The 70,587-nt window shown below is 38.4% G+C and overlaps 3 protein-coding genes and 1 pseudogene across 4 annotated transcripts; 2 read left to right on the plus strand and 2 right to left on the minus strand.

The window, feature by feature from the left end:
* Positions 1-15,155: 15,155 nt before the first annotated feature.
* On the plus strand, positions 15,156-16,103 carry LOC308355081 (olfactory receptor 6E1-like; the record flags this gene model as incomplete). The annotated part of the gene is made up of 1 exon (XM_080823038.1): positions 15,156-16,103. Exon 1 carries the CDS (start codon positions 15,159-15,161, stop codon positions 16,101-16,103), a length of 945 nt encoding a protein of 314 aa, XP_080679164.1. The 5' UTR covers positions 15,156-15,158.
* A 19,867-nt stretch (positions 16,104-35,970) lies between these two features.
* On the plus strand, positions 35,971-36,983 carry LOC308355006 (olfactory receptor 6C74-like; annotated as a pseudogene). The gene has a single exon. The product of its transcript is annotated as an olfactory receptor 6C74-like (transcript).
* A 22,783-nt stretch (positions 36,984-59,766) lies between these two features.
* LOC308355007 (olfactory receptor 6C2-like) lies at positions 59,767-60,732 on the minus strand (the record flags this gene model as incomplete). The annotated part of the gene is made up of 1 exon (XM_080822925.1): positions 59,767-60,732. The coding sequence occupies one exon, from the start codon at positions 60,730-60,732 to the stop codon at positions 59,767-59,769; it is 966 nt and encodes a 321-aa protein (XP_080679051.1).
* A 7,118-nt stretch (positions 60,733-67,850) lies between these two features.
* On the minus strand, positions 67,851-68,792 carry LOC308355008 (olfactory receptor 6C4-like; the record flags this gene model as incomplete). Its single annotated transcript, XM_080822926.1, has 1 exon — positions 67,851-68,792. One exon carries the CDS (start codon positions 68,790-68,792, stop codon positions 67,851-67,853), a length of 942 nt encoding a protein of 313 aa, XP_080679052.1.
* Positions 68,793-70,587: the final 1,795 nt, after the last annotated feature.

Here is a 70,587-nt window from a genome sequence, read left to right on the forward strand (position 1 = left end):
GATTTATTCCTGGGACGCAATGGTGGGTCAACAGTCACAAATCAATCAACATCATAGATCATATTAGTAAAACAAAGGATAAGAACCATACGATCCTCTCAATTGACGTAGAATAGGCATTTGACAAAAGACAACACACTTTCTTGTTTAAAACTCTCCACAGTGTAGGGATAGAGGGAACATAACTCAGTATCATAAAAGCCATCTACAAAAAGCCCATAGAGAATATCTTCCTCAATGGGGAAAACTGAAAGCTTTTCCCCCTCCTATTATCAAGGACAAGACACATGACCACTTTCACCACTGCTGTTCAACATAGTAATAGAAGCCCTAGCCTCCACCGTCTGACAACAAAAAGACATAAAAGGCATTCAAATTGGCAAAGACTAAGTCAAATTCTCACTCTTTGCAGATAACATGATACTCTATGTAGACAACCCAAGACTCCACCTGCAAATTAGTAGAATTCATGCATTAAATTAACAATGTGAAAGGATATAAAATCAATGCACAGAAATCAGTTGCATTACTATACACAAACAATGAGACAGAAGAAAGTGAAATTAAGGAACTGATCCCATTTACAATCATACCAAAACCCATAAGATACCTAGGAATAGACCCAATCAAAGAGGTAAAGGATCTGTATTCTAGGAACTATGGAACACTTATGAAAGAAAGGGAGAAAAACACAAAGAAATGGAAACAAATTCCATGCTCATGGATTACAAGAATAAATATTGTTAAAATGTCTATGCTACCCAGAGCAATTGACACATTCAAGCAATCTCTATCAAAATACCATCAACCTTTTTCACAGAGCTATAACAAATAATCCCCAAATTGTTATGAAATCAGAAAAGAAGCTAAATAGCCAGAGGACTGTTGGAAAAGAAAACCAAAAGCTGGTGGCATCACAATGCCATACTTCAAGCTATATTAAAAAGCTGTAATCATCAAGACAGATTGATATAGGCACAAAAACAGAAACACAGATCAATGAAACACAATAGAAAACCCAAAAATGGCCCCTCAACTCTACGGTCAACCAGTCTTCAACAAAGCAGGAAAGAATATCCAAATGGGGAAAAAAGGCAATCTATGCAATAAATGCTGTTGGGAAAATTGGACAGACATATCCAGAAGAATGAAACTGGACCATTTTCATACACAATACACAAAGATACACTCAAATTAGATGAAAAACCTAAACGTGAGACAGGAATCCATCAAAATCCAAGAGGAGAGTACTGGCAGCAACCCCTTTGACCTCAGCCACAGGAACTTCTTCCTAGACATGTCTCTAAAGACAAGGGAAACAAAAGCAAAAATGAACTGTTAGGACTTCATCAAGATCAAAAGCATCTAGTCAACACAACTAAAAGGCAACCTAGAGATTGGGAGAAGATATTTGCAAATGCCATATCAGATAAATGTAGTATCCAAGATCAGTAAAGAACTTATCGAACTCAATACCCCAAAACCAAATAATCCAGACAAGAAATGGGAAGAAGACATGAATGGACATCTCTCCGAAGAAGACATACACATGGCCAAGAGACTTATGAAAAAAATGGCCCACTTTACTTGGCATCAGGGAAATACAAATCAAAACCACATTGTGATACCCCCTCACACCAATTGGAGCAGCTAAAATTAACAAGACAGGAAACAAAAATATTGGTGAGCATGTGGAGAAAGGGGAACCCTCTCACACTGTTGGTGGGAATGAAAACTGGCACAGCCACTCTGGAAAACAGTAGGGATGTTCATCAAGAAGTTAAAGATAGAGCTACCCTATGACCCATCAATCATACTACGAGGTATTTACCCTCAAGATACAAATGTAGTGATCCAAAGGACCACCTGCAGCCCAATGTTGATAGTAGCAATGTCCACAATAGCCAAACTGTGGAAAGAGCTGAGAGGTCCAACAACAGAGGAATGGATAAACAAAGAATGAATACTTAACAATGACATCAATGTGAATGAAATTTGAGGGTATTATGCTGAGCTAAATAAGTCAATCGGAGAAAGACAATTATCATATAGTTTCAGTAATATGTGGAATTTAAAAAACAGAGCAGGGGAAGGGAGGGAAAACTGAATGAGATGTCACCAGAGAGGGAGAAAAACCATGAGAGACTGTTAACTATAGGAAACATACTGAGGGTTGCTGAAGGAAAGGTGGGGGAGATGGAGTAATTATTTGATGGGTATTAAGGAGGGCACATGATGTGATGAGCACTGGTTGTTATGTGCAACTGATAAATTATTGAACATACATCTGAAATTAAAGATGTATTATATGTTGGCTAATTGAATTTAAATTTTAAAAATAATAAATAAGTAGACAAAGAAGATAATCTCCAAATTGCCTCGATGAACAGTTCAATAAATTAAAAAGGCTGGTATCTAGACATGACATGATACAATTTACAAATGCCAAATATAAATAAATTTCTAAATCTCAACAGATTAAAAAAAATAAAAATACCTTTTCTACAAAGGACCAAAGAATTCCATATATCAATTTCTTTCCCACTACTGATATTGGAATAAAGTAGGATGAGGCTGTTAAGCTTTGGGTAAATGATTTTCAGTGTAGAATCTTATAGTCATTCAGCTACTGACAAATGTTAAAATAAATTATAAACTTTTAAGGTGACTAGGAATCATAAAATTTGCTTTTCATGCACCATTTCCTAGATAAATTCCAGACAGTTTGCTCCCATGAAATAAGCAAATAATCTACCCTCTCAAAAGAAGTAAAAACTGTACCTTTGTTTCCTCATCTGTGAAATAAGATGTGGATTGAGTAAATTAATACAAATAATGCAATTTCAAAATTGCTTACAATTTAGCAATGCAATCTACTGAACTGTGGTGGTGGTGATGATGATGATGATGATGACGATGATGATGATGATGATAATGATGGGCCCAGAAATGCCCAGAACTAAAGCAGAAAAAGAATTACAAAAACATTATTGAGAACACCAAGATTAGATTTAAAAATGAAAAGGAAATAAAGAATAAAGCCAAAGCCATGATGAAAGGGGAGGGCCATTAGAAATTCTAGGAGGTTAAAACCCTGGTTAAATTAGTGTTTCATATTCTATAGTCATGACTTCAGTAGCTCTTTGATGTTATATAGGAAGGTTTTTTAATTGCCACACAAAGTATTGTTTATAAAACTATTATTGATTTCTAGTTCTTGTACATTTTGAATAAAGAATATGAACTCTACAATATCTGATTTAAAAGTTATTTTTACATTATTGATATCTTCTTTAATATGTAATGTGGACCATGGACATATGCAAGCCAACAGTCTTCTCCTCATAGGGCAAAGACTTCCTTCTGTAAAAGTCTCTGTGGTTTCATCTCATCAGTGTCTATAGAAATGTAAATTTTCCTCTATATTTTTCTGGATATTTCCTTCCATGTTATTTGCTGAATGTTACTGAGGCAGTCGATGATGGATGAAAACATACCATAAAAGAAATATGTGTTAATTAACAGAAAACCCAGTCCAATACATGAAGCGGTTGTGGTGACATGTGTGAACATACATCTATTAAGCCAAACTTCCATATCTACACTGCAGAACATTTTTCAGGTACAAAATCCCCTGGTATTAGTACTTACACTTCAGAGAACATAACTCTCGGTAAAATATGCCAACCAATGTTTATGTGAGAAATATTACTATATGTAATAAACCCAATATGACATGAAAACAAATTATATGCAAAAAAGACTCAAATTCAATTACAAAGATGAATGGTGGAAAAGCCCACAAAATGTCAAAAACGTGGTAGGGGTTTTGGCATCATGTGGTACTAAGAACAGGCACATTTATATGTATAAAGCAATGGTTTGCCAAGAATCATATTAGTTTCTTAGAATGTGGGACCAATAACAGCAGCAGGGACTATAGCTCACCCACTTACCCTTCTGCTATAATTCAGGTTTTTACTTTAAAAAATCTGACCAACCAGTAAACTGAAGGTTGAGTAATAGCACAGGGTGAACTTAACATGGTGGGCAAGTAACTCTAATTAGTATAAAGGGTGGACTGAAAAAGACACTGCTAGATCCCACCCATATTACCTTGGTATTCAACTTGTCAGGCAACCTGGAGAGTGTTTACTGAAACTACTAAAAACTCTGGCAGAGAACTATTTTATGGGCCTGGGAGCACATTTTTCCATGCACGAGATATGCCAAAAATTCTAGGAATGAACGCTCCCACAAGCAATCCTCAGTGAATGATGGGTAGAGAATTGTTATACACACACCCCATATTCTTTTCTTTTGGGTTTGAATAACTTTGAAGAGTGTTCTACATGGATATACAGAATTCCACAGTGACACTGGGCTCCAATTTTCCAGAAGGGTAACTGGCTTGATAATACACAATTCTTTTTACTATATCACATTCCCTCCTCCCTACTGGTCTTCCCTGGAAACAACTCTTCAATAAACTACTTATCTTAAATTCCTTGCCTCTGGGTCAGTTTCTGGGGTAACTCAAACTAAGACATTGAGCTTTCTTCTGTTACCTATATTTCTCCAGAAATTCACACCTTCTGTGAAAATTATATACAGAGTAATCATATGAAGACTTTCCTGTGAATTCATCCTTATCTCAATTTTCATGGGCTGCCATATGAGGAATGTTTTCACAAAGAAATGCCATTCATCCAAAATAAATTTGATGTCAAGGAGCTCATTAAGGACTTCCTGTTCCACCAAGTAGGAATAGCCCCTTTATTCCCAGGTCTTCCCTCTTTAAATTTAAATATCCTGGATGGTGGTGGGGGGTGAGGTGAAAAGATAGTGGGGGAGTAGGTTTACCCAAGGCTCATCTTGTCTCATAAACACAACTACTTAACTATGAAATCATCCTGAATACCCAGAAATCAAGCTGAAAAGTGACAGAACAAACTCCACAACAAAAGACACAGAAGAGACCATATCAAAGAAAGTAGGAAGTGTGATTTAGTGGAGAAATGATCCCATGTGCTGCAGAGGGGAGAGAGCCATAGTCGTGGAGAAGGACAAAGGAGTGTAGAACACACAAGGGGAACACACAAGGAGACCATATTCCAAAGTTATTGATGGGGGGAATAAGCAGGGCTGATTTTCATGAGTTCTTGCAACCAGCGGGGCTTAAAGCCTGAAGTTTAAAGGAGAGCAGGCTTGGCTAAGATAGATCCCAGAAGCCACTGCCCTACTCCTGGATGGAAGACAGACAAATGTCCTAGGGGGGAACGGTGTGGAAATAGTGTTGTGAAGAATCCCAGGGACACACAAAAGGGAATTACTCACTCTTCTTAGAGCGCATCCCTGAGAAGCAGCATTCCCAGAGACACTTCTCCGGAAACCAAGGAGTTGGCCAGTGCCATTTCTCATCCCATACCCCCGCATAAACACAGAGCCACCTGCAGGAAGCAGCAAAGCACTGGCAATGGCAGTCTAACTAGCTTACATCAAGTCCCATGCTCCTGCACTCTGGGGGGACTGCCCTTCTCAGTGAAGCTTGTCCCAGACTCGACTGGGCAGACCTCTACCCAGATCAGCCCAAGCCTTAGCCCACACCATGTCTCCCAGCCAGACAGTTTTGTGGGGCTTCAGTTCTAATAGAAGCAAATCATGTCTCATTTCACAGCAGACCAGAGCACACCAAGTTGAAACTCAACACATTCTGGCTAAGGAAAAAATGCTGCCCACCACAGGCAAGGAGAGCCTCTGCAACTAACCACACACACAGCACACACCACAGACACTCCTTGAAGTGCTAGGCCCTGGACACTACACGACCTCTTCTTCATTGTGATTACTCTCAGGAGGCAGAAACATAGCTGGATTTTTCAACACACAGAAGAAAGCAGAAACTTAGACAAATGCCAACACAGAGGAATTCATCTGAATTGAAAGAACAAGATAAGGCCACAGCCAGAGATCTAAGCGAAGCAATATGCCTCATGGAGAATATAAAGCAATGATCATAAGAATACTTGCTGGACTTGACAAAGGAATGGAAGACTTCAGGGAGACTTTGACCAAAATTCAAAAGCCTTTGATAAAAGAGCTGAAAAAGTATCAGTCAGAAATGAAGAGTGCCATAACTGAGATTGGAAACAGGATAGATGCAATGAATAGTAGGCTGGAAGAAGCAGAGAATGAATTAGTCAATTAGAAGACAAAATAATGGGGGGCACCAAGGTGACTCAGTGGGTTAAGCCTCTGCCTTCAGCTCAGGTCATGATCTCAGGGTCCTGGGATTGAACCCTGCATCAGGCTCTCTGCTCAGCAGGGAGTCTGCTTCCCCCTCTCTCTCTGCCTGCCTCTCTGCCTACTTGTGATCTCTCTCTGTCAAATAAATTTTTTTTAAAAATCTTTTTAAAAAAAAGAATACAAAACAATGAAAAATAAAGAAGCTGAGTAAAAGAGAGAAAAAAGAATTATACAACATGAGAATAGACATAGGGAACTCTGTGACTCCATCAAAGGTAGCAATATTCATAGTCTAGGGTCCCAGAAGTGGGGTGGAGGGTGTGGGGGGGGTAAATTATTTGAGGAAATACTAGCTGAAAACTTCCCTAATCTGGGAGAGGAAAGAGACATCCAGTCCCAGGAGGCACAAAGAACTCATATCAAAATCACAAGAGCAGGCCAACATCAAGTCATATTATAATTAAATTTGCAAACTACAGTGATAAAGAAAAAAATCTTAAAAGCAACAACACAAAAGAAGTCCTTAACTCTCAAGGGAAGATCCATAAGTCTAGCCACAGATTTTTCAACAGAAACTTGGCACGTCAAAAGAAAGTGGCTCAATGTGCTAAATGAGAAAAAGAAGCAGCCAAGAATACTTTATCCAGCAAGACTGTCATTCAGAATACAGGGAGAGAGAGAGAATTTCCCAGACAAACCAAAACTACAGGAGTTCGTGACCACTAATTCAGCCCTGCAAGAAATATTAAAGGAGACTCTTAAAGCATAATGAAACACTAAAATTGAAAAAGACAAGAAAGGATCTCCTGAAACAATGATAACAAGTAATGAAATGTCATTAAATACATATCTATCTTTAAATACTCAGAATGTAGATTAACTAAATGCTCCAATCAAAAGGCATAGGGTGTCCGAATGGACAAAAAAGCAAAACCCATCTATCTGCTGCCTACAAGAGACTCCTTTTAGACCTAAACACAGCTACAGATTGAAAGTGAGGGGATGGAGAAACATTTTGCATGCAAATCAACACCAAAAAAAAGTGGAGCAACAATACTTATATCGGACAAACTAGACTTAAAAAACAAAGTCTGTATCAAGAGATTAAGAAGGATACTGTACCATAACAAAGCGGATAATCCAAAATCAAGATCTAACAATTGTAAATATTTATGCACCCAACATAGGAGCACCCAAATATATGATATACTGGGTTACAAATATAAAAAATAATTAATAACAAACAAAATGGAACCCACTGATGATACAATAATAGTAGGGGACTCTAACACCCCACTTACAGCAACTGACATATCATCTAAACAGAAAGACAACAAGGAAACGGTGGCTTTGAATGACACACTGAACTAGATGGACTTAACAGACACATTCGGATCATTTCACCCTAAAATAGCAGAATACACATTCTTTCCAAGTGTACATGAGATATTCTCAAGAATAGATCACATATTGTGTCACAAACAAGGCCTCAAAAAATACAAGAAGGTTGAGATCAACCATGTGTTTTTTCTGAGCACAACACTATGAACCTGGAAGTCAACCACAAGAAAAAATTTGGAAACACCAAATATACAGTGAGGTTAAACAACATGCTACTAAAAAATGAGTGGGTCAACTAGTAAATCAAAGAAGAAATACATGAAAACGAATGCAAATGAAAACACAATGGTCCAAAAACACTGGAACTCAACCAAAGTGGTCCTAAGAGAGAAGTATATAGGAATAGAGGCCCACATTATGAAGCAAGAAAAATCCTATAAACCTAAAGGAACTAAAGGCAGAATAAACAAAGTCTAAAGTCATCAGAATGAAGGAAATAATAAAGATTAGAATAGAAATAAATGATATAGAAACTAAGAAAAAAATAGAACAAATTAATGAACCCAGGAGCTGGTTTCTCAGAAAAAAAAAAAAAGATTAATAAAATTGATAAACCTCTAGCCACACTTACCAAAAAGAAAAGAGAAAGGACCCCCCCAAAATAAAATCACAAATAAGAGAAGAGAGATAAAAACCAAACCCACAGAAATACAAATAATTGTAAGAGAATATTCTGAGAAACAATACGGCAACAAATTGGACAACCTGGAAGAAATGGAAAAATGACTAAAAACATAGAAACTACCAAAACTGAAACAGACAGAAATAGAAAACTAGAATGGACTGATAACCAGCAGTGAACTTGAATCAATAATCAAGAATCTCCCAACAAACAAAAGTCCAGGCCCAGACAGATTCACAGGCAACTTCTACCAAACATTTAAAGACAGTTAAACTCACTTCTGAAACTATTCCAAAGAAACAGAAAAGCAAGGAAAACTTCCCAATCATTCAACGAGGCCACCATACCCTAAAACCAAAACCAAAGAATCTTCTGAAAAAGAAAACTATAGGCCAATATGCCTGATGAACATGGATGCAAAAAAGTAATAGCAAACCAAAACCAACAATACATTATAATCATTTAGCATGATCAAGTGGAATTTATTCCTGGGTTGCAAGAGTGGTTCAATATCCACAAATCAGTCAATGTGATACAACATATTAATAAAAAATGGATAAGAACCATATGATCCTTTCAATAGATGCAGAAAAACCATTTGACAAGTTAGAGCATCCATTCCTGACAAAAACCTGCAACAAAGTAAGTTTAGAGGGAACATACCCCTGTATAATAAAGGCCATATATGAAAAACACACAGTTATTATCATCCTCATTGGGGAAAAAAAGAGCTTGCCTCTATGGTCAGGTACAAGAGAGGGATGTGCACATTCACAACTATTATTTAACATAGTACTGGAAGTCCTAGTCACAGCAATCATATGATTAAAAGAAACGAAAGTTTTCCAAATTGGCAAGGAAGAAGTCAAACTTTGACTGTTTGCTATATATGACTATATGACTTGATACTCTATACAGAAAACAGGAAAGACACCACCAAAAAATTGGTAGAATGATACACAAATTCATAGTCACAGGATACAAAATCAATGTACAGAAATCTGTTGCCTCTCTATACACCAATAATGAAGCAGCAGAAAGAGAAATTAAAGAATCAATCTATCTACAACTGCACCAAAAAACAACACCATGCCTAGGAGTAAACCTAACCACAGAGGTTAAAGACTTATACTCTTAAAACTATAAAATACAGATGAAAGAAATTGAGGATGACATAAACAAATGAAAAGACATTTCACGCTCCAGGATTGGAAGAATAAATATTGTTAAAATGTCTATATTACCCAAAGCAATCTATACATTTAATATAATCGCTACCAAAACACCAACAGTATTTTCAAAGAGCTAGAACAAACTATCCTAAAATATATATGGAACCACAAAAGGTCCCAAATAGCCAAAGCAGCCATAAAAAAGAAAAGCAAAGCTGGAGGCATCACAATTCCAGACTTCAAGTTATATTACAAAGCTATAGTGATCAAAACAGTATGGTAATGACACAAAAACAAACACATAGATGAAAGGAACAGAATAGAAAACCCAGAAATGAACCCACAACTATATGGTGATATATATGATAATGGGTTAGTATCCAAAACATATAAAACGTAACACTCTACACTCAAAAAAAATGAAAAATCCAATGAAAGAAAGGGCAGAAGACATGAATAGCCATTTCTCCAATGAAGTCACAGAGATGACCAAGAGACACATAAAAAGATGTTCAACATCCCTCATCATCAAATAAAAATCAAACTACGATGACATATCCCCTCATGCCAGTCAGAATAGCTAAAATCAACAATACAGGAAACAACAGGCATTGGTGAGGAAGTGGAGAAAAGGGAACCTTCTTACACTGTTTCAGGGAATACAAACTGGTTCAGCCACTCTGGAAAACAGTATGGAATTTCCTCAAAAAGTGAAAAATAGACTACCCTATTATCCAGCAATTGCACTACTAAGTATCTACTTAAAGAATACAAAACTACTAATTCAAATGGTACATGCAGTATTATCTACAATATCCAAATTATGGAAACAGCTCAACTGTGCATCAATGGGTCAATATATAAGATATGATATATATCACATCTTATATATTTACATTATATATAATATATATAAAACATATGTGTGTGTGAATATATGTGTGTGTGTGTATATATATATCTATATATATATATAAAAATGGAAAAGGTTTCTTTTTTCAATGCAAGAATAAAAAAGATACAAAGACACCCAAATAAAATGAATTACCATATGCCTTCAGCTTCCCCTCCTTGTCCCAAGTTGGAAGCTACTAACATTACGATGCTTTTCCTCACATGGACGGATGGGTATTGGTGTGATATTAGTGAACTTCTAGATCAGAACTGATGTGTTCTAGATCTCTGTTGCCATTGTTGCCTTACTTTTATGGAAATTCCATGAAGGACAGGTGGTTCTCAAAGTATTATTAGTTACCCAACAGCTCCACCCAATGCCTGAGTGCTTCTCTCCATCCCCTACTTCCTCTTCAAATTAGCATCCCCTACACCCTCTCCCACAATATCATAGATGATATTTAGGACACTTGTGATCTCTGAAAGGATTTATCTTTCCTCAGGCCTTAACTTAGCCTTCTTCCTTGGGTATACAATATTAGAAATAGGAGCCATTCTAGGAATAGACCATACTAACCAGATACACTATAAGCCAAAATATTCCTACTATCTACATCCTGGGTATAGGTGTAGCCTGATTTTTCAAGAGTGGCCAAGGGATGGAATGGCAAAATAACAATATTTTGCAGAGGAGAATCCATAAACTGATATTTGCTTTATCCCTCCATGGTTTGATAACCACAAAAACAACCTTAAGCACTATTCCTTCACTTACTCTAACTGGATAAACACTCAAAGCACAAGGAATGCTGAAAAATAGCCAAGATAAAAGAGATCTCAAGGTTATCATTTAAAACATAAAGAAATGCTGGGTGTTGGACAGCTATGAAAACACTACTCATAAAAGAGAAACTACACTAAGGACAATTTGAAACATTTCTTGGTACCAGTTCACCAACTCTTATGCTATATGCAATGTGGAGTTAGTTCAGCCCATTTCTTTGTCCACTTTGTAAGCCTTTCCATCAAACTACATACCAGGTGCTCTCCTACTCCCTTCCCACCATCATGCTGGCATTGGGACTTGCTCAGGTGTGATAAGTATTTCTGCATCATGAAGCTGGCACTGAATGAAATTAAAATCCCATATAAATAAGACTTTACCTTAGCATTAAAATATATAATCTCACTTTATTCTAGCTTCTGTAACACTTTTCTCATAATTCTTTATTTTCCTTCACTTCCAACTGAGAAAATAACAATGGGGTCCAAGTTTAGCCTGGAGGGAAAGTAGAAGTATGTAGATGGACAGATGCTATAAAAATGATTTTGTCTGTTTGTGGGAAGGTGAGACTCACATGAATACTCATGAAAGTTTCTATAATAGTTGCCTTGATCTTGTAAGACCAATTATGACGAGGGCAGATTCAGGCAGGACAAATTTCCAAACAGCTACCATATGCCCCAGGGTTGCCAGCAAATACACTTTTTGAGTTTAGTCCCTTATCTGGCTCGGGATGGGAAACCAGAGGCCACAGAAAAATGCGTCACTATAGCAACTGTCTAGCTGAGATACCCAGGAGAAGAAGCAGATATCCAATCTAAAAGCTGATATGGATACACCTTCTCCACTCTCAGGCTGACATTTCTTCCTGTTCTGCATCTAGAAAGAATCTAGGGATCCACATCCCAGATACTTTTTTAAAGATTTATTTATTTATTTTGAAGAGAGAGAGAAAGCACACCACTATGGGGAGGGGCAGAGGAAGAGAATCTTCAAACAGACTCCACACTGAACATGGAGCCAGATACAGGGCTTGAATCCTCTACCCATGAGATTATGACCTGAGCCAAAACCAAGAGGTAGACATTTAACTGATGGCCAAACAGTTACCTCCACCACATGTCCAGATATGTTTAAAAAGAGAGGGCCAGATTAAAGATGTTACAGAAAAATCCACTTCTTTCCTGAAGAGGAAAAAATGTGTGCTTTCATTTTTCACGGAGATAGGGAGCACAATAAAACTATTCTTCAGATGAGAATATGCAATGAAAAGAATCATAACATTGGTAGATGCATGAAGAATGATTTACTAAGAAAGGTGGCGTTCCCCAGTATCTTCCCAAAAGCTTCATGAAAGGCAGGGTGTGATCCCACTGTTTCTCACCATAAAGTCTGTTCTTTTAACCCCTATGCTCTGGCTTCAGGGCATACATCACAGTAGAAAACTGTAGTCTGGACTTCTACCACAAAGTAGTAGCAATACTCACCTTGGGATTTTAAAAACCCTTGGGAAATTGGCATATAATTTCCTTCAAAAGTCTTGGGAGAGAACAGTGCAGATTCTGGGAGTCAGCATCACCAACAACGATGGGAAGATAAATATAAGGGTTGCCCCAGTAATTCTTGTTCTCAACATTCTCTAATTAATTAGCTGTCCCCAGGCACCAGCCATGCCTTTACTTTCTGCCCCTGTCTCTCTTCAGCATCTAATAAGGTTTGAGGGCCTACGCTCTCTGCTCACTGGCTGGGTCCATTCTGCTTGGTGACCAAGCAATATTGTGGCAAAAATATCACACAGGCTTCAAGTTTTCCTGTCTGCACCTCACTGTCAACGCAGTAAAGCAAGGATGCTTCTCCACACGGAAAGGTGAGGATATGATGGAGGAGCATAGTGGAAGAGAAGGTCTTGGAGCAGGTGCACCCATAGCATAGAGCACTGCCACAGAAGGGTCCTTGTCTCAGCAGCACCCAGGGCAAAACTTAGAAGGTGCTGTTCCCATTAGCTGCCATAGGAGGTGACAACATAAGAGGTGACAGCAAAGTTGCATGGTAGGTAGTCTTCTACCCACTGGGGGAGGCAGAGCCAGGCCTTTCATCGGAAACATAAGTAGTCTGGAAGTCCAGCTCTAGCCCAGAATTGAGGGCAGTGAAATGCTGGTTTAGTCTGTCTGCTCCTTTGCGAAGTTTCAGTGGTCCAGGCTACCAGCTACCATGTAGACTTGTGCTGTGAAATGTTCTGGGCTATGGACACACGGCTTTGTCATTCAGAACACCGGCAGCATGGGATGCATATTCACCCCACTTTGAGACAACAGACGGTGACAACTGAGTTTCCTTCTCCTCTCCTTTCCCCTCAGCCCATAGCAAACTCTTGATTTCTTAGAAGACAATAACTGCAAGAGGAGGCAGCCCTGCCCCCTCATGAGGTGACCTCTGTTTATGCCGGGTCTCAGGGACCTTGGTGACTTAGTGAATTTACTGGGGTCAACAGGAACAGGAGAGGCTCCATCAGGCTATGCCACTGGGGTGAGCAGTTTGATTTCATGAGCTGATTTTCAGAGGACTCTGCCCACAGTGCATTAGTGAGAGTGACACTTTCACACTGCCAACCTTTAGCCCGTATTGATATGCTAGAGTCAAACACCATCCTGAGACAAATTACTAATTGAGAGGACTGAGGAAGGAAGAATGTTCACTGAGCTTGGATGGAAGGGTGAATACATGAGTGTCAGGTGCCCAGCATACCTCCCTGAACTTCTGTCACTCCCATCTCCATCACAGGACAGCAGGAACCCTCGGGGCGGTGTGGGTGAAACCTAAATTTACAATTTACCTCACGTTGTTGAGCAAACCCCCAATTTCTCTGGTTCCAGTCTCTTCTGTAAAATGCTTCTGCTAAAAGAGATCTTCTCTAAGCACCATGTTATTTCATAGGTCAATAACACATCAGAGATACTATCTAAGCAGAGATTTAATTAAGATTAATAAAGCTAATCTTTCACTTAGGGTTGAGAGAGCATCAACAATAGATTTGTTCCTGTTTTAAAACATTCTGTCACTGCATTGGGAAATAGCTGATACTCCAGATTCTGGCAAAAGTCCCAACTATGTGACCTAAGCTCTCTGGAACTCTCTAAGCCTCAGTTTCTGCTTCTGTAGAAGAAGGGGTTCATGGTTATTGTGAAGAGTAATAGAACTAATAGTTTCAGTGACCAGCATAGAAATCATAAATCTTCAACAGATGATGATGATGATGATGAAAACTTGGACCACAAAATGTGTTTCATATTTTTAAATATTCAAGGAAAATATCACTAATATTATTGTTATGTTTACTTACAAGTTAATATTGTTGAAAAATGTTGGGTACCTGGCTGGCTCAGATGGTTAAGTGTCTACGTTCCGCTCAGGTCATGATCCCAGGGTCCTGGGATAGAGTCCTCCATTGGGTTCCTTGCTCAGCAGGGCATCTGCTTATCCCTTTGACCCTCCCTGCTCTTGTGTTTTCTCTCTATCTCACTCTCTCTCTTAAATAAATAAATAAAATATTTTTTAAAATTTTTAATAAAAAAATAATAAAATGAATAAATAACTACAATACATTATAACTATGACAATGTCAATAACTCTGCCTATTGATGCTCTATTTACACTATGTTAATGATCATAATATTACACTTAGAATTTGAGGAACAAGGAAACATTGGCATCATATAACAAGTGAGTTACGTACTTTATCTTACTTCTCACAAGAACATGAATGAAAAGATCCTATCATCTATATTCTACAGAGAGTGAAATTGGAGTTCACAAAGGTTAACTACCTTTCTAAAAATGACCTGTCTCTCGGGGGTTAAACTCAGTATTGAACTAGTACTGAGCTCAGGTCCTACTGATTCAAGAATCCGCTGGCTAAACCAATTAGCTATTGGCCTAGTCACCTTCATGGACAAATAACTTAATCCTGCTCCTCTGAAATCTTTGTGCTTGTTGATGTCTTTATTGTAGGTTAGACCAGCATTGATGATTCTGGAAAGAGATGTCCACGGAAATGGGGAATGGGACAACTGTCCAAGAATTCACCTTGGAGGGGTTTCCTGCCATCCAGCAGTTGGGAAAAGTCCTCTTCCTGGTGCACCTAATGGCGTACCTGGCATCCATTGCAGGCAATGTGGTCATAGTCACCATCACCTGTGCCGACTCCCGGCTCCACACACCTATGTACTTGTTCCTCAGCATCTTTTCCTTCTTGGAGTGTGGTGTCATAAGTGCTGTTATTCCTAAGTTGTTGCTCATCTTTCACTCAGGCAAGCAAACAATTTCCTTTCCTGCCTGTTTCATACAAGCATTTGTCTTTTTATTTCTGGGAGCAACAGGTTTCTTCCTCATAGCAGTGATGTCTCTGGATCGGTATGTAGCCATTTGCAAGCCTCTGCATTACTCGACCATCATGAACTTGAAGACTTGCTTCCTTCTGGTCACTGCCTGCTTCATTTTGGCCTTCCCTCTCATCACTGGTCTGCTAGTAAAAGTCTCCCAGCTATCCTTCTGTGGCCCTGATGTCATCCCCCACTTTTTGTGTGACATTGGCTCCCTGATACATCTCTCCTGTTCTGATACCAGACCTACTGAAATGTTGGCCTTTGTTCTCACTTCCTTTATCTTGTTGATATCCCTTATCATAACCACCATTGCATACAGCAACATAGTAGTCACAGTCCTGAGACTCCCATCAGCCAAGGAGAAACAGAAAGCTTTCTCCACTTGCTCCTCTCACCTCATAGTTCTCTCTCTGATGTACGGCAGCTGTGTGTTCATATATGTGAAACCAAATCAAACGAACAGGCTGGACTCCAACAGGGAGGCTGCCCTTGTGAACACAGTGGTGACCCCATTGCTCAACCCTGTCATCTACACTCTGCGGAATAAGCAAGTCCACCAGGCTCTGAGGGAGATGATGTGCAGAAAGAAAGTATTAAGATAAAAAAAAATCACATGACCTTGGTATGGAAGTCTTCAGAAAAACATTTGTCTTCATTCCAGCCAATGTAACAGTCCACAGAGTTAATCAGTGTCTCTGACAGACACACTTGATCTGCACATTTTAGCAAAATGGAAATCTGTTTCTCAAGGTCTCATTTTACTTTGGTCTGCATAACTATCTTCTCCATAAAGTTTCCACATTTAGATGACAATGATTAATTGCAAAATCCTTACTGAATTGTTATTCTTTCTTCTGATAAACCATGTGCACCTAATTTACAAAATTTAGTTATTTATACACTTTTTATTTCACTTCTTTCAAACCAATGACATGGGTGAACAAAATTAATAATGATTTGACAAAAAGCATTTAGATAATTAAAATAACAGAAGCTTATATATTGTCCTGTGATTCAGAAGGAAAGGATGAAAATAGTATCAGTGCATTGGTATACATTCCCTCCACGACTAGCCCAAGGAAATAATGGTCATAGTACTCTTCACATTGGAATATATATTGTTTGCTTCACGTGTAGTCTTAAATGCTGTTCTTGGCCCTTAGCTTAGCTACATATGTATGCATCAATCCCATGCTAGAGAGAAACAGAATTGTTTTCAGGTCCAGACCATTCTCTAAGGAGAGGGAAAAACCACAGCAGCCATGGCTGAGCAAAGCTCCTATTTCCTAAATTATTTATTCTAGCTTCAGCATAATGCACGGTTATGATTGGTTCATATCCTAAGCTCTTACCACAGAATGGTTATGTATACCAGTTGAAGGGTGCACTTATTTAATATTTCTATAAATTCTGCCAAAGATTCAAGTAGGTAGAATTGAAGTTATTTGCTTCTCTAATTCATATTGTTAGAAAAACAACAAATAAAACATTTTTCCTGGTTGCCTTGTATTGTCAACTGTAAGGTCATCTTCTGATTGACAATGTATTCTAAAACTGACATTTCCATGATCTCAATCCTTAAACCTTTGTACTTTTAAAAAAAATTTATTTATTTGACACAGAGATATCACAAGTAGGCAGAGAGGCAGGCAGAGAGAGTGGGGAGAAAGCAGGCTACCTGGTGAGCAGAGACTGATGCAGGGCTCATTCCCAGGACCCTGGGATCATGACCTGAGCTGAAGGCAGAGGCTTAACCCCCTGAGCCACCCAGGCCCCAGCCTTTGTACTTTGAACACCTATTTTTATCCAGCTAGGATCTGTCTATTTATTCATCAGAAGGAACATATCTAAAAAGGCTGAGTCAATTTCTATTGTTTGTCTTTAACCCAAACCCAGAGGTTAGATTATCTCAAATACATTTTGTGAAACATGTTCAATGCCATGATTAGATCCAATTTGCCCCCCAAAATCACAGGTGATTCACTATACAAATTGTATTAAAAGGAACTTGCAAAAGCCATGATCAGAGTAGGAAAGTGAGTACAGACTCTGTTACAGGAATTAGAAGAGAATGATGTCTTAGGGAAGAGAAGTAGAATGGAATGAAAAGAGACCAGAGTAGACTCTGAATCATTTGCACTGGACAAGCCTGCTGTTTCCTTCAACTAACTGATCAACTTCCAAAAACACACAAGTCACCTTCTCCATAAAATATGGAGATTGAGCCAGATGACCTCTAGGGTCCCCTTGAAAATACTCATGGACATAGCAGCAAGATGCTGCAGAAACATGGAAATAACGTTCTGCCCTGAGAGTTGAACAACTGAAGAGTGTATGGTAGTGGTTGATGTTCAGTAACGTGGGAATAAATCAAGGAATTGTGGTCAAATGACTGAAAAGAGTGTGAGCCTCCTCAATATTTTAGTCATGATTGGATAATAATTTATTTTACTTAAATTAATTAAATGCACTTTATAATACCTTGAGATAGAATATGGTTGAACAGTGAGCCTGACAAACACAAAAATGAAGACTAGAAATCTAAAACTGAGTCTCTAATCCAAGGCTGGTGGTTACCAGCCATAGATGGTACCAAGATAAGGACAAACTCTAAGGTAGAGACTAATGTACTAGATCCTGGTGCCATAAAACATTTTATTTTATTTTATTTTATTTTCTCAAAAATTTTATTTATGTATTTGACACAGAAAGAGAGAGAGATTACAAGTAGGCAGAGGCAGGCAGAGAGAGAGGGGGAAGGAGGCTAGCAGAGAACCCGATGCGGGGCTCCATCCCAGGACCCTGAGATCATGACCTGAGCCAAAGGCAGAGGCCCACTGATCCCCCCAGGCGCCCCAAAAAGTTAGCCAACTTTAATTTCTTTCCATAGGAAAAGAAACTTGAAGGGTTGTTTTTTTTTTAAGATTTTATTTATTTATTTGACAGAGAGACAGAGCCGAAGCAGAGGGAGAGGAAGAAGCAGACTTTCCACTCTCTGCTGAGCAGGAAGCAGCCTAATGTGGGACTCGATCCCAGCATCCTGGGATCATGACCTGAGCCAAAGGTAGATGCTTTTTTTTTTTAAGATTTTATTAATTTATTTGACAGACACAAGTAGGCGGAGATGCAGACAGAGAGACAGGAGGAAGCAGGCTCCCTGCTGAGCAGAGAGCCTGATGCGAGGCTTGATCCCAGGACTCTGTGATCATGACCTGAGCCGAAGGCAGAGGCTTTTACCCACTGAGACACCCAGGCACCCCCAAAGGCAGATGCTTAACCTGCTGAGCCACCCAGGTGCCCCCATAAAACGTTTTATTGAGACTAATCCTGTAAGCTGATTCTATGTTGAAGATACTTCCAATCATAAGTTTTAAGCCACTTCATTGGCATGTGATTCACATATAAAAAGCTGTAGATATTTATTGTATACAAGTTGATATGTTTTGAGGTAAATATACACCTTAGAAACCATCATCACTATAAATGCCAAACCTATATATCACCTCCAAAAATTTCTTCCTGACGGCTTGGTTGTTATCTTTTTTTTTTTTTTTAATGCCAGGTAAAAACACTTAAGATCTAGCCTCTTAGCAAAGTTTTAAGTACGCAATAAAGTATTGTTGACCATAAGCCTGACATTATACAGATCTCCAGAACTTATTTATTATGCATAACTGAAATTTGATCAATACCCCCTTATTTCCTACCCCTTCCAGCCCCTGACAATACTTGTATGCTCTGCTTCCATATATTTGTTTAGATTCCAGATACAGGTGAGATCATGCAATGTTTATGTTTCTGTCTGGTCTTTTTTCTATAGAATAATGTCCTCCAGGTATACCCATGTTCTTACAAGTGACAGGACCTTCTTTGTAAAGTCTAAATGAGATTTCATAATGTATATATGTCACGTTTTCTTTACGCATTCCTTTTTACATGGGCTTTTAGTTTATTTTCCCTTTTTAGCTATCGTGAATAATGTTACAGTGAACTTGATATCGCCAGGTGTCATGTGTATCTCGCCTGTAAAACCTTACACTTGGGAGTACAGATATCTTGCTGAGACCCGTATTTCAATTCTTTGGATGTATACCCAGAGGTGGGATTGCTGGATCAAATGGTAATTTCATTTTGAAATGTTTCAGGAAACCCTATATTGTTTACCAGAGTGTCTGTACCCATTTACAGTTTCATTAATACTGTACAAGGTTTCCTTTTTCTCCAAATCCCTGAAAATACTTATCCTTTGTTTTTGGATGTGTTTTGGGTCAGTTTGGTTTGGTTTGGTTTGGGTTGGGTTTTTTGGTTTGGTTTTGCTTCGGGGTTTTGTTTGTTTGTTTGTTTGTTTTTTGGTAATATCCATCTAAAGAAGCATGAGGTGACATCTCATTGTTTTACTTGTATTTTTTCTTAGTGATGTTTGCGCTTCTATTAATGATGGTGAGCATCTTTTCATGTACCTGTTGGCCTTTTGTATGTCTTCTTTCGAAAAATGTCCATTCCGTCTCTCTGCCCATTTTTTCCCACTTTTCCAAAGTTTTTGTTCAAAATTCAGTTAGTTAATATACAGTGTAATATTAATCTCAGGTGCACAATTTAGTGATTTAACACTTACATACAACACCCAGAGCTCTTCACAAGTGCCCTCCTTAATCCCCATCACCTATTTCACCCATCCCTCCAGCAACCTCCCTTCTAGTAACCATTAGTTTGTTCTCTATAGTTAAAAGTCTGTTTTTTGGTTTGCCTCTCTCTCTTTTTTCCCCCTTATGCTCCTTTTTTTTTGCTTCTAAAATTCCACATATGAGTGAGAGGACATGGTATTTGTCTTTCTCTGAATTACTTCACTTACCGTAATAGTTTTTAGCCTCATTCATCCATTCTTTTTGATGGCTGGGTAATATTCCATTGTGTATATATCATATCCTCTTTATCCATTCATCAGTTAATAGATATTTGGGCTCTTTCCGTAATTTGGGTATGGAGGATAATGCAGCTATAAATATTGGGGTACATGTATCCCTTTAAATCAGTATTTTTAGTCTATTGGGTAAATATCTAGTAGTGCAATTGCTGGATCATCAGATAGTTCTATTTTTAACATTTTTGGAACCTCCATACTCTTCTCCAGAGTGGCTGCACTAGTTTGCATTCCCACAAACAGTGCAAGAGGGTTTTCCTATCTCTGCATCCTTGCCAACACTCCTTTTTTCTTGTGTTGTTAATTTTAGCCATCCTGAGAGGTGTGAGATGGTATCTCATCATGGTTTTGATATGTATTACCCTAATGATGACAGATGTTGAGCATCTTTTCGTAAGTCTGTTAGCCATCTGGATGTCTTTTTTGGAAAACTATCTATTCATGTCTTCTGCCCATTTCTTAATTGGGACATTTGGTTTTGGGGTGTTTATTTGATAAGTTCTTTGTAGGTTTTGGATACTAACCATTTATCAGATATGTCATTTGCAAAGATCTGCTCCCATTCCACAGGTTGCTTTTTAGTTTTGTTGATTGTTTCCTTTGCTGTGCAGAAGCTTTTATCTTGATGAAGTCCCAGTAGTTCATTTTTGCTTTTGTTTCCCTTGCCTATGGTGATGTGTCTAGCAAGAAATTGCTATGGCAAAGTTTAAAGAGATTTCCTCTTGTGTCCTCCTCTATGACTTTGATGGTTTCCTGTCTCACATTAGAGTCTCTCATCCATTTTCAATTTATTTTTGTGTACTGTGTAAGAAAATGATCCCGTTTCATTTTTGCTTTTAGCTGTTTCCCCAACACCATTTTTTGAAGAGACAATCTTTTTTTCCATGGGGTATTCTTTCCTGTATTGTCAAAGACTAGTTGATCAAATAGTTGTGGGTCCATTTCTGGGCTCTCAATTTTGTTTCATTGATTTGTGTGTCTGTTTTTGTGCCACTACCATACTGTCTTGGTGACTACAACTTTTTAATACAGATTGAAGTCTGGAATCTTGATGCCTCAAAGTGTTTTTCTTTTCAGAATTGCTTTGGCTATTTGGGGTCTTTTGTGGCTCCATACAACTTTTGGGATTGCTTGTTCTAGCTCTTTGAAAAATGCTAGTGGTATTTTGATAGTGATTGCATTTCATATGTGGATTGCTTTGGGTAGTATAGACATTTTGGCAATGTTTGTTCCTCCAATCCATGAGCATGAAGTGCTTTTCCATTTCTTTGCATCCCTTCAGTTTCTTTCACAAGTGTGTTACAGTTTTCAGAGTACAGACCTTTTACTTCTCTATTTAGATTTATTCCTAGGTATCTTTTTTGTTTTAGTGCAATTGCAAATGGGATTGATTCCTTGATTTCTTTTTCTGCTGTTTCATTATTGGTGTATAGAAATGCAAAAGATTTCTGCATGTTGATTTTATATCCTGTGACTTTGCTGAATTCATGTAAGAATTCTAGCAATTTTTTGGTGGAATCTTCTGGGTTTTTTATGTAAAATATCGAATCCCCTGTGAATAGCTAGTCTGACTTCTACCTTGCCAGTTTGGATACTCTTGTTTTCTTTTTGTTTCCTGATTACTGAGGCTTAGACTTCCAATACTATGTCAAATAGTAATGGTTAGAATAGACATCCTTGTCTTGTATCTGACTGTGGGGAAAGGCTCTGTTTTTCCCCATTGAGGATGATATTACCTATGGGTCTTTCATATATGGTCTTTATGATGTTGAGGGACGTTCCATCTATCCCTACTTTGTTGAGGGTTTTTATCAGGAAAGGATGCTGTACTTTCTCAAATGCGTTTTCTGCATCCACTGACAGGATCATGTGGCTCTTTTATCGATATGGTGTATCACGTTGATTGATTTGCAAATATTGAACCACACCTGCAGCCCAGGAATAAATCCCACTTGATTGTGGTGAAGAATTCTTTCAATGTAATGTTGAATTCAACTTGCTAGTATTTTATTGAGAATTTTTGCCTCCATGCTCACAAAGATATGGGCCTGTAATTCTTTTCAGTGAGGTCTTTTTTCTATTTTTGGAATCAAAGTAATGCTGGCCTCGTAGAATGAGTTCGGAAGATTTTCTCCCACTTTTATTTTTTGGAACAGTTGCAGAAGAAGAGGTATTAACTCTTCCTTAAATGTCTGTTAGAATTCTACTGGGAAGCCAACCCACCCAGGACTTTGAATTTTTTGGAGATTTTGAATACAGATTCAATTTCTTTATTGGTAATAGGTCTGCTCCATTCAACAAATGGATATTAATCTTCCCGCTACTGATAACACTTTGGCAATTATCCCCAGTGGCATTTTTCTAATAAAGATGTATTCATTATTGTTCCAATATTTTCCCCTTCAGTGTTCCTGAGAGCAATCAACAAACACATTTTTAATGAGTAAGATTCACAAATATAGCATTATCATGCTCTCCATATATTACTTCAATAACCTAATGACACCTCTTGGCTGACTTTTTGCAGTTCTTAACATCATGTAAATTTGGATTCAACCAAAAAATAGGTTTCATTTATGTAATAGTTATTTTAGTATTATAAACACTCTGAAAGGTGAATCATTATGTCTTGTGATGGAAACAGAATTTTATGCTATATTAGAATCTAGAAAAGAATAAAGTTTGTGCTTGTGTACAAAGCATTCCTCCATATCACTGTAATCTTCAAGGGAGATAAGGAAACAATGATTTATTAAAGAAAACTTCTATTTCATGAAAATTTTTTTCTTTACTTCGGAGAAATTTTGAGCAAAGAAATATGTCCAGGAAAATACTGAAACTGATCCCGGTGATCTTGCATAGGAACTCCCATCAAAACATAAAAATAGGGCGCCTGGGTGGCTCAGTGGGTTAAGCCTCTGCCTTCGGCTCAGGTCATGATCTCAGGATCCTGGGATCGAGTCCCGCATCGGGCTCTCTGCTCAGCAGGGAGCCTGCTTCCTCCTCTCTCTCTCTCTCTGCCTCTCTGCCTACTTCTGATCTCTCTCTGTCAAATAAATAAATAAAATCTTAAAAAAAAAAAAAAAAAAAAAAAAAAAAACATAAAAATAAAGAATACAAAGGTATATTTAGTTTTCGTTTATTTTTTAAATATACTATTGTTCACTATCAGTAAAAGACCTAGCCCTTGAAAAGGAACTCAAATATTCTTCTAAAAGTGTCTTCAAAGTTACCAAACTATTTGAACATTAGAGAGTCACAGGACATTTTTTGTCATTAGCTCATAAATACAGCTGTACTCTTCTTCCCGTAAGAGTTAGGAAAAGTTTTGCAGGAGTGTGAAATTTTTTCACAAAAATTATATTCACAACTCAAAGACAATTATATGTATTATTTTGTAAGATTCTATTTCTAGAGAAAAAAACATTTTTATTTCAATTTTGGGTAAGGACATCATTTTCAAAAAAATATTATGTGTCTGTTCATAATTTATGTTAGAATTTCACTTTATATTTAGCATTTTTTTTCTATTTCTTACTTTTTGGAGGTATATGATTTATATTTAAATAAACAGCATAATTCACAAGTTAAAATTTGACCAATGTATACACCCATGTAACCACCATCATAATTAAGATATGCAGCATTTCTGTGACCCCAGAAATTTCCGTTCTCTCTTTTCCCAGTTACTGAATTTAGGCTATTATGTCTTCCTCTTAAATTAATACATTTATTATTATAAATGTGTTTTATACACAAGTTTGTATATATACAAATCTGTATATCTTTACCACTTGTCATAGATTTTGCCTTAAAGTCTACTTTATCTAATACTCATAGAGCTACCTCATCATCCTTTGAGTTTTTATGGTATATGTTCAGTTCTTATTTTTCTATCCTTTTATTTACAGACTTTCTATGTTCTGATACATGCGGTGTGTCTCCCTTGGGCAGCATATAGTTCAATCTATTTATTTTTTAAATTTAATCTGACAATGTTTTAAATTGGGTGTTTAGTTTATTTTCATTAATTTGTTACGATAAGTTTGGGTTAATCCCTACCATCTTACAACTTGTTTTCTACTTTTCTCTTTTATTCCTTTATCCTCCTTTTTAAAGACCATTTGTTGTCTTGAATGATTTAAGATGGTGGAGGAGTAGGAGACCCTAAGTTCATCTGGTCCCTGGAATTCAGCTAGTTTGATAGTTATCAAATCATTCTGAACACTTGTGAAATCAATCAGAGATCTGAGAAAAGAAAGGCCGCAATTCTACAATAGAAAAGCAATCACTTTTTAGAAGGTAGGCCATACAGAGACATGAATCAGATGCAATTTATCAGTGGAAACTGGAGGGTAGGGAGCCAGCTTAAGGAGACTGTCACAAAGTATTGTAAGCAATGAGCACAAAATTGGAAATTATAAGTCTTCTGAGGTGGGGGACATCCCTGGCTTAAAGGTACTCAGGTGGTGAATCAGGGCAGAATCCCAGAAGGGACAGCATGGTCTCAGGATTCCCGGGATCACAAAGAAAATGGGGGTGCCAGACTGCAGCAGAGTTCCCAGGCATCATAGCAGGGAAGTTGGCTGGAAACAGAGTCTTGGCACTGACTTTCTTCTCAGTGTGCTATAAAGTATGAACCACTGCCTGATCACATGACTGCTTTCTGGGCAAGGGCCCAGCAAAAGCCAGAAGCATGGAGAGATGCCTCTCGTTCCCTCAGGAGGAACAGCACAGGTCTGGGCTGCTGGAGTGCAGAAAGTTTGGAGATTTGAAACTGGGTCACATGTCTGTCATAAAAATTCTTGGTCATAGGCTAGGTGAACACAGAGTTCAGACAGAAACCAGGGAGACATGAGTAATGGACCGCTTTTCTGTGAGAGTTGGAGGTGGAAACTTTCAGCTTCAGGGCTACAGTTTGGAGTGGTGCCATTTTAATCCCCTCCCAGTGGTGCTGAAAGCTTTCAGGGAGCCAGACAGCACCACATAGTGCAATCTGGAGCCAAGTACACTGAGCCCGGTCCCCTGGAGAGAGAGGTGCAATGCCACCAGGGCAAGGACACTGAGAATCAGGGCAACAGGCCCCTCTCCCAGAAGACCAGCAGGAACAACTGGCTAGGCCACCAAGTTTATAGATCATAGAGAATTGTAGAACTTCAGCTCTTAGGGAAAGAAGTATATAGCATTCTTTTTTTTTTTCTTAATATTCTTTAGTCCTTCAGGTTCTATTCAGCTATTTTCTTATCACTTCAATTCTTCCTTTATTCTTTTTTAATTTTTATATACACATTTTTTTAGTTTGGTCTCCTTTCATTTTATTTTATTTCATTTTTCTATATACATAAGTTTTTCTTTTCTTCCTATTTTGGTATCTAATTTCATTTAACAAACAAACCAAAAAACACCCACAATCCAGTTTATTGTTTTGATCTGTTTTACTTCTTGTTAGATTTTCTAAATTTTGTTTTGTTTTTATTTCCTTCAAGTTTGTTTTGTTTATTCTTTTCTGCTGTTATTGTTGTTATTGTTGTCTTCTCTCTCTTTCTTCTATTCTTTTCTGGACATAATGAAGAGACAGAGAAACTCACCCCAAAAGAAAGAACAGGAGGAAGTACTCACTGCCAGGGTTTTAAAAGGACAATTACAGACCAATATCCCTGATGAACAAGGCTGCAAAAATTCTCACCAAGATACTGGCTAATAGGATCCAACAGTACATCAAAAAGACAATTCACCACAACTAACTGAGATTTATTCCTGGGTTGCAAGACTGGTTCAATATCTGCAAATCAATCAATGTGACACATCACATTACTAAAAGAAAGGACAAGAACCATATGGTCATCTCAGAAATGCAGATAAAGCATTTTACAAAATACAGCATCCTTTCTTGATTAAAAAAAAAAACAACCTGAACTCTGTAGGAATAGTGGAAACATACCTCAACATCATAAAGGCCATATATGAAAACCCACAGTGAATATTATCCTAAATTGGGAAAAAGTGAGAGCTTTTCTCTACCGTGGTTCAACATAGTGCTAGAAATCCTAACATCAGCAATCAAACAACAAAAAGAAATAAAAGGCATCTGAATCAGCAAAGAAGAAGCCAAACTCGCACTCTTCACAGATGACATGACACTCTACAGAAAACCCAAAGACTTCACCCAAAAATTCCTAGAACTGATACAGGAATTCAGCAAAGTTGCAGAATATGAACACAATGCACAGACCTCAGTTGCATTCCTATATGCTAACAATGAGGCAGAAGAAAGAGAAGTCAAGGAATCGATTCCATTTACAATTGCACCCAAAACCATAAGATATCTAGAAATAAATGTAACCAAAGAGGGAAAGGATCCATACTCAGAAAACTGTAAAACACTCATGAAAGAAATTGAGGAAGACACAAAGAAGTGGAAAAACATTCCATGCATGGATTAGAAGAACAAATATTGTGAAAATGTCTCTGCTACCTGGAGCAATTCACACATTTAGTGCAATCCCTATCAAAATACCATCAACATTTTCCACAGAACTGGAACAAACAATTCTAAAATTTGTATGGAACCAGGGAACTTTCCAAGTAGCCAAAAGAATGTTGAAAAAGAAAACCAAAGCTGGAGCCATCACAATTCTGGATTTCAAGTTGTGGTACAAAGCTGTAATCATCAAGACAGTATGGTACTGGCCATACTGAGACACACAGATCACAAAAAGAGACACATAGATCAATGGAACAGAGTAGAGAACCCATTATATGTTCTTACATAGAGTAACGGTCAAGTTGCACTTTCTCCATTTGAATAGCTACCTGATACAGCACCATCCACTTGTGTTGAAGGACTATCATTTCCCTACAACATTAGACTGTCACCTTTGTCATAAATCAAGTGATGTATATTTTATCAGTAAGTCAAATAAGTCAGATTGAGAAACATAAATATTGTATGACCTCATTTGTATGGGAAATATAAAAACATGTAACTCGTAGAAACAGGGTGAAATGGTGGTTGTCAGGGCCTGAACAGTGGGGGAAATGGGAAGATTTCAGTCAAAGGGTATAAAATTTCAATTATGAAATGAGTAAGTTCTGAGGGTCTAATTACAGCATGGTACCTATAGGTAACAATATTGTATTGCTCACTTGAAAATTTCTAAGAGAATAGAGCTTTTAATGTTCGTACCATAACAACAAAATGGTAATTATGTGATGTGAAGGATGTGTTAGTTAATCCTACTGTGGTAAACATTTCATAATATATGGGTATATCAAATCATCACTTTGTACACCTTAAATTTACACAATGTTATATGTCAATTGTAACTCAATAAAGGCAGAGGGGGAAAAGAATATCCTGCTTTATAAAGTTTTTTAGAAATTACATTAACTCTTTTCATACCTTCTGAAAGGCTGCATAAGGCTTGTATCATTCCTCCCTCAAAAGAAGCACTGAGATGTACCACAAGAAAGTGTCACAATCACTATGGATCCTGTGTCACTGAAAAACAGAGGGATAGAAATTAAGAGTATAAAGGACACCATTTAGTAGAAGGCCATAAATTTGTAGACATGAAGAATATGGCTTGAGGGTCAATGGGAGAGCAGTGGAAAGAAAATCCAAACACCCAGATGCTGAAGTTCCTAGAGTTTCCTGAGTCTAGAATCACTCTCCACCTTTAGTGTCCTTGACAGCCAGGCCTATTGTGACTCCTGGTTCAGGATTTCTATGAATGAGATGCTACTTGTGAAATAAAAACCCCTCATTGTCCATGATTGGTAGGATTTACATTCTTTTCAAAACAAGGAGTCAAACTAAGATAGGTGTGAGGAGAAAGCAGAGCTCCTCTACTTTTGGTGGCTGTATCTTTCCCCAAGAGCAGACCTGATGGACAAAGGTGAGGCATGCCTCCAGAAGAAGCCAGCCTTCTGAGGATGCAGCAGGTGCTCACCCTGGCAGTATGCCTCTTGATCAGTCTGAGCATGGGCTCCCCCACTATGCCTGCACTGGCTACTTTCCTTCCCTGCCTTGTGGGTGGCCTGACCTCCCAACTAAGGAAGAAGAGGCTGATAGATACCTCAATGCCACATTGAGCAGCCCAGTCATATTGGAGGCTGAAGAATTCCAAATCATATCCTCTGGTTCCTGAGGCTTCTTCTCAGGAGCTTTGTCTCTAAGCAGTGATAAGTGCTGGATAGGAAAACAGAATTTGATTGTGTTGTCAGTCCAGAGAACATCTCCCTTTACCCATATCTTACAAAATCTCTGACCAGGCTGAGATCCCCAGAGTCATACATGTGGAAAGAGATCAGTCTGGTTTACGGAATCTTAGGAATCTTGTACACTGACTTCATGACACCCACCAATATAATACTAATTATTGGTGAGGTAATGTCTCAAGCCCAGTGAAAAGGATCCCATTTACTAAAAAGGGATTATACAAATTAGTTTTCTCTCCATTGCAATTTCTTCACCTTCTCCTCTAAGTAGTTCCCCTCCATTAATAGTAAAACTAGCTCATGTAATAAGCTGTAAGGGTGTTACCAGAAAAGGTTGAACTGAAAAACATGAACTTTGCCCCCATTTCAAATGAGCTTTTGTTAGGGGGGGTTGGTTACTGAGAGCTCTTCCATATTTTGTGTACAATATTGACCTTGCAAAATGTAATATTCACCATTTCATTTTGGAAAGGCACTGAAATAAAGATACTTAAGAATCCTGTGCTAAAAACACAACTAAGAACCATACGTGTTGTCCCCAATACCTGGAGCATCCACACATCTGAGGGGAGACAAGTTCAAGAAATACAGTAGTGGAGAAGTGTCTGTTCATATCTTCTGCCCATTTTTTAATATGATTGTCTGTTTGGTGTGTGTTGAGTTTGAGGAGTTCTTTATAGATCCTGGATATCAACCTTTTGTCTGTACTGTCATTTGCAAATATCTTCTCCCATTCCGTGGGTTGCCTCTTTGTTTTGTTGACTGTTTCTTTTGCTGTGCAGAAGCTTTTGATCTTGATGAAGTCCCAAAAGTTCATTTTTGCTTTTGTTTCCTTCGCCTTTGCAGACATATCTTGAAAGAAGTTGCTGTGGCTGATATCAAAGAGGTTACTGCCTATGTTCTCCTCGAGGATTCTGATGGATTCCTGTCTCACGTTGAGGTCTTTTATCCATTTCGAGTTTATCTTTGTGTACGGTGTAAGAGAATGGTCAAATTCCATTCTTCTACATATAGCTGTCCGGTTTTCCCAGCACCATTTGTTGAAGAGACTGTCTTTTTTCCACTGGATATTTTTTCCTGTTTTGTCAAAGATTATTTGACCATAGAGTTGAGGGTCCATATCTGGGCTCTCTACTCTGTTCCACTGGTCTATGTGTCTGTTTTTATGCCAGTACCATGCTGTCTTGGTGATCACAGCTTTGTAGTAAAGCTTGAAATCAGGTAACGTGATGCCGCCAGTTTTATTTTTGTTTTTCAACATTTCCTTAGCAATTCGGGGTCTCTTCTGATTCCATACAAATGTTAGGATTATTTGCTCCAGCTCTTTGAAAAATACCAGTGGAATTTTGATCGGAATGGCATTAAAAGTATAGATTGCTCTGGGCAGTATAGACATTTTAACAATGTTTATTCTTCCGATCCAAGAGCATGGAATGGTCTTCCATCTTTTTGTGTCTTCTTCAATTTCTTTTAGGAGTGTTCTGTAGTTCCTTGAGTACAGATCCTTAACCTCTTTGGTTAGGTTTATTCCGAGGTATCTTATGGTTCTTGGTGCTATAGTAAATGGAAACGATTCTCTAATTTGCCTTTCTATATTTTCATTGTTCGTGTATAAGAAAGCCACTGATTTCTGTACATTGACTTTGTATCCTGCCACATTACTGAATTGCTGTATGAGTTCTAGAAGTTTGGGGGTGACAATCATATTAAAAAATGGGCAGAAGATATGAACAGACACTTCTCCAATGAAGACATACAAATGGCTACCAGACACATGAAAAAATGTTCATCATCACTAGCCATCAGGGAGATTCAAATCAAAACCACATTGAGATACCACCTTACATCAGTTAGAATGGCCAAAATTAGCAAGACAGGAAACAACATGTGTTGGAGAGGATGTGGAGAAAGGGGAACCCTCTTACACTGTTGGTGGGAATGCAAGCTGGTGCAGCCACTTTGGAGAACAGTGTGGAGATTCCTCAAGAAGTTAAAAATAGAGTTTCCCTATGACCCTGCAATTGCACTACTGGGTATTTACCCCAAAGATACAGATGTAGTGAAAAGAAGGGCGATCTGTACCCCAATGTTTATAGCAGCAATGGCCACGGTCGCCAAAGTGTGGAAAGAACCAAGATGCCCTTCAACGGATGAATGGATAAGGCAGATGTATTCCATATACACTATGGAGTATTATGCCTCCATCAGAAAGGACGAATACCCAACTTTTGTAGCAACATGGACAGGACTGGAAGAGATTATGCTGAGTGAAATAAGTCAAGCAGAGAGAGTCAAGTATCCTATGGTTTCACTTATTTGTGGAGCATAACAAATAATATGGAGGACAAGGGTAGATGGAGAGGAGAAGGGAGTTGAGGGAAATTGGAAGGGGAGGTGAACCATGAGAGACTATGGACTCTGAAAAACTCTGAGGGTTTTGAAGGGGCGGGGGGTGGGAGGTTGGGGGAACCAGGTGGTGGGTATTAGGGAGGGCACAGATTGCATGGAGCACTGGGTGTGGTGCAAAAACAATGAATACTGTTACACTGAAAAGAAATAAAAAATTAAAAAAAAATAAAGTAACGAACTATGATAAATAAAAATATGACAACTTTGAAAAAAAAAAGAGAAATACAGTAGTGGAGGATCCAGATCCTTACAAAGTAGTTTCACTTCTGAAATTTATAGATAGCTCTTCTACCTCTACCTTTTTTAATCCTACCCACATAATTGAACTTAATTAACCATTTATATACATATATATGCCCATATATATATACACCATATATGTAAATCATTTATATACATATATATTCATATGTATACATATATATGTATATGTATGTACATATATATGTATATATATTTATATATAGTAATTAAAAAAAGAAAAGATTTCTTTTTTCCATGGATGAATAAAAAAGAAAACATAGAAGCCCAGATAGGATAAATTACTCTATACCTTCAGTTATGCCTCATGGTTCCAAGTTGGAAGCTACTAACACTACTAACACTACCATGCTTTTCCTCACATAGAGCGATAGGTATTGGGTGTGGTATTAACAAGACCTCTAGATCAGAATTGATCTGTTCTGGGTCCCTATAGGTATCATTACCTTATATTTATTGAAATTCTGAAGGAAAATGGTTCTCCATGTATTATTAGTATGCCAATAGCTCCAACCTCAATCCAGGGTTTGGCCAAATGAGTGCTTCTTCCCTTCCTGATGCCTACATCCGGTTCAAATTAGTATCCCCTACTCCCTCTCCCACAACATCATAGGTGATAGGATTCACCTTTCCTTGGGCTTTAACGAAGGCTTCATCCTTAGGGCTATAACATTAGAAATTGGAACTTTTCTAGGAACAGACCATATTAACAAGATACACTATAAACCAAAATACTCTTCTTATCTAAATCGTGAATATATATGTGTAGGCTAACTTGTCAAGAGTGGCTGAGGGTTAGTGTGGCAAACATAATCATATTCTGCAGAGAAGAAACCACAAACTGATGTTTGCTTTATCTTTCCATGTTTGATAATCACAAATACAACTTTAAGAACTATCCCTTTCCTTACTCTAACTGGCTAACTAAAAACCCAAATCACAGGTAATGCTGGAAATGTCCAAGATAAATGAGATATCACGGTCATTAAAAAAAATTAAGAAATTGTAGGTATTGGAGAGGCATAAGGGAACTCCCTCAGAAGAGAGAAACTGGAGGCCAAGAGCAGTTTGAAATATTTCTCGGTGCTAGATACAATGTAGAGTTAGCTCACCCAATATCTATGAGTGTCTACTTTGTAAGCCTTTCCATCAAACCTCATAGAGCCCCTCTCCTCCCAACTTTCCACCATCTTATTGGCACTGGGACTCACTCGGGTGTGCCAGGTATTTCTGTACCATGAAGTTAGCACTGAATAAAATTAAAACCCCATGAAAATGAGCCTTTGTCTGGGCATTAAAATCTATAGATAGTCTCAATTTGCTCTAGCTTCTATAACTCATCTCCCATTATTGTTTATTTTCCCTCACATCCAGGTTTGGCCTGGATTGAAAGCAGAGTGGGTAGATGGACAGATGTTATAAAAGTGTTTTTGTCTGGGGCACCTGGGTGGCTCGGTTGTTTAAGCATCCAACTCCTGATTTCGCTCAAGTCAGGTCATCGTCTGAGAGTTACAGAACAAGCCTCCTGTCATACTCACTGCCCCCCACCACCTTCAATCACAAATGCTCTTTCTCTCTCTCTCAAAAAAAGGTAGATTTTGTCTATTTTGGGGAAGGTGGGACCCACATGGAAACTCATGAAAGTTTCTATATTCCCCTTGTCCTTCTAAGATCGATATTAATATGGGCAGATACAGGCAGAACAAATTTCCAAACAGTGCCCATATGTACCAGGGTTGCCTACAAACATTTTGGGAGGTTAGTACTCTTCTCTGGCTTGTGATGGGAAGCCAGAAGTCACAAAAAAATGGGTCTCGCCTGTCACAGTAGCCCAGCTGAAATACCCTGTAAAAGAAGCAGCTTTCCTGGCTGCTGGTTGCTATGGACACAACTTCACCCTCAGACTCACATCTCCTCCTCTTTTGCATCTAGAAAGAGTCTGGGTTCCATTTCCCACATTCTTTTTTTAAAGAGAGCCATACCAGGCTAGAGATGTTACAGAATCCACCTAGCATTTCCCCTTCTTCCCTGAAGAGGAAAAAAGGTGTACTTTCCTTTTTCAAGAAGATTGGTGAGCACAATGAAATTTTTTTCATACGAAAATATGGAATGAAAAGAACCATAATATTGGTGAAAGCAAAAGAAAAATTGACCAAGAAAGTCAGGCTTCCCCAGACCTTCCTAAAAGCCTCATGAAATCTAGAATAAAATCCAACTTTTTCTCATCATAAAATCTGTTCTTTTAACAACTATGCTCTGGCTTCACCGCACAGAGCACATTGTGAAAATTGTAGTCTGGACTGTTATGTCAAATCAGTAACAACATTCAACTTGGGATTTTAAAAACCCTTGGGAAATTGTCATATAATTTCCTTCAAATCTTGGCAGAGAACAGGCCATCTGGGAGTCAGCATCACCACACAAGGGAAGATAAATGTAAGGGTTGCACCAGTAAATCTTGTCCTCAACATTGACCAATTAGCTGTCCCCAGGATACCAGCCATGCCCTTACTTTCTGCTCCTGTCTCTTCAGTATCTAAGAAGGATTGGGGGCCTGCACTCTCTGCTCACTGGCTGGATCCATCCTGCTTCACAACCATACATTCTGGTGGGAAAATTACCACAGAGTCCCAAACTTGCATGACAGCAGCTCCTCAATGTTGATGCAGTGAAACAAGGATGCTTCTCCCTATGAAAAGGTGAGGATGTGATGGAGGAACATAGCGCTGTAGAAGGAGACTTAGTGCAAGTGTACCCATGACATGAAGCCCTAAACATAAGACGCTTGCCTTAGCAACACCAGGGCTAAACCTATAAGAAGCTACCTGTTCCTGTTAAGAGTATAGGAGGTGACAGCAAGGTTGCATGGTAGGTGGGCTTTTAATCACTGAGGGAGCAGAGCCAGACCTTTATCAGAATGCTAAGTAGTCTGGAAGTCCAGCTCTAGCCCAGAATAGTAGGCAGTGAAATATGGTTGTTTTAGTCTGTCTGCTCCTTTTTGGGGCTTCCGTGGTCAAGGCTGCTCATAGCTATGTTGTGCTATGAAACATCTGGGCTATGGAAAAAAAGACTTTGTCAGCCAGACATTGGCAGCACAGGATGTATATTCACCCCCTCCGGGACAAAGGCTGTGACAAATGAATTTCCTTCTCCTCTCCTTTCCCCTCAGCCCAGAACAAGCTCTTGATTTCTTAGAACAGGAGCTGCAGGGGAAGGAAATCCCATGAGGTGACTCCTCTGTGTGCACCTGGCCTCACAGACCATGGTGGCTTGGTAGGCTTACTGGGGTCCACTCGGCCAGAAGCAGAGTCTCCCGCAGGCTGTGGCACTCAAGAGGGAGCAGATGGTTCATGAGCAGCCCTTCACAGGACCTGGCCCAGGTTGGGTTAGTGAGAGAAACTCATGCCACACAGCTGACCTTCAGCCTAGCATTGAGATGCTACAGCCAAACAGCACGGTGAGAGAAGTCAGCGACAGAGAGCTCTGAAGACAGCAAATTGTTCACTGAGCTTTGATGTAAGAGTGAGTACATGAGTACCAGGCACCCAGCCTATATACCTAACTGGGCTAATTCCTCTGACCTAATATCACTCCCACCTTCATTAGAGGACAGCATGAACCCTGGGTGGGGTGGGGGTTAATCCTGAATTTACAAATTATGTCATGCGTAGAGAAGTCCCCAAAGTCTCTAGTCTCCTGTCTCTTCTATAAAATGCTTGTGTTAAGGCAGATGCTCCCTAAGCCTCATGTCATTCCACAGGTCTCTAACTCATCAGTGATATTAACTAAGGGTAGAAATAATTAAGATAAATAAAGCTAATCTTTCACTTCAAGTTTAAAGATCATCAACAATACATTTTTTTCCCTTTTCAAATATTTTGACATTGCATCTGGGAACAGCAGGGGTTCTGGATCTGGAAGATCTAAGTAAAGTGCCAGCTATGTGGAGCTAATTCTCTGGAACTCTCTAAGCCTCAGTTCTGCTTCTCTAGGAGAAGGGGCTTACGGTTACTGTGAAGAGGAACAGAAATACTGAATTTCAGTGACCAGCATAGTACCAAACATAAGTCCTCAACACATCATGGTGATCACAGTTTGGACCATAGAATGTTTTACATTACTAAAAGAGACATCTAAAGGGAATATTACTAATATCATCATTATGTTTACAAACAAATGGATAATACTATTAAAAACAAAATTTTGTATAACCAAAAAAATGTCAATACCTCTCCATACACATGTTGCTCTCCTAAGCATTATATTAATGACCATAAGATTACAATTAGACTTTGAGGAGCATATAGGAAACACAGGCATCATATGCCAAGTGAGTTACATGCTTTTTCTTACTTAATTTTCACAGGAACATGAACAGGTAGATCCTATCACCCTCATTCTACAGAGGATGAAAGAAGTTCACAAAAGTTAACTAACTTTCTAAAATTACCCATCTCTCATGAGTTAGAACTGAGCATTGAACCAATATTGAACTCAGGTCCATCTAATTGAAGAACCAGCTGGTTAACCCACTTTACTACCAGTCTAGCCATCTTCCTGGGTAGTCAAGTAACTTAATCATGCTCCTCTAAAACCTTTGTGTTATCTGATGTCTTCACTGTAGGTTAAGTACAGCCGGGACACTGCTGTAGAAAGAGATGCCCATGGAAATGGGGAATGGGACAACTGTCCAGGAATTCAGCTTGGAGGGATTTCCTGCCATCCAACACCTGGGAAAAGTTTTCTTCCTTGTGCATCTGCTGGTGTACCTGGTGTCCATTGTAAGCAATGCGATCATAGTCACTATCACCTGTGCTGACTCCCGGCTCCATACACCAATATACTTTTTCCTCAGCACTTTCTCCTTCTTGGAGTGTGGTATCATAAGTGCTATTACTCCTAAACTGCTGATCATCTTTCTCTTAAGCACGCAAACTATTTCCCTTTCTGCCTGATTCATACAGGCATTTGTCACTGTATTTCTAGGATTAGCTGTCTTCTTCCTCATAGCAGTGATGTCTCTGGATCAGTATGTGGCCATTTGCAAGCCTCTGCATTACCTGACCATCATGAACCCGAAGACTTGCTTCCTCCTGGTCACTGCCTGCTTCACATTGCCCTTCCCACTCACCACTGGTCTTGTAGTGAAGTTTTCCCAGTTATTCTTCTGTGGCCCCCATGTCATCCCCCACTTTTTCTGTGACCTTGGCCCCTGATTCATCTCTCCTGCTCTGACACCAGACCTACTGAAATGTTGGCCTTTGTTTTCACTTCCCTTATTCTTTTGACATCCCTTATCTTAATCACCATTGCATACAGCAATACAGTAGTCACAATCCTGAGACTCCCATCAGTCAGGGAGAAACAGAGAGCTTTCTCCACCTGCTCCTCTCACCTCGTAGTCCTCTCACTGATGTATGGCAGCTGTGTGTTTATATATGTGAAACCAAAGCAAACTAACAGGCTGTACTCCAACAGGGAGGCTGCCCTTGTGAACACAGTGGTGACCCCACTGCTCAACCCTGTCATCTATAATCTGCGGAACAAGCAGGTCCACCAGACTCTGAGGGAGACAATGTGCAGAATGAAAATATCAAGATTAAAAAACAATCACACAGCTTTGGAGTGGAAGGCTTCAGAGAACCCTGCGTCCTCTTTCTGGCCAGTGTAGCAGTCCACAGATTGTAGTGCAGGGTCTCTGACAGACCTCACTGAACTCTCCACATTTCTACCAAAATGGAAATCTGTTTCTTCAAGGCTACATTTTACCTTGATATGCATAGCTATCCTCTCCCTAAATATTCCACATACTGATGACAACTGATTAATTGTAAAATACTTTACTGAATTTTTATTCTTCCCTATTTATAAACCATGTGCTTAAAATTTCCAAAATTTTGTAAATTTATACATATTATTTCATTTCATTCTCCCATAAGCATGGTTCAACAGAATTAATAATGACTTACCAAAAGGTGTTTTGATAATTAAAATGATAGGAAGTGGTATATTATGTTGTGTTTAGGAACAAACCGATGGAAATAGCATGTTTGGGTCCATATTCTTTCCTAGCCTCACCCAAGAAATAATGGTCAAACTACTCTTCATCTTGCAATATATATTGTTTGCTTCAAGTGTGTTCTTAAATTCTGTTCTTGGCCCTTAGCTTAGCTACATATGTATGCATCAACCCCATGCTATGGGGAAACTGAATTATTCTCAGGCTTAGACCATTCTATAAGGAGAGGGAATTGCCACAGCATGCCAAGACTGACCAGCTCCTAATTCCTAAATTATTTATTCTAGCTCCAAAGCCTCAGGTTTCATAATGCACACTTATGATTGGTTCTTATCCTAAAGCTGTTACCACAGAATGCCTGTGTATATCAGTGGAAGGGAGCACTTTTTTCATATTTCTATAATTTCCTCCAAAAAATCAAGTTGGGAAAACCTAAGTTATTTGTTTATCTACATCATTTTACTAATGAAAATCAACAAATTAAACATTTTTCCTGTTGAATTGTGTTGTCAACCATAGGTTATCTTCTGATTGATAATCTACTTATTTTTATAACTGTTTTATTTAATTATTTGAGAGAAAGAGAGTAGGGTAAGGGGCAGAAGGACAAGTTAACACCCCAGTGAGTGCAGAGTCCTATGCAGGGCCTTATCTTAGGTCCCTGAGACCATGGCCTGAGCCAAAGTAGTGGAAACAACTACTGCTAATTCTTCTCTTCCCCGCCACCCTGGGAAAAAGAAAATGAAAAACTAAATCCAGCACAGGTCCTCCAAGATAATACTGCATCCTTAAAACACCATTACATTTTAATAAAGAACAGGTAATCCAACAAAATATTTTGTATGAATTAAAAATATAATAGCTGAAAGAAAGAAATCATCAGGATTGTTGGCAGATTAGTAAAGGGATAAGTTTCAGAAAGTAAAATATAGACAGAAAGAGGTAGAAAACATGTGAGAAATGTATTTTGGTCCAAAATGTCAAAATTCTTTTTATTAGGTATTTTGGAAAAGAGAACAGAGGAAAAAGAAGGGAATAAATTATTAAATACACAGAGAAGGTAGTCTCCAAATTACCTGTATGAACAGCTAAAGAAATCAAAAAGGCTGGTGTCTAGGCATGATATTATGCAATTTACAAACACCAAAAGTAAAGAAATACTGAAAATCTTTCCAGATTAAAAACTAAATAAAAATATATCTTCTACAAAAGACCACCTAATTCCATATATCAAAGAGAAATGAAGGTATTAATCTCATTTTCCTTGCACCAAAAAATAATAAGACACCTTGAAATAAACCTAACCAAAGAAATAAGAGACATGTACTCTGAAAAGTACAAAACACCAATGAAAGAAATTGAAGAGGACAGAAACTATGGAAAATCATGCCATGTTCATGGATCAGAAAAACAAATACTATTCAAATGTCTATATTACCCAAGGCAATCTAAAAATTCAATGCAATTACGATCAAATTCAACAGCACTTTTCACAGAGCTGGAACAAAAATATCCCTAAATGTGTATGGAACCACAAAAAGCCCTGAATAGGCAAAGCAACCTTGAAAAGAAAAGCAAATCTGGAGGCATCACCATTCGGGACTTCAAGTTATATTGCAAAGCTGTAGTGATCAAAATGGTATAGTACTGGCACAGAAACAGACACATAGGTGAATGTAACCGAATAAAAAATCCAGAAATGAGATTATTTTTGAGGGGGGAGGAGTTAAGACAGTCGTGGAGTAGCAGGCTGAGATGACATCAGGTAGCAGGAGTTCAGCTATGTAGTTATCAAACCATTCCAAACACCTACAAATCCAACAGGATATTGAAGAGAAGAGCAGAAATCCTAGAAACAGAAAATCAACTACTTTCTGAAAGGTAGGACCTGTGGGGAAGTGAATCTGAAGCCATGGGAAGATATACCACAGGGGGAGGGGCTGGCTCCTGGCAAGTGGCAGAGCAACTAAGCACAAAATCAGAACTTTTCAAAGTCTGCTCCACTGAAGAACATCTCTCCAAAGGCTAAGCAGGGGTGGATCCTTCGTGGGGACAGTGTGGATTCAGGTCCCACAGGGTCACAAAAGGATCGCGGGTGTATGAGTGTTGCAGAGCTTGCAGGTATCAGAGCGGGGTAGCTGGCTACAGAGACAGAGCAGAGGAGTGAGCTCTCAGCTCAGGGTTAGCTTAAACTGTGATCTGTGGCATAGTAAGACCACTGCTCTTTGAGCAGGGACCCCACAAGTTGCAGATCTGGGGTGACCACCTGGAAGAGCAGCAGGGATCTGCTGGATTTGGAGCCTCCAAACAGGGTGTGCAACAGAGACAGAAATGCTCAGTCACAAGCCAGGTGAGCTCAGACCGTGGACAGAGACCAGGGAGACGGGAGTGGTTGAGCGCTTTTCTCCGAGGGCACACTGAGGAGTGGGACTCTGAGCTCTCTGCTCCTCCAGGCTAGAGATTGGGAGGCCGCCATTTTCATTCCTGTCCTTCAGAGCTCTACAGAAAGCATTTATGGAACAAAAGCTCCCAAGAGTGGACCAGAGAAGATTACTTAGCCCAGCCCCTGACAAGAGAGGTGCAATTCCACCTCAGGCAAAGACACTTGAGAATCACTACAACAGGCCCCTGCCCCAGAAGATCAGCAAGAAATCCAGCCAAGACCAAGCTCACCGATCAAGGAGAACAGTGGAATTCCAGAGGAGGGGAAAGCAAAGCATGGAATTCATGGCTTTCTCCCCATGATTCTTCAGTCTTGCAAAGCTAATTAAATTTTTTTAATTTTATTTTTTTCTTATTCTAATATTTTTTACTCTTTCCTTTTTTAACATTTTTTAACTAGTTTTTCTTAAAAATACTTTTTTTATGGATTTTTATTTATTTATTCAACAGAGAGAGACACAGCGAGAGATGGAACAAAAGTAGGGGGAGTGGGAGAGAGAGAAGCAGGCTTCCTGCCAAGGAGGGAGCCTGATATGGGGCTTGATCCCCAGACCCTGGCATCATGACCTGAGCCAAAGACAGATGCTTAATGCCTGAGCCACCCAGGCACCCCATAACAATACTTTTCTTTAAAAAAAAAAAATTTTTGAACCTTTATTATTACAGTCATATTTTATCCTTCATTGTATCTAACTTTATCTTTTGTATACACATAGGGGTTTTTCTTCTAAAAAGTTTTGGGATACAATGTCTTCTAATAGATCAAAATATACCCTAAATCTAGCACAGAGATTGTTCCAGTCTCCAGCCTGAACAAATTCTCTCCACGTTCATTTTCTTTCTTTTCTCAACCAACTTATCTTATCAACTCTTTTTTTAGAATTTTTTAAAATTTTCATCTTTACAGTCATATTCTATCCCTTCATCGTGTTTACCCTTATTTGTGTGTGTGTGTGTGTGTGTGTATACACACACACACATGTTTTTCTTTCTTTAAACTTTTGGGAGGTAGTTTCCTCTAAGAGACCAAAAAACTCCCAAAATCAAGTGGGTGGCTCTGTATTATTCGCAGGTCTAATATATATATATTTTCTTTATTCTTTTTCATTTTTGTTTTTAGTGTTTTTTTTAACTTCCTTTTACTCCCTTTCTTCTCCCCATGATTTGTGGGTTCTTCTGGTTTGGTTAATCACATTTTTCTGGGGTCTTTGCCACCCTTTTAGTATTTTATTCTCTCATTCATATATTCTTATCTCAATAAAATGACAGGACAGAAAACCTCACCACAAAAAAAGGAACAAGAGGCACTACTGAAGGCTAGGGACCTAATCAATACAGACATTGGTATTAAGTCAGATCTAGAGTCCAGAATGAAGATTCTCAAGGTGCTAGCTGGGCTCAATAGGCATGGAAGATATTAGAGAAACCCTGTCTGGAGAAAAAAAAGCCCCTTTGGAGAAAAAAAGAACTAAAATCTAACCAAGTTGAAATTAAAAAAGCTATTAATAAGATGCAATAAAAAATGGAGGCTCTTACTGCCAGGATAAATGAGGCAGAAGAGAGAATTAGTGATATAGAAGACCAAATGATGGAGAATAAAGGAGCTGAGCAAAAGAGAGACAAACAACTACTGGACCACGAGGGGAGAATTTGAGAGATAAGTGACACCATAAGATGAAACAACATTAGAATAATTGGGATTCCAGAATAAGAAGAAAGTGAGAGAGTGGAAGAAGGTATATTGGAGCAAATTATTGTATAGAATTTCCCTAATATGGCAAAGGGAACAAGCATCAAAATCCAGGAGGTACAGAGAACCACCTCAAAATCAATTAAGAATGGGTCCACACCCCTTCATCTAATATGGAAAACTTACAAGTCTTAGTGACAAAGAGAAAATCCTGAAAGCAGCCTAGGACAAGAAGTCTGTAACATACAATGGTAAAAATATTAGAATGGCAGCAGACTTATCCACAGAGACCTGGCAGGCCAGAAAGAACTGACATGATATATTCAGAGCACTAAATGAGAAAAACATGCAGCCAAGAATACTATATCCAGCTAGGCTATCATTGAAAATAGAAGGAGAGATAAAAAGCTTCCAGGACAAACAGAAAGTAAAAGAGTTTGTAAACACCAAACCAGCTCAACAGGAAATATTGAAAGGGGTCCTCTAAGAAAAAGAGACCCTAAAAGTAGTAGACCAGAAAGGAACAGAGACAATATACAGTAACAGTCACCTTACAGGTAATACAATGGCACTAAATTCATATCTCTCAATAGTTACCCTAAATGTAAATGGGCTAAGTGCCCCAATCAAAAGACACAGGTATTAGAATGGATAAAAAAACAAAACCCATCAATATGCTGCCTACAAGAAACTCCTTTTAGACCCAAAGACACCTCCAGATTTAAAGTGAGGGGGTGGAAAACAATTTACCATGCTAATGGACATCAAAAGAAAGCTGGGGTGGCAATCCTTATATCAGATCAATTAGATTTTAAGCCAAAGACTATAATAAGAAATGAGGAAGGAGACTATATCATACTCAAGGGGTCGTCCAACAAGAAGATCTAACAATTTTCAATATCTATGCTCCTAAATGGGAGCAGCCAACTATATAAACCAACTAATAACAAAATCAAAGAAACACATCTATAATAATACAATAATAGTAGGGGACTTTAACACTCCCCTCACTGAAATGGACAGATCATCCAAAAGGTCAACAAGGAAATAAAGGCCTTAAATGACACACTGGATCAGATGAGTTCTACTCAGAACAATCCACCTCAAAGCAACAGAATACACATTCTTCTCTAGTGTACATGGAACATTCTCCAGAATAGATCACATTCTGGGTCACAAATCAGGTCTCAACTGGTACCAAAAATTGGGATCATTCCCTGCATATTTTCAGACCACGAGGCTCTGAAGCTAGAATTCAACCACAAGAGGAAATTTGGAAAGAACCCAAATACATGGAGACTAATGATCATCCTTCTAAAGAACGAATGGGTCAACCAGGAAATTAAATAAGAACTGAAAAAATTCATGGAAACAAATGATAATGAAAACACAATGGTTCAAAATCTGTGGGATACAGCAAAGTCAGTCCTGAGAGGAAAATATATAGCGATACAAGCCTTTCTCAAGAAGCAATAAAGGTCTCAAATATACAGCCTAACCCTACACCTAAAGGAGCTGGAGAAAGTACAACAAAGAAAGCCTAAACCCAGCAGGAGAAGAGAAATCATAAAGATTAGAGCAGAAATCAATGAAATAGAAACCAAAAAAAAAAAAAAAAAAGAACAAACCAATGAAATTAGGAGCTGGTTCTTTGAAAGAATTAATAAGATTGACAAACCCCTGGCCAGACTTATCAAAAGAAAGGAGAAAGGACCCAAATAAATAAAATCATGAATGAGAGAAGAGAGATCACAACCAACACCAAAGAAATAAAAACAATTATAAGAACATATTATGGGCAACTCTACACCAACAAATTTGACAATCTGGAAGAAATGGATGCATTCCTAGAGACATATAAACTACCACAACTGAACCAGGAAGAAATAGAAAACCTAAAGAGACTCATAACTAGTAAGGAGATTGAAGCAGTCATCAAAAATCTCCCAACAAACAAGAGCCCAGGGCCAGATGGCTTCCCAGGGGAATTCTACCAAACATTTAAAGAAGAATTAATTCCTATTCTCCTGAAACTGTTCCAAAAAATAGAAATGGAAGGGAAACTTCCAAACTCATTTTATGAGGGCAGCATTACCTTGATTCCAAAACCAGACAAAGATCCCAACAAAAAAGAGAATTACAGATCGATATCCTTGATGAACACAGGTGCGAAAATTCTCACCAAAATACTACCCAGTAGGATCCAACAGTACATTTAAAGGATTATTCACCACGACCAAGTGGGATTTATTCCAGGGCTGCAAGGTTGGTTCAACATCTGCAAATCAATCAATGTGATACAATACATTAATAAAAGAAAGAACAAGAACCATATGATACTCTCCATAGATGCTGAAAAAGCATTTGACAAAGTACAGCATCCTTTCTTGATCAAAACTCTTCCAAGTGTAGGGATAGAGTACATACCTCAATATCATCAAAGCCATCTATGAAAAACCCACCATGAATATCATTCTCAATGGAGAAATCTGAGGGCTTTTCTGCTAAGGTCAGGAACACGGCAGGAATGTCCATTATCACCACTGCTATTCAACATAATACTAGAAGTCTTAGCCTCAGCAATCAGACAACAAAAAGAAATTAAAGGCATCCAAATCGGCAAAGTAGAAGTCAAACTATCACTCTTTGTAGATGATATGATACTCTATGTGGAAAACCCAAAAGACTCCACTCTGAAACTGCTAGAACTCATACAGGAATTCAGTAAAGTGTCAGGATGTAAAATCAATACACAAAAATCAGTTGCATTTCTTTACACCAACAAGACAGAAGAAAGAGAAATTAAGGAGTCAATCCCATTTACAATTGAACCAAAAACCATAAGATACCTAGGAATAAACCTAACCAAAGAGGCAAAGAATCTATACTCAGAAAACTATAAAGTACTCATGAAAGAAACTGAGGAAGACACAAAGAAATGGGAAAATGTTCCATGCTCATGGATTGGAAGAACAAATATTGTGAAAATGTCTATGCTACCTAAAGCAATCTACACATTTAATGCAATCCCTATCAAAATATCATCCTTTTTTTTAAAGAAATGGAACGAATAATCCTAAAATTTATATGGAATCAAAAAAGACCTCGAATAGCCAGAGGAATATTGAAAAAGCCAAAGTTGGTGGCATCACAATTCTGGACTTCAAGCTCTATTACAAAGCTGTCATCATCAAGACAGTATGGTACTGGCAAAAAAAAAAAAAAAAACAACAACAACAACAACAACAAAAACAGAAACATAGCTCAATGGAACAGATTGAGAGTCCTGAAATAGACCCTCAACTCTATGGTCAACTAATCTTCGACAAAACAGGAAAGAATAAAGAATGTCCAATGGAAAAAAGACAGTCTCTTCAACAAATGGTGTTGAGAAAATTGGACAGCCACATGCATAAAAATGAAACTGGACCACTTCTTTACATTATGCATGAAAATAGACTCAAATGGATGAAGGACCTCAATGCGGGAAAGGAATCCATCAAAATCCTTGAAGAGAACACAGGCAGCAACCTCTTCGACCTCAGCCAGGTAACTTCTTCCTAGGAACATCGCCAAAGGCAAGGGAAGCAAGGGCAAAAATGAACCACTGAAGCTTCATCAAGATAAAAAGCTTTTGCACAGCAAAGGAAACAGTCAACAAAACCAAAAGACAACTGACAGAATGGGAGAAGATATTTGCAAACGACATATCAGATAAAGAGCTAGTATGCAAAATCTATAAAAAGGTTAGCAAAATCAACACCCAAAGAATGAAAAATCCAATCAAGAAATGGGCAGAGGACATGAACAGACATTTCTGCAAAGACATCCAGATGGCCAACAGACACATGAAAAAGTGCTCCACATCACTCAGCATCAGGGAAATACAAATCAAAACCACAGTTGAGATACAAACTCACACCAGTCAGAATGGCTAAAATTAACAAGTCAGGAAATGACAGATGCTGGTGAGGATGCAGAAAAGGGGAACCCTCCTACACTGTTGGTGGGAATGCAAGCTGATGCAACCACTCTGGAAAACAGCATGGAGATTCCTCAAAAAGTTGAAAATAGAGCTACCCTATGACCCAGTAATTGCACTACTGGGTATTTACCCTAAAGATACAAATGTAGTGATCCGAAGGGGCACGTGCACCCAAATGTTTATAGCAGCAATGTCCACAATAGCCAAACTATGGAAAGAACCTAGATGTCCATCAACAGATGAATGGATAAAGAAAAGGTGATATTTATATATATATATATATATATATATATATATATATATATATATATATATATATATAGAATGGAATACTCTGCAGCCATCAAAAGAAATGAAATCTTACCATTTGCGATGACATGGATGGAACTAGAGGGTATTATGCTTAGCAAAGTAAGTCAGTTAGAGAAAGGCAATTATCATATGATCTCCCTGATATGAGGAAATGAGAGACAATGTGGGAAACTTGGGGGGTAGGAAAAGAATAAATGAAACAAGATGGGATCAGGAGGGGACAAACCATAAGAGACTCTTAATCTCACAAAACAAATTGAGGATTGCTGGGGGAGGGAGGTAAAGAAAAGGTGGTGGGGTTATGGACATCGGGGAGGGTATGTGTTATGGTGAGTGCTGTGGAGTATGTAAACCTGGTGATTCATCGATCTGCACCCCTGGGGCTAATAGTACATAGTATGTTAATTTAAAATGTAAAAAAAAAGAAAGAAAAAGAAACTGAGGAAGACACAAAGAAATGAAAGAAATGGAAAAATATTCCATGTTCATGGATTGGAAGAACAACTTGTGTCAAAATGTCTATGCTACCCAGAGCAATCTACACATTCAATGCAATCCCTGTCAAAATACCACCACCACTTTCCACAGAGCTGGAACAAATAACCCAAACATTTGTATGGAACCAAAAAAGATCCAAAATAGCCAAGGGAATATTGAAAAAGAAAACCAAAGTTGGAGGCATCACAATTCTGAACTTCAAACTATATTACATAGCTGTAATCAAGACAGAATGGTACTGGCACAAAAACAAACACACAGATCAAGGGAACAGAATATAGAACCCAGAAATGGACGCTCAACTTTAGGGTCAACTTATCTTATTTAGGAAAAAATATCTAAAGGGGAAAAAAAAGTCTCTTCAACAAATGGTATTGGCAAAACTGGACAGCCACATGCAGAAGTATGAAACTGTACCATTTTCTTATACCATACACAAAAATAAACTTAAATGGATGGAAGACTTAAATATGAGACAAGAATTTATCAAAATCCTAGATGATAACAAAGGCAACAACCTCTTTGACTTTGGCTGTAGCAACTTCTTTCTAGATACATCTTCAAAGGCAAGGGAAACAAAAGCAAAAATGAACATTTGGACCTCATCAAGAGAAAAAGCCTTTGCATAGCAAAGGAAACAGTCTACAAAACTAAAAGGCAACCTATGAAATGGGAAAAGATATTTGCAAATGTCTTATCAGATAAATGGCTAGTACCCAAAAATCTATAAAGAACGTATCAAACTCAACACCCCAAAAAACAAATAATCCAGTCAGGAAATGGGTAGAAGACATGAACACATTTCTCCAAAGAAGAAATTAAATGGCCAACAGACACATGAAAAAGTGTTCCACATTACTTGGCATCAGTGAAATACAAATCAAAACCACAACAAGATACCACCTCGCTCTGCTCAGAATGACTAAAATGCACAACTCAGGAAACAACAGATGTTAACAAGGATGTGGAATAAGGGGAACCCTCTCACATTGTTAGTGGGAATGCAAACTGGTGCAGCCACTGGGGAAAACAATATGGAAGTTCCTCAAGAAGTTACAAGTAGAACTACCCTATGACCCAGCAATTGCACTACTAGGTATTTATCCAAAGGATACAAAAGCAGTGATTCAAAGTGGCATATGCACCCAAATGCTTACAGTAGCAACGTCCACAATAGCCAAAATATGTAAAGACCCCAGATGTTCATCAACAGGTAAGTGGATAAAGAAGATGTGGTATATATATACAATGGAATATTACACAGCCATCAGAAAAGAAATCTTGGGGCACCTGGGTGGCTCAGTGGGTTAAAGCCTCTGCCTTCGGCTCAGGTCATGATCCTAGGGTCCTGGGATCGAGCCCCACATCGGGCTCTCTGCTCGGCGGGGAGCCTGCTTCCCCCTCTCTCTCTGTCTGCCTCTCTGCCTACTTGTGATCTCTGTCCATCAAATAAATAAATTAAAAAGAAAAGAAATCTTGAAGGAGCTTGGGTGGATCATTCAGTTAAATAGCTGCTTTTGGCTCAGGTCATGATCCCAGGGTCCTGGCATCAAGCTCCACACTGGGCCCCCTGATCAGCAGGGAGCTGGCTTCTGCCCCTCCCCTCAGCTCATGTTCTCTCTCTTTCTCTCAAATAAAGAAATGAAATCTTTTTTTTATTAAATTTTTTATTTCTTTTCAGCGTAACAGTATTCATTGTTTTTTCACCACACCCAGTGCTCCATGCAATCTGTGCCCTCCCTAATACCCACCACCTGGTTCCCCCAACCTCCCACCCCCCGCCCCTTCAAAACCCTCAGAGTTTTTCAGAGTCCATAGTCTCTCATGGTTCACCTCCCCTTCCAATTTCCCTCAACTCCCTTCTCCTCTCCATCTACCCTTGTCCTCCATATTATTTGTTATGCTCCACAAATAAGTGAAACCATAGGATACTTGACTCTCTCTGCTTGACTTATTTCACTCAGCATAATCTCTTCCAGTCCTGTCCATGTTGCTACAAAAGTTGGGTATTCGTCCTTTCTGATGGAGGCATAATACTCCATAGTGTATATGGAATACATCTGCCTTATCCATTCATCCGTTGAAGGGCATCTTGGTTCTTTCCACACTTTGGCGACCGTGGCCATTGCTGCTATAAACATTGGGGTACAGATCGCCCTTCTTTTCACTACATCTGTATCTTTGGGGTAAATACCCAGTAGTGCAATTGCAGGGTCATAGGGAAACTCTATTTTTAACTTCTTGAGGAATCTCCACACTGTTCTCCAAAGTGGCTGCACCAGCTTGCATTCCCACCAACAGTGTAAGAGGGTTCCCCTTTCTCCACATCCTCTCCAACACATGTTGTTTCCTGTCTTGCTAATTTTGGCCATTCTAACTGATGTAAGGTGGTATCTCAATGTGGTTTTGATTTGAATCTCCCTGATGGCTAGTGATGATGAACATTTTTTCATGTGTCTGGTAGCCATTTGTATGTCTTCATTGGAGAAGTGTCTGTTCATATCTTCTGCCCATTTTTTAATATGATTGTCTGTTTGGTGTGTGTTGAGTTTGAGGAGTTCTTTATAGATCCTGGATATCAACCTTTTGTCTGTACTGTCATTTGCAAATATCTTCTCCCATTCCGTGGGTTGCCTCTTTGTTTTGTTGACTGTTTCTTTTGCTGTGCAGAAGCTTTTGATCTTGATGAAGTCCCAAAAGTTCATTTTTGCTTTTGTTTCCTTTGCCTTTGCAGACATATCTTGAAAGAAGTTGCTGTGGCTGATATCAAAGAGGTTACTGCCTATGTTCTCCTCGAGGATTCTGATGGATTCCTGTCTCATATTGAGGTCTTTTATCCATTTCAAGTTTATCTTTGTGTACGGTGTAAGAGAATGGTCGAGTTTCATTCTTCTACATATAGCTGTCCAGTTTTCCCAGCACCATTTATTGAAGAGACTGTCTTTTTTCCACTGGATATTTTTTCCTGTTTTGTCAAAGATTATTTGACCATAGAGTTGAGGGTCCATATCTGGGCTCTCTACTCTGTTCCACTGGTCCATGTGTCTGTTTTTATGCCAGTACCATGCTGTCTTGGTGATCACAGCTTTGTAGTAAAGCTTGAAATCAGGTAACGTGATGCCGCCAGTTTTATTTTTGTTTTTCAACATTTCCTTAGCAATTCGGGGTCTCTTCTGATTCCATACAAATGTTAGGATTATTTGCTCCAGCTCTTTGAAAAATACCAGTGGAATTTTGATCGGAATGGCATTAAAAGTATAGATTGCTCTGGGCAGTATAGACATTTTAACAATGTTTATTCTTCCGATCCAAGAGCATGGAATGGTCTTCCATCTTTTTGTGTCTTCTTCAATTTCTTTTAGGAGTGTTCTGTAGTTCCTTGAGTACAGATTCTTAACCTCTTTGGTTAGGTTTATTCCGAGGTATCTTATGGTTCTTGGTGCTATAGTAAATGGAATCGATTCTCTAATTTCCCTTTCTGTATTTTCATTGTTAGTGTATAAGAAAGCCACTGATTTCTGTACATTGACTTTGTATCCTGCCACATTACTGAATTGCTGTATGAGTTCTAGTAGTTTGGGAGTGGAGTCTTTCAGGTTTTCCATATAAAGAATCATGTCATCTGCGAAGAGAGAGAGTTTGACTTCTTCCTTGCCAATTTAGATACCTTTAATTTCTTTGTTGTCTGATTGCTGTTGCTAGGTCTTCTAATACTATGTTGAACAAGAGTGGTGAGAATGGGTATCCCTGTCGTGTTCCTGATCTCAACGGGAAGGCTGCAAGCTTTTTCCCATTGAGGATGATATTTGCTGTGGGTCTTTCATAGATAGATTTGATGAGGTTCAGGAATGTTCCCTCTATCCCTATACTTTGAAGCGTTTTAATCAGGAATGGATGCTGGATTTTGTCAAAAGCTTTTTCTGCATCAATTGAGAGGATCATGTGGTTCTTCTCTCTTCTCTTATTGATTTGTTCTATCACATTGATTGATTTGCGAATGTTGAACCATCCTTGTAACCCAGGGATGAATCCCACCTGGTCATGGTGGATAATCTTTTTAATGTGCTGTTGGATCCTGTTTTCTAGGATCTTGTTGAGAATCTTAGCATCCATATTCATCAGGGATATTGGTCCGAAATTCTCCTTTTTGGTAGGGTCTTTGCCTGGTTTGGGGATCAGGGTAATGCTGGCTTCATAAAAAGAGTCTGGAAGTTTTCCTTCTGCTTCAATTTTTTGAAACAGCTTCAGGAGAATAGGTATTATTTCTTCTTTGAAAGTTTGATAGAATTCCCCAGGGAATCCATCGGGTCCTGGGCTCTTGTTTTTTGGGAGGTTTTTGATCACTGCTTCAATCTCATTACTAGATATTGGTCTATTCAGGTTGTCAATTTCTTCCTGGTTCAATTTTGGGAATTTATAGTTTTCCAGGAATGCATCCATTTCATCTAGGTTGCTTAGCTTATTGGCATATAACTGTTGGTAATAACTTCTGATGATTGCCAAGATTTTTCATGGAAATTATATAATTTCCCAAGGGTTTCTAAAATCACAACTGGAATGTTGCTAATGATTTGAGGTAAAAGTCCAGACTACAATTTTCTATATGTGATGTATGCACTGACATCAGAGCATAGTTGTTGAAAGAACAAATATTTACATTTGAAAGAGCTGGATTAGATCTTGGCTTTCATGAGACCCTGGGGAAAATACTGAGGAAGTCCACCTTTCTTGTTCAATCATTCTTCATGCCTCCACCAAGGTTATAATTCTTCATTGCATACTTGTATGTGAAGCATTTTCTTTGTGATCCCCAATCTCTTTGAAAAAGGAAAGCACAAATGTTTTTCTTCTGAATGGAGTAAACAGGAATGCTAGGTGGTTTCTGTAACATCACTAACCAGGAAGGCCCCTCTCTTTTTAAATGAACCTGGGAAGTGGATCCCCTGGTTTTTTTTCTAGATGCAGAAAAGGAAGAGATGTGGAGAAGCTGTGTCCCTAACAACCATTGGCTTGAAAAGGTTCTCCTTCTCCTCAGCATCTCTGCTGGGCTTCTGTGGCAGGAGTGAGCCATGATCTGTGGTCTGGCTTCCCCTCAAATCCAGAGAAGGAGACTAAACTCCTAAGTGTATTTGTAGGCAACCCTGAGGCATGTGGTAGCTGGAAATTTGTTTTTGCCTGAATCTGCCCTCATCAGAATTGATGTTATATTAAGGTCAACACAAATATTATAGAAAATTTCACAAGTATTTATATGGCTCCTACCTTCCCACAAATAAACTAAATCATTTTTATAATATTTGTCCTTCTAACACTGTGCTTTCAGTCCAGGCCAAACCTGGACCTCACGGTCATATTCTCAGTTGAAGCAAGGGAAAATAAAGAATAATGGTAGATGAGTTACAGAAGCTACAGCAATGTGAGACTATACATTTTAATGCTCAGATAGAGGCTCATTTGCATGGGGTTTTAATTTTATTCAGTGCTAGCTTCATGGTGCAGAAATACCTGTCAAACCTGAGTGAGTCCCAATACCACGTTCATGGTGAGAAGGATGGGAGGAGTGGGACTCCATGTGGTTTGATGGAAAGGCTCACAAAGTGGACAGTCAAAGAAATGGGCTGAAGTAACTCTACACTGCATCTAGCACAAGCAGTGGTGAGCTGGCACCAAGATTTGCTTCAAATTATCCTTGGCCTATAGTTTCTCTTTCTTGCATAGTGCCTTCATGGTTCGCCAATACCTAGGATTTCTTCCTTTTTTTTCCCCCCTGTGGTTGTAATAGTTTATATTTGCTTTTTTTCCCTTGCCACAGAGACATATCTAGAAAGAAATTGCTATGGTCAATGTCTAAGAGGGTACTGCCTATGCTCTCCTGGGATTGTGTTGCTTTCTTGTCTCATTCTCAGGTTTTTCAACCCTTTTGAATTTATTTTTGTGTATGGTGAAATAAAGTAGTCCAGTTTCATTCTTTTCATATTGCTGCCCAATCTTCCCAACACCATTTGTTGAAGGGAATGTCTTTTCCCTTTGGATATTCTTTCCTGCTTTGTTGAAGATTAATTGACCATATAGCTGTGGGTTCATTTCTGGGCCTTCTATTCTGTTCCCTTCATCTAGGTCTCTACTTTTGTGACAGTACCACACTGTTTTAATCACTACAGCTTTGTAATAGGATTCGAGGTCTGGAATTGTGATGGCTCCAGCTTTGCTTTTCTTTTTCATGATTACTTTGGCCATTTGGGGTCTTTTGTGTTCCCATACAAATTTTAGAATTATTTGTTCTAGCTCTGTGAAAAATGCTGTTGGTATTTTGATAGGGATTGCATTTAATGTGTAGATTGCTTTGGGTAATATAGACATTTTAAGAATATTTGTTCTTCTGATTCATGAGCATGGAATGTCTTTCCATTTCTTTGTATCTTCTTGAATTTCTTTCATCAGTGTATTGTAGTTTTCAGATACAAGTCTTTCACTTCTTTGGTTAGGATTATTCCTAGATATCTTATTGGTTTTGGCAAAGCTGTAAATGGGATTGGTTCCTTGATATCTCTTGTGCCGCTTATTATTGGTGTCTAGAAATGCCACAGATTTCTTGACATTGACTTTTGCATTCTGTGACTTAACTGAATTTGTGTATCCATTCTAGCAATTTTTGGGTTGGGGTCTTCTGGGTTTTCTATATAGAATATCATGTCACTTGCAAATAGTGACAGTTTTACGTTCTTGTCAATATGGATGCCTTTTATTTCTTTTTGTTGTCTGATTGCTGCAACTTCCAGTACTATGTTAAGTAACAGTAGTGACAGTGGACATGCTTTTCTAGTTCCTGACCATAGAGGAAAATCTGTCATTTTTTCGTCATTGAGGATGATATTAGCTGTTGGTTTTTTATATATGGCCTTTAAAATGTTGATGTATATTCCCCTCTAAATCAACACCTTGAGAGTTTTTATTATAAATGGATGTTGTACTTTGTCAAATGCATCTATTCAGAGGATCATATAAGTCTTATCCTTTCTTTTATTAATTTGGTGTATCACATTGATTGTGGTTTTTTCCTCAGTTTTCTTTTTTTTAATTTTTTATTTATTTTCAGCATAACAGTATTCATTGTTTTTTTCACCACACCCAATGCTCCATGCAATCTGTGCCCTCCCTAATACCCACCACCTGGTTTTAAAGATTTTATTTATTTATGTGACAGACAGATCACAAGTATGCAGAAAGGCAGGCAGAGAGAGAGAGAAGGGGAAGCAGGCTCCGTGCTGAGAAGAGAGCCTGATGTGGGGCTTGATCCCAGGACCCTGGGATCATGACCTGAGCCAAAGGCAGAGGCTTTAACCCACTGAGCCACCCAGGCACCCCACACTGATTGATTTTTGAATATTGAACCACCCTTGCAACCCCGGAATAATTGCCACTCTATCATGGTGAATGCTTCTTTTAAAGTACTATTGGATTTGGTTTGTAGTATTTTATTAAGAATTTTTTATTATGTTCAGTAAGCTGACATAGTATTTTTATATCTATGTTCATAGAGGATATTGGCCTATAGTTCTCTTTTTTAATGGAGACTTTGTCTGGTTTTGGCATCAGGGTAATGTTGGCCTCATGGAATGAATTTGGATGTTTTCCTTCTATTTTTTTTTTATAGTTTGAGAAGAATTGGTATTAATTCTTCTTTAAATGTTTGGTAGAGGGACGCCTGGATGGCCTAGTGGGTTAAGCCTCTGCCTTCAGCGCAGGTCATGATCTCAGGGTCCTGGGATTGAGCCCTGCATCAGGCTCTCTGCTCAGTGGGGAGCCTGCTTCCCCTTCTCTCTCTGAATGCTGCTCTGCCTACTTGTGATCTGTCAAATAAACAAATAAAATCTTTTTTAAAAATGAAATAAAAAATAAATGCTTGGTAGAATTTGCCTGTCAAGCCATCAGGCCCTTATTGGACTTCATATATCCCAGAAAGGGTGCTTTAAGAGGCTCCAACTCAGAAACCCCAGATTTTTAAAAATAGCCCCAGAAGAGGGGAGGGGAGCCTGTTCCCACTAACCAAAAAACTAGGAGATGACCTAATAACACAATTTTTGTCAATACCAACACTACTCCAGACAAACACCAACAGAAAAGCCATACCTTCTTCTAGTGGTTGAGCAGGGATTTTATCTTCCCTACCCATTCATGGCAAAAAATAAAAATAAACTCTCAATAAGCTAGGAGTAGAGGGGAACTACCTCAACTTGATAAAGAGTATCTACAAAAGACTTAGAGGTAAGTCTTCTTTTTTTTTTTTAAGATTTTATTTATTTGACAGAGAGAGAGATCACAAGTAGAGAGGCAGACAGAGAGAGAGGGGGATGCAGGCTCTCTGCTGAGCAGAGAGCCTGATGCGGGACATGATCCCAGGACCCTGGGATCATGACCTGAGCTGAAGGCAGAGGCTTAACCCACTGAGCCACCCAGGCGCCCTAGAGGTAAGTCTTTTTAGAGGTAACATCACACTTAATGCCAAAAGACTGAATGTTTCCCCTCTAAGATAAAGAAAAAGAAAACTCTGGAAGTTTAGCCTCGTCAATAAGGCAAGAAAAAGAAATGAAATGCATGCAGATTGGAAAGGAAGATATAAAACCATCCTATTGGCAGACGATATAAAAATTTAGAAAACCCCAAATAAACTACAAAAGTAGTCCTAAATTACTAAGTGATTTCAGTAAGGTCAAAGGTTACAAACTGAACACCCAAAAAATCACATTTTTATATACTAACTATAAACTTCTGGAAACCTAAATTAAAAATACATTACCACTTGCAGTAACTCCAAAGGAATGGTGCTAGAGCAATTAGACATCTACATACAAAATAAAAACAAGAGAGAGAGGGAGAGAAGGAAAACAAAAGAAAACCTCAATCTAAGTCTGACAACTTAAAATAAAACAAACAACAAAACTAACTCAAAATGGATCCCAGACAAATATAAAACACAAAACAATTTTTAGAAAAAAATAGGAAATCTGCAGGATCTAGGGCTAGGCAAAGACTTCTTACACCTGACACCAAAAGTATGATCCATAAAAGGAAAAATTGGAAATCAGACCACATCAAGATTTTAAAGACTTCTGTTCTCTGAAACTATATGAAAAGAGGATAAAAAGGGAAGCTATAGACTGGGGAAAAATATTTGCAATCCACATTTTTGACAAGAGACTTATATCTGGAATATGTAAAGACCTCATAAAACTCAACAGTAAAAATATTAATAGTAATAGTAACCCAATAGGAATATGGGCAAAGTACATAAACAGACATTTCACCTAAAAGGTATACAAATGCCATTTGAGCAAGTGAAAGACATTCAACATCATTAGTCATCAGGGATATGCAAATTAAAAACAACAACGAAATGTTAGTACACACTTAACAGAATGGCTGAAAACATAGTGGTAAGACCAAAATTTTTGAGGATGCAGAGAAACTGGTCCACCTATACACTGCTAGTGGGAATATAAATTGGTACAAGCACTCTCAAAAATTATTTGACAGTTTCTTATAAAACTAAACAAGAACTACTGCACAACCCAGCAATTGCACATTTGGGTGCTTATCCCAAGAAATGAAAACCTGTGTTCACACAAAAACCTGTACACAAACATGAATGTTCATGGCAGCTTTTTTTTAATATTGTTTATTAATATATAATGTATTATTAGCCCCAGGGGTCATGGCAGCTTTATGGGTAAAAGCCAAAAACTGAAATCAGCCCATATGTTTTTTAACAGGTGAATAAACATATCACCATCCACACCATTGCCTACTATTCAACAATAAAAAGGAATGCAATATTGGCATGTGCAATAGTTTAGATGAATCTCAAGGGAATCATGCAGAGTTTATAAAAAGATTCAAAAGGTTCCATATCATATGACTCCAGTTGTATAACAGTTTTGAAATGAGAACATTTTAGAAACTGAGGATGTGGGATGTCTGGCTGGCTCAGGTGGTAGAGCATGTGGCTCTTGATCTCCAGGTAGAGAGTTCAAGTCCCACATTAAGCACAGAACTTACCTAAAAAGAAAAGAAAAGAAAGGAAACCGAAGACATTACTTAGAGGTGGGAGGGTAAGGTAAGTGTAGTTTTTAAAAGGCAACAGGAGGGATCGTTGGGGTGTTGGAAATGTCCAGTATCTTGACTGTGCTGGTAGATACATGAACCAAGACAATGTGATAAAATTGTACAAGAGGTAAACACACAAACACACACACACACACACACACACACACACACACACACACACGAGTATAAGTAATATTGAGGAAATCTGAAAACAATTGGTGGATTGTATTAGTCAATATCCTGATTGTGATATTAAACTATAATTTTGCAAAATGTTATCATTGCAGGAAAATGAGCAGTGTACACAAATCTTCCTATTTCTTATAACTCCACGTGAATCTATAGTTCTTTCAATAAAAATTTCAATTAAAGAAGAAAAGGATAGTTTGGGAGGTTTGAGTGATGGTGTTTCATAAAAAGTAGTACATTCTCTGATTTTTTCAAAAAATGGATATTTAATTTCTAATTGTAGTGAAATGAAAATAGTAATGCTAAAGGCTGATGAAAATGCAAAGACACTGGGTCACTCATGCATTGTTAATAGGAATGTAAAATGGTATAATCACTCTGGAAAACAATTTGTCACATTCTTGTAAAACTAAATGTGCGATTACCATACAACCCAGCCATTGTGTTCTTAGGCACTTACCCCAGGAAAATGAAATCTTATATTCATACAAACACCTGTACATGAATGTTCAGAGAAGCTTTATTTGTAACAGCTAAAAACTAGAAATGGGACACCAGGAAAATGTCAGGATAGGAGACCTCTGATTCTCCTCCATTTTCCCATAGACACCCTGAATAAACAGCTACACACAGATTAAATCTCTCTGAAAGATCCAGAAACTAGCTGAGACACTCCTACAATACCAGGCAACTGAGAAAATAGTCACATCAAAATAGGTGGGAAAAGAGGAGGCACTCTCACCATAAACCCTACCCCACATAGCACCTTACAATCAGGTGAGAACCCCTAACCCCCAGCTTTTCCCAGAAGAGGAAAGGGCTTACACCACACATCTAGGGCCTCAACTTATAGGGCTGACAACCAAAGGATTGGTTCATAACTTGCCTGTTTCTAGGAGCTGAGAGGCCCATCATAGACTAAAATCAGAGACCGACATTAAAGCAGCATGTGAAAACTTTCCTCTGCTCTTCCCCCTGGGTCGACATAGAGCAAGCAGGCAAAAATGCCAGCTCTCAGATTCTCCGTAGAAGGGATTAGACTATACGTCTAAAATCTCAACTTGACCAGCTCCTACCCTGACGGTCTGGCTTTTAACTAGCCTGTATCTGGGAACTGACAGACAGGAAGTCACTACTTTCCTAGGAGCCTGAATAAGCCAGTGGCCACTTTCTGTAGCTCCTTCTCCCCTGGCTTGCTCCAGAGACAGAACCAAGTCTCCAACTAACCTGCCTGTCTCTGAGATCCAACAGCCCCCAGCTTTCATCAGGCCTTTGAGGATGACACACAGTAAAGCAACAGTTTTGAGTGTGGTTTGAGTGAGAGTGTAGCCATTTCCCACAGGGCCTCTACTCAACTCAGCAAACAGTGAGTAGGGGATTCACTCCCCCAGCTGCTCACTGAGGAGAGAAGGAATTGGACCACACATCTAGCATTCCCCACTTTTCTAGCTTCTGCTAGAAAGACAAGTTTCTATCCTACCTGTCACAGGGACTAACAGGGTTTGGCATACTTTAGTCTCCTGGGACATACTAGAAACAAAGATAGTGGTTTGGATGAGCACAAAGGTTCAAGAAGTACCCAGAATCTCTCTGGGCTGATAGGGGAGGTTCGTCTCCTACACTAGTCTGGTTCATGAGGCCAGGCTGTGAAAATTGGCAGAGGTGGCTATTTCATCTAATGCACAGAAACCAGAAACCCCAGGAACTCCCGCTTTTACGTTAGGCTCAGAAATTACCTTCTTTGGAGAAATAAGGGACAAAGACACAGCTGTCCTTGGAAGATCCTAACCCCCAGGACACTTTATAATCAAACCATTCCCAGGCAAAAAAAAAAAAAAAAATCTAAATCAGCCAATATTTTTTGACAGTCTAAAATTCTTCCCAATTAGATTATGCCTTGAATATAAGTAATTCTCAAATCAAGCAGGAAGGAGTATATGTGCTCAAATCAGACATATTGAAAATCAAATGCATGGCATGTGGATGCCATGTGGGATGTGACAAGAACCACTTCCCATTAGGGCCAGTTGTCTTCAGGTGGGAGCCACTTCCTCCATGAACCTACAAACACAATAACTGACCCAATTTTAATCCATTTTTTTAAAATTATCAATTGCACTCATTTTCCTTTTAAACTTTCCTAATTATGAGTTTTGTTAGCTTTTGCTGCATACAGGGTCAACCGTAATTTAGCTTAACCTGGGAGACAGCAGCAGCTCCCACACCCAAAGTCACATTAGGAGAAAACATCTCTTCCATGTAGCGAGAAAATCTGGAAGTGGGGTCACCTACCTTTCAGCAACCTATTGGGGTCAAGGCTCGGCAATATCAATTACAGGGAAATAAACCAGAACAAATCTAAAAGTTCTGGGATGCCTGGGTGGCTCAGTCAGCTAAGCATCTGCCTTCAGCTCAGGTCATGATCCCAGCATTCGGGGATCGAGTCCCGCAATGGGATCCCTACTTGGCGGAGAGCCTGCTTCTCCCTCCCTTTCTGACTCATGCTCTCTCTCACTATTTCTGTCTCTCTCTTTCAAATAAATAAATAAAATCTTTTTAAAACTTTTTAAAATTTTGCATTTTATTTCTATTTTAAGAAAGTTAAAAACAATTTTGTTGATAAATTAGATAAATCCTAACCACCTGGAGTTATACTGAGCTATTTACACCTGTAAAACCAATAGACCCAAAGAGAAAATAAGCTTACTGTTGGTTCATTTACATAAAAGATCCAATTAATTAAATACCTTATTTTTCACTTGGCTATAATATTATGACATTATATAATTTCAGAACAATTTACTTCTAAAATTTCAAACCCTGAATGCATAAAATCATGATGGTTTCTATCCTTTCTTAGTATCAGAAAACTCAAGCATAAGAATGTACCATGAATAGTAATTATTATTATCTGATTGACAACTTTTTTATTCTTAAAGACTTTGTATTATTGATTTATGTATACTGGGCTCTCCATAAATGTTGTGTGAATTGAATTCATGAAAGACCACTGAGTAGAAAATCAAGGAAGATATTCTTCAGCATGTTACAGAGAACTCAGAGGAATTTTCAAAGAGTGAAAAGTATTGTATTGCAAAGTAATATTGTACCCAGCTGGATGAAAATTAGCATAAACTAGATCACCATATGTAGAATTCTATAGAAAATATTTCTGCAATCGTGGGAAATTGAACTAGAAGACCAAGAAGTTCCACTTACCCTCCAAAGCTCTGTTTCTGTAACCTCAATCTCAATAGAGCATCCCTCAGAGCCTGGCGGACCTGCTTGTTCCGTAGAGTGTAGATGACAGGATTCAGCAGAGGGGTCACCACCGTGTTCACAAGGGCAGCCTCCCTGTTGGAGTCCAGCCTATTTGTTTGCTTTGGTTTCACGTATATAAACACACAGCTGCCGTACATTAGAGAGAGGACAAGGAGGTGAGAGGAGCAGGTGGAGAAAGCTCTCTGTTTCTCCTTGGCTGATGGGAGTCGCAGGATTGTGACTACTATGTTGCTGTACGCAATGATGGTTATGATAAGAGATGTTATAAGGATAAACAAAGCGAGGACAAAAGCCAACATTTCAGTAGGTCTGGTGTCAGAGCAGGAGAGATGAATCAGGGGGCCAAGGTCACAGAGAAAGTGGGGGATGACATGGGGACCACAGAAGGATAACTGGAAAACCTTCACTACCAGCCCAGTGATGAGAGGGAAGGCCAAAGAGAAGCAGGCAGTGACCAGGAGGAAGCAAGTCTTCAGGTTCATGATGGTCGGGTAATGCAGAGGCTTGCAAATGGCCACATACCGATCCAGAGACATCACTGCCATGAGGAAGAAAATTATTGAACCAAAAAATAAAAAAGAAAAGGCTTGTATGAGACAAGCAGTAAAGGAAATTGGTTGCCTTCCCAACAGGAAGATAGACAGCAGTTTAGGAATAACCGAGGTGATAAAACAGCATTCAGAGAAGGAGAACGTGCTGAGTAAAATATACATTGGTGTCTGGAGGCGATGGTCAACCCAAGTGATGGTGATGATCACCACATTTCCTGTGATAGAGGCCAGGTATGCCAGCAGATGAACCAGGAAGAAGATATTCCCTAGGTCCTGGATGGCAGGAAACCCTTCCAGAATGAATTCTTGGATTGTTGTCTCATTCCTCACCTCCATAGTGATCTCCATTTCTCTATCATCAACTCTGCTGGATCTTTCAAATAGAAAATGCCACCACCAAAGAATAAAAATTTAATTGATGGCCACTATTAAAAATCAATAAATACTAGTTGCAGCTACAATTCTGAATGAGGAATCATTTTATATAATTTAAATGTTATATTATAAATTATTTTGAAATTCGTCTATTATTAAATTGTAAAAATTGAAGGTTTATTGTTTATTTTTGAGAATAATTTTTAATGTGCAACTTAACTTTTCTAGCATATATTTGAATAATAGTCCATAAGGTAAACAATGTAAAATAAAAATTATTTGCAAATAACAATTAAAAACAACAGATAACAGTGAAGGCTGTCATCCCACAGAATATTTTTATGGGGTCACAATGTTAATTTCTATATTTCAGGTAGCATATGCAATATATAAAGCCCTCCAAAGCACTGTAGAAAAAGAAAGTGTGGGGGAGGGAGCCGTTTTCCTATTAGCATGTTCCAAACCAGTTATTTTCCCAAAGTTGGCTCACCCTGAGTTCTTGACCCAAAACTTTAAGACTGAGCAGGAAATCTAGTTTATCACAGTATCTCATAACTACCCAGTCCTTGGGTTTAAAAGAAGCGATGTCTAAAAATGGGAGTGAGAGATGGTTGCATGACTTGGTTGTTCAGAATCAATGAGAAAACTTTTAAATGTGCATCAGTTTCCCTCTCACTCTACACACCCGGCAGAACAGAAGATTTTCTTTCTGCTATTAGTCATATTACCTTTCAACATTGTTTTCTGGGAATATTTTTGTTACACTAGAAAATTTTAGTGTGGTGGAATTATAAATATATTCTCATTGCAATCACTATAGGAACATTCATTTTTTCTTTTTTTTAAGATTTATTTATTTATTTGAGAGAGAGAATGAGAGAGCATGGGAGCACAGAGAGAGAAGAAGAATCCCTGCTGAGCAGGGAGCCCAATGTGGGGATCAATCCCAAGACCCTGGGATCATGACCTGAGCTGAAGGCAGACGCTTAACCAACTGAGCCACCCAGGCACCCAAGGAACATTTGTTTTTTAAAAAATGCCAGTGCCTATCTGGAAGCTGAATGAATTGTCGTGTAATCTTTGGGAAAGGATTCAGGCATATGTTGGAAATCAGTGCTCTAGTAAGTCACCATAATTAAATTGTGTTCTTTCTTAATTCTTTGACTTAGTTAAAACTATTATATTAACTATCGATGATCCGCAATACAAACTTAAACATAACCACTCTTTGCTTTAAATATTTGACTTATTAGATTGCAAGTTATTCCCATGGTCATGTACTCACCAAGACGCAGCTCACAGGAAACACCTTCTTTGACAACGGGCTGCTTTTTTCTTCCAACAAACCAGGATCTTTCTTCAAAGCTAATGGAAAGGGGAGGTGAACTTTTGGGAACTTTTAAAGAAATCAATGAATGCCTATGTCTTAAATTAATAGGAAATTATTAAGGCTAATTGTTTTTTCATGGAAGACAGGGATTTCTAAACTCTGGAAGATTAGCAGTCATAGTTTTCCCCTATGGCAATTGGAATGATAAATCCTAGATCAAGACAATAGGAACTGCTGTAAATATGCACAAGAATATGCTGATGTAACCATTTAAAATTCCTGAACAAATTTATATCCATTCTATGGGATACAATGACACAGTCCATCATGAACATCAAATCTGGTGGGTTGTGCATCCAAAACAGAAGAGAGTCAGGAAGTAGAAACAACAAACGTTACTTTCCTTTGGACCCTGTTGCTAGTCACTTTCTTATCAACTAGTTGCTTCCCACCTTTCAGAGTAGGTGAAATCATTGAAGTCATAAATGAGATTATATTCAAGTGCCCTGATGATATATTTACCACAGAGTTATTTACCATCCCTCATGAGGACCCACAGTGTTCAAAAGGACAAACCTCTGGAATATTCAAGATTCATTAGATTCATTAGAGGAGTACCAAAAAAAGGGAACACAAACTTAAATCACAACAGAGTCCCAGAGGACATTTAATTGTTCATATTTGGAAATTAGAAATTTCAGCAGAAACATATCCTAATTACCATTTCACTGTATATGGTAGCATACTATCACCATTCTCAAGACCCTATGCAGTCTTTTGTACAAGTCCTCAAAGGTGTTATTTGCCATGAGTGCCCTAGCGTTGCAAAATTTACAAAGTCCTAAATTACATATGTAAAAAAAGACAAGCTTAGGCATCAGAAAGAATGTTTTACAATTGCCCTCACTTCTTTTCCTTTTTAACCTGGTATTTTCTTTAATGAGGTATAATTTATACACTGTAAAATGCACAAATTTTAATTATAAGTTGATGATTTTCTACATATGTAAACATCCAAGTAACCACTGCCCAAACCATAGAATATTCCCACCTCATCACAAGTGTCCTTGTGCCCCGTCCCAGTCAATAGTCCACACCAAGAGAAAACAACTAAAGAACTACCCTAATTTCTGTCATCGAAATTTACTTTTGCCACCTCTTGAAATTCATTTAAATGGAACACAGCATATGTCTGGCTTTATTTTTCCTCAGATTCCTCAGAGTTATCCATGCTGTCACATGAACCAATGATTAATTCTTTTGTATTGCTTTGTAGTAGGTCATTATCTATGTATATCACCATTTTCCATTCTCCCACTGAAGGACATTTATGTCCTTTCCAGTTTAGGGCTACCATTAATAAAGACATTATGAATATTCTTCTACAAGTCTTTTTGAAGACAGCATTCATTTCTCTTGAGATTGGAGTAAAGATTCTCTTGGCTTGGAGTAAAAGTACTTAATTAATTATAGAATAGGTCTTGGCACTACAAGAAATCGCAAAACAAGTTCCCAAATTGGATTTAGGCTCTCAATAACAATGCATGAGAATTTAAAATGTTCCATATTATCACATTGGTCTTGTAAGTCATTTTTAATTGAACACATTCTCTGTAAATTGGTTCAGCCACTATGGAAAACAATATGGAGGTTCCTCAAAAAATTAAAAATAGAAATATCATATGATCCAGAAATTCTACTTCTGAGCATATATCCAAAGGAAATGAAAACAGGACGTTGAAAGATATCTGCACTACCATGTTTAGCACAGCATTAGTTACAATAGCCAATATATAAAAACAGCCATCAGTGGATGAATGGGTAAAAAGGACATTATGTGTGTGTGTGTGTGTGTGTGTGTGTGTGTGTGTATAACAGGTATATATGCTTACATTATATATAATATGTATACATTATACATTATGTATACATATATACTGTGTGTATGTAATAAATATATATAATACATTCACATTATATTAACATAATATGTGTATGTGTATATGTGTATATAATGTATTATTATTAAGCCATAAGAAAGAATGAAATCCTGACATTTCTGACAACATGGATGGTCCTAGAGGACATTATGCAAAGTGAAATAAGTCAGAGAAAGATAAATAATAATAGTCCATTATGTATATACCACATTTTCTTTTCCATTCATCCATCAATGGACATTTGTGTTGCTTCTGTATCTTGGCTATAGTGAATAACGCTGCAGTGAACGCAGGAGTACAGATATCTCTTCAATATCTTCACTTCAACTCCTTTGGATATATATCCAGAAATAGGATAGTTGGATCGTATGGTAGGTTTATTTTTTTATATCTAACTTTTAAACCATTTTTTAGTCAAATATAATTTTATACAGTATTATATTAGTTCCAGGTATACAATATAGTGATTCAATAATTCTATACATCACTCAGTGCTCGTCATGAAAATGTACTCTTAATCCCCATCACCTATTTCACCAATCCCCCCACCTACGTCCCCACCAGCAATCACCAGCTTGTTCTCCATATTTAAAAGTCTGTTTTTTTGTCTCTTTGTTCATTTGTTTTGTTTCTTAAATTCCACATATAAATGAAATCATATGGTATCTATCTTTCTTTGAATGACTCATTTCACTTAGCATTATACCTTCCCCATAACTGGGTGATGGGCACTAAGGAGGGCACTTGATGTAATGAGCACTGGGTGTTATATGCAACTGATGAATCACTAAATTCTACCCCCTAGCTCATCCCTGCTGCCTCAAATGACAAGATTTCAATCTTTTTTTGTGGCTGAGTATTCCATTGTATGTATGTATATACATTTGTGGTATGTGATATATATATATATCACGTCTTCTTCTTCTTCTTTTTTTATATCACATCTTCTTTTTCCATTCATCTATAGATGGACACTTGGGTTGCCTCCTATTTTAAATCTTTGAGGAAACTCCATATTGTTTTCCACAATGACTGCATCAATTTAGATTCTCATCAACAACATACAAAAGTTCCCTTTTCTCCACATCTTTGCCAATACTTCTTACCCTTTAATTTTTTGGATAATAGCCATTCTACCCTAAGTGTGAAATAATAAATATCTCATTGTGGTTTTGATTTGTATTTATCTGATGATTAATGATGCTGAAAATCTTTTCATATACCTATTGGTTATTTGTATGTCTTCTTTGGAAAAAATGTCTATTCAGGTCATTTGCCCATTATTTTATTTAGATTGTGTTTTTTATTATTGGTTTGTATCAGTTCTTTATGTAGTTTGGATTAGCTGTGTGTGGCCCCAGATTTGGCCCTGACTCCTGCCACTAGCTTGGGCTCACCTTCAGGCCGCTCCCATAGCTGTGCACCCGCATGCCCGAGCCCAACTGCCATCACCAGTCTCCATCGCCATAGGCACTCCTATAGGGAGACCCTGCTGCCAAGAGCCACACTATTCATTGTGCATCCTGGGAAAAATCATTGACAATGTGATAACTTGAGCAAAGGGAATATCCCAAATGTCAGAAAAAGAGATAAGCCTACACAAAAAAGTACATGGAAATCTTTATACATGCACAATGTTCTGTTAGTAGAGTAAAATATATTCTTCAAATTCTTACATAACTGCGTGCCAGAAATCTTCATAACACGGTCAATTATTATGCTTGCAATCACAGAATAATCAGACCAGAACATCAGAGTGGCCATTAAGCAACCCATGCCAACAAACACCAGATCCAGGATTTTTCTTACAGTATTTTGTGTCCAAATCTATCCTTTCCTATGAAAATCTTGAATAACTAAATTACAGTTGTAATTCTCCCACTAAAATATCCCACTAAATATTCCACTAAAATATTTCACTAAAATATCATTTGCACAGTGAAGGAAACCATCAACAAACAAAAAGGCAACCTACTGAGTAGAAGATATTCAAAAATACCTATCTAATATATCTAATAAAGGGTTAATATCCAAAATATTTAAAAAAAATAAAAACCTTAGGGGCACCTGGGTGGCTTAGTGGGTTAAGCCTCTGCCTTTGGCTCAGGTCATGATCTCAGGGTCCTGGGATCAAGTCCTGCATCAGGCACTCTGCTCAGCAGGGAGCATGCTTCCTCCTCTCTCTCTGCCTGCCTCTCTGCCTACTTGTGATCTCTCTCTGTCAAATAAATAAACAAAATCTTTAAAAAAAAAAAAACCTTAAAGATCCAAAAAATTCAAATAATCTAATTTTAATATTCATGACCTGGATAAAAAATTTTCCAAGGAAGACATATACATGACCAACAAACACATGAAAGAGAGAGAGGCAAACCATAAGAGACTCTCACTATAGGAAAAAAAAACAGGGTTGCAGGAGGGGAGGTGGGTGGAGGATGGGGTAATTGGATGATGGGCATTAAGGAGGGCACTTGATGTAATGAGCACTGGGTGTTATAGTGAACTGATGAATCACTAAAGTCTACTCCTGAAACTAATAATATACCATGTGTTAACTAACTTGAATTTAAGTTTTAAAAAATGTCATCTGTGAACACACTCAAAATTTTAAAAAGGACTAAAACAAACAAACAAAAACATCTCATCATTTTCACTCTTCTAGGCTCAAATTGTATTTCTATTACAGTGTGTCTCCATGTCATGTTTGGCAGCAATAGAGTTATTTCACACTAGTACTAACAGTGGACACTCAGAGATTATCACATCAAACTTCTCATTCCACAAATAAAGATACTTGTTTATAGATTTATTTGGAAAGACTCTACAGTCACCATTAGACTCCTTTCTACCTATGAATAGATTCATCCCAGTTCATTTAAATTTCCTATAGTAGAGAGACAATCTTAACTACTCAATTTCTTGTCCTAGAACTGATAATGCTTCTTTTCCTGTGGTACTCGTCATCAGGTGTTTAGTACTGAAATCAACCTGGCAAACCAGTAAAACCAATGGGAACTTTTGATTTCAACCAGAGATACTTATGTGTCTTCATTATAGTGGGAACTAGAATCATAAAGATTTGTATTCTATTTATATAAAAACTATGCACCAGGGCACCTGAGTGGCTCAGTGGGTCAAAGCCTCTGCCTTCAGCTCAGGTCATGATCCTAGGGTCCTGGGATCGAGCCCTGCATTGGGCTCTCTGCTCAACAGGGAGCCTGCTTCTCCATATCTCTCTGCCTGCCTCTCTGCTACTTGTGATCTCTGTCTGTCAAATAAATAAATAAAATCATTTTAAAAAAACTATGCACCATTGAAAACAATTGCGTTGAGTCATTTTGAGTAATGTTTTAATATCATGACAGTTACATATACATATATGTCCTTCAAAAATCAATATAGTGAGACCATGTTTCATCTATCCTTGAACCAGTTTGATAATCTTAATTCTTGTGAATTCATTTTTCATCTCCATGCACTTACCACAAGTAGACACTTGAAAACACACCTTTCCAACTTTGAGATTCCACATGCATCAAACAGAACCATGTATATGAAGCTGCTCATTAAAATTTGTTTAATCCTATTGAGCTAAAACTGTGAACAGATCTGGGAAGATAATTTCATCTTAATATAAAAAAGAATGTTAGAGCTTTCAAGTAGGGAGTATATTGGATTATAAAATAAATTGGCCCCTATCCTAAGAATAAACAAGCATAACCCCTAAAAACACATTTGCAAGTCTATATAGGAGATTCCAGAAATAGGAGGGATATTGAATTAGATGGAGAAAGGAAATTCTCTTCTGACAGTCTGTGGTTCTATTTTTGCAATCTAACCCTGGACAGAGCATTCCTCAGAGCCTGGTGGACCTGCTTGTTCCGCAGAGTATAGATGACAGGGTTGAGCAATGGGGTCACCACTGTGTTCACAAGGGCAGCCTCTCTGTTGGAGTCCAGCCTGTTCGTTTGCTTTGGTTTCACATATATAAACACACAGCTGCCATACATCAGAAAGAGGACAATGAGGTGAGAGGAACAGGTAGAGAAAGCTTTCTGCTGCTCCTTGGCTGATGGTAGTCTCATGATTGTCACTACTATGTTGCTGTATGCAATGATGGTTATGATAAGGGATGTCAAAAGGATAACCAAAGCAAGGACAAAGGCCAACAATTCAGTAGATCTGGTATCAGAACAAGAGAGATGAATCAGGGGCCCAAAATCACAGAAGAAGTGAGGGATGACATGGGGGCCACAGAAGGATGACTGGGAAAGCATTATAACTGGAACCACCATGAGGACAAAGCCCAAAGCTAAACAGGCCATGACTAGAAGGAAACACATCCTTGGGTTCATGATGGTTGGGTAATACAGAGGTTTGCAAATGGCCAAGTACCGATCTAGGGATAAAACAGCCATAAGGAAGAAAACAGTTGTTCCCAGGAAAAGAAAGACAAAGGCTTGTGTGAAGCAGGCAGCAAAGGATATTGATTGCTTTCCTGACAGAAAGATGGCCAGCAATTTTGGAATAACAGTGGTTATAAAACAGCATTCAAAAAAGGAGAAACTGCTAAGGAAGAAGTACATGGGTGTCTGGAGACGATGGTCAACCCAGGTGATGGTGATTATGAGTATGTTTCCCATGATGGAGGTCAGGTATGCCAACAGATGCACCATGAAGAGAACCTTTCCAAGGTGCTGGACATTAGGAAAGCCCTCCAGGGTGAATTCCTGAACTTCTGTCTGGTTTCTTGCATGCTCCATCACTGACTTTCCATTTCTTCAATTCTATGAGCTATGTTGTAGAGTTTCATGACTAAAGAATGAAGAACTTTATTTTATTAAACACATAAAACAGTGTAGGCAAATGGTGGAGGGCAGGTACAGGCTTCCAGTTATGGAATGAATAAGTCACAGGGATGAAAGGTATAGCATAGAGGGGCACCTGGGTGGCTCAGTGGGTTAAGCCTCTGCCTTCGGCTCAGGTCATGATCTCAGGGTCCTGGGGTCAAGCCCCACATCGGGCTCTCTGTTCGGCAGGGAGCCTGCCTTCCCCCCTCTCTCTGCCTGCCTCTCTGTCTACTTGTGATCTCTCCCTCCTTGTCAAATAAATAAATAAATTCTTTTTTTTGGTAATGTTTTATTTCTTTTCAGCGTAACAGTATCCATTGTTTTTTCACCACACCCAGTGCTCCATGCAATCCGTGTCCTCCCTAGTACCCACCACTTGGTTCTCCCAACCTCCCAACCACCGCCCCTTCGAAACCCTCAGGTTGTTTTTCAGACCCATAGTCTCTCATGGTTCACCTCCCCTTCCAATTCCCCTCAACTCCCTTCTAATAAATAAATTCTTAAAAAAAAATAGGTATAGCATAGAAAATACAATCAATGGTATTGTAATAGTGTTGTATGGTGACAGACGTTGCTAAACTTGTGGGGAGCATAGCATAACATATAGAGTTGTTGAATCACTAGATTGTATACCTAAAACTAATGTAACATTGTGTGTCAACTATACTTTAATCAAAAAACTTTTTTTCAGAGTGGAAAAAATAAAAATAAAATAAAATTGTGTAATCACGGTGACTGGATTTTTCTACTATTTTAGGCATTACATTTTACGTCTAATTGTTGCACTTAAGTAAAAGTAAATTTTTATCTATGAATATATTTATGTTAAATTATAAAAAAAGAACTGTGCGTGTGGCTATAAGTTTTCATAAAGAATAATGTAATTTTAACAGTGTTAGTCATTCTATAGTCTATTGACAAGCAGAAAAAAAATTCTTCTTTTAGTAATATATCTGATCATTAGTTATAAGGTACCATTCATATCATGCATTCACAGGGTACATATTGTAAAAGGAAAATTGTAGCCTTTAAAAAAAAACTTATTGTCATGAGTAGGTCATTCCACAAAAAAATATTCCCCAATGATATCCTTAGGATTTGTCATCCATATTTGAAGTCATAACATCACCTGAAGGAAAACTTCCTTTGGTTCCAGGTGCTGCCCTCTAAAGTGAGAGAGCACTACAGTAGCAGATGGACACTAATTATATTGTTGGAGACACACATCAGCCATTTTCCTATGGAGCTTGAGACTAGTCAGTATGAGAGGAGAGTTTTCCCTTCCTCCTGTGTTAAGTCGTCCATCTAAGGTAGACTATCTTCTGACTCTCTCAGTCCATACATTTAGGAGATACTAGCCTGATGATAGAAAGAGAAATTGCATGCCTTGACTCTGGCAATTCTTTTTTTTTTTTTTTAAGATTTTATTTATTTCTTTGACAGGGAGAGAGACAGCCAGAGAGGCAACACAAGCAGAGGGAGTAGGGGAGGGAGAAGAAGGCTACCTGCAGAGCCGGGAGCCTGACGAGGGGCTCCATCCCAGGACCCTGGAATCATGACCTGAGCTGAAGGCAGACACTTAACAACTGAGCCACCCAGGTGCCCCAGCAATTATTTTCTGATTCATTCTCTCTTATATTGTCCACTTAAATAAAATATTCTCTGTTACCGTTTAAATCCATAAACTTCTCTATGTGAGCTTTTGTCA

The sequence above is a fragment of the Martes martes genome, assembly GCF_963455335.1.
Source record: "Martes martes genome assembly, chromosome: 14".
NCBI lineage: Eukaryota > Metazoa > Chordata > Mammalia > Carnivora > Mustelidae > Martes > Martes martes.